This window comes from Typopeltis vanoorti, chromosome 8 (genome assembly GCF_054136105.1).
Source record: "Typopeltis vanoorti isolate ZY-2024b chromosome 8, IOZ_Tvanoo_1.0, whole genome shotgun sequence".
Lineage (NCBI taxonomy): Eukaryota > Metazoa > Arthropoda > Arachnida > Uropygi > Thelyphonidae > Typopeltis > Typopeltis vanoorti.
In genome coordinates, this window is record NC_143556.1 from 19,403,560 (window position 1) to 19,475,648 (window position 72,089).

General features: G+C 38.1%; 2 non-coding genes and 22 pseudogenes across 2 annotated transcripts; 22 read left to right on the forward strand and 2 right to left on the reverse strand.

The window, feature by feature from the left end:
- Positions 1–978: 978 nt before the first annotated feature.
- Positions 979–1,050, reverse strand: TRNAG-UCC (transfer RNA glycine (anticodon UCC)). The gene has a single exon. It is a non-coding gene; the product is annotated as a tRNA-Gly (tRNA).
- Positions 1,051–19,348: 18,298 nt separating this feature from the next.
- Positions 19,349–19,467, forward strand: LOC150103777 (5S ribosomal RNA; annotated as a pseudogene).
- Positions 19,468–19,912: 445 nt separating this feature from the next.
- On the forward strand, positions 19,913–20,031 carry LOC150103778 (5S ribosomal RNA; annotated as a pseudogene).
- A 432-nt stretch (positions 20,032–20,463) lies between these two features.
- LOC150103779 (5S ribosomal RNA) lies at positions 20,464–20,582 on the forward strand (annotated as a pseudogene).
- Positions 20,583–21,027: 445 nt separating this feature from the next.
- On the forward strand, positions 21,028–21,146 carry LOC150103780 (5S ribosomal RNA; annotated as a pseudogene).
- Positions 21,147–21,578: 432 nt separating this feature from the next.
- Positions 21,579–21,697, forward strand: LOC150103781 (5S ribosomal RNA; annotated as a pseudogene).
- A 445-nt stretch (positions 21,698–22,142) lies between these two features.
- LOC150103782 (5S ribosomal RNA) lies at positions 22,143–22,261 on the forward strand (annotated as a pseudogene).
- A 432-nt stretch (positions 22,262–22,693) lies between these two features.
- Positions 22,694–22,812, forward strand: LOC150103783 (5S ribosomal RNA; annotated as a pseudogene).
- Positions 22,813–23,244: 432 nt separating this feature from the next.
- Positions 23,245–23,363, forward strand: LOC150103784 (5S ribosomal RNA; annotated as a pseudogene).
- A 439-nt stretch (positions 23,364–23,802) lies between these two features.
- LOC150103785 (5S ribosomal RNA) lies at positions 23,803–23,921 on the forward strand (annotated as a pseudogene).
- A 432-nt stretch (positions 23,922–24,353) lies between these two features.
- LOC150103786 (5S ribosomal RNA) lies at positions 24,354–24,472 on the forward strand (annotated as a pseudogene).
- Positions 24,473–24,917: 445 nt separating this feature from the next.
- LOC150103787 (5S ribosomal RNA) lies at positions 24,918–25,036 on the forward strand (annotated as a pseudogene).
- Positions 25,037–25,468: 432 nt separating this feature from the next.
- LOC150103788 (5S ribosomal RNA) lies at positions 25,469–25,587 on the forward strand (annotated as a pseudogene).
- A 431-nt stretch (positions 25,588–26,018) lies between these two features.
- Positions 26,019–26,136, forward strand: LOC150103789 (5S ribosomal RNA; annotated as a pseudogene).
- Positions 26,137–26,567: 431 nt separating this feature from the next.
- On the forward strand, positions 26,568–26,686 carry LOC150103790 (5S ribosomal RNA; annotated as a pseudogene).
- A 445-nt stretch (positions 26,687–27,131) lies between these two features.
- Positions 27,132–27,250, forward strand: LOC150103791 (5S ribosomal RNA; annotated as a pseudogene).
- Positions 27,251–27,682: 432 nt separating this feature from the next.
- Positions 27,683–27,801, forward strand: LOC150103792 (5S ribosomal RNA; annotated as a pseudogene).
- A 445-nt stretch (positions 27,802–28,246) lies between these two features.
- LOC150103793 (5S ribosomal RNA) lies at positions 28,247–28,365 on the forward strand (annotated as a pseudogene).
- A 432-nt stretch (positions 28,366–28,797) lies between these two features.
- LOC150103794 (5S ribosomal RNA) lies at positions 28,798–28,916 on the forward strand (annotated as a pseudogene).
- Positions 28,917–29,361: 445 nt separating this feature from the next.
- LOC150103795 (5S ribosomal RNA) lies at positions 29,362–29,480 on the forward strand (annotated as a pseudogene).
- A 432-nt stretch (positions 29,481–29,912) lies between these two features.
- Positions 29,913–30,031, forward strand: LOC150103796 (5S ribosomal RNA; annotated as a pseudogene).
- A 432-nt stretch (positions 30,032–30,463) lies between these two features.
- Positions 30,464–30,582, forward strand: LOC150103797 (5S ribosomal RNA; annotated as a pseudogene).
- A 431-nt stretch (positions 30,583–31,013) lies between these two features.
- On the forward strand, positions 31,014–31,132 carry LOC150103798 (5S ribosomal RNA; annotated as a pseudogene).
- A 27,975-nt stretch (positions 31,133–59,107) lies between these two features.
- Positions 59,108–59,179, reverse strand: TRNAG-UCC (transfer RNA glycine (anticodon UCC)). Its single transcript has one exon. It is a non-coding gene; the product is annotated as a tRNA-Gly (tRNA).
- Positions 59,180–72,089: the final 12,910 nt, after the last annotated feature.

Sequence of the window (72,089 nt, forward strand, 5' to 3'; positions counted from 1 at the left end):
GAATAAAAATGATGTCCTTAGCACAGGCAATGAATCGGGGGTTCTCGGTTCTTGATTATGCAAGAATTTCGTTGTCAAAATTTAGATTTATACTCCCTTGCTCCGAAGATCAGAAACAATTTTTAATTTCCGTGCAGGCGATGAATCAGATGTCGTGAACATCCCCCCAAAAAATAAATAAATAAATAAAAATAGAAAAAGAAAACCAATCAATCCGTAGAATTATACTTTTAACGGCTTTTCTATTTCTCTTAATTTAAATAATTTGGGAAGAGGTGGGCGAAAATTTATATAAAACAAAATTAATCAAAACTTGAAGAATTTTAAATAAAATAATACTTTCCAAGAAAATTACATCAAATTAAATCTTTCATAATAAAAAATTGTCTCAAAGTGACCTCAACTTACCCCTTCCGGATACCGTTAACTAAAATTGTACGTAATAGTATAAAAGGGATCGTATATTATTCTCACCCTGGCTTTTACTTATGCAGAGCCCTTAGCAGAGGCTTATTCAGCTAAGTGAAGTAAAAGTCCTCAATCTATCTATCTTTTACATGTTCTCGACTAGCAGTAAAGGTCAATCCAATCATCTTTCTGTCTCCTCTTCCATAAACTCATCATATTAAAAATAGTAAGGAATCGAGCCTTGTAACACTCATCGTACAGTCCCTCCCTACCTTTGGTCAATCTTCTCTGAATATTCTCGATTTTCCTGGCGTTCTTGATTTCTATTCTCTTTCTTCAAGTAATTAATACAGTAACTGAAATGCAGTATAATAAGTAAATAATAAAACGTTCTGCCTGTGATTTTTTTTTTATTTTAAATTCAACTTTGAATGAATTGTTCGCATAAACACAAACCTTGTTTACGATGAAAATCAGCATCGCATAGGAACAACAGAAAACAGAAATATTTAATATAACACATCTTGAATTAATGAACAAAATTCCCTCGCAAAAGCCAAAATTTTATTTTGCGATGGCCGGGAATCGAACCCGGGTCAACTGCTTGGAAGGCAGCTATGCTTACCTCTATACCACCATCGCATGCCTAATGGTTTTTAAAAGAATCTTATGAACTCTTCTTCGGTCGTTCGCTTATTTTAACAGAAGTGACGTCATCAGGATTTTGAGGAAGTAAGCTCCAAGTTACTTCGTCCCTATTATAATCCGGTTTTCTTCTACTAACGCAGATGAGTAGCGCTTCATTTCACTACACATTAACACAAATAGCATAGAGAGACAGACTTTATAACGTTTTGCCAGACAACCGTTGACTCCGTTTTGAAAGAAAAACTTCATCCATAAAGAAAATTACATCCAGAAAATATTATGTAAAGTTCACTAACAATTAAAACATGTAAAAATATGTTGTATGCACTTATTCTACTTCTTCTTCTGTAGTTTAATATACTGTAGGATAAGGAATCTCATTTTCTGTAGCCACTGAAATGTTATGGATATTCTGAAATCGCCGATGTGCATTAGAACTTCGACATTTCGTCAATAAAAATAGGCCGACCTGATAAGCACGTCCGCTATCCAATTATACAGCAAGCACTTGGGAAAAGACATCTTCGAAGACCTTCAGTATGGCAGTCACGTTAAAAAATTATCATTTAAAAACCGAAACCTATCCTCTTACATTAATCTGAATTTGATAACAGGAGTGGATTGCTATGAAACTGAATGTAGTCTACTACCCTGTAAGTGTAATCAAGCACGCAGGCAACCACAAATCGCTAAGCAGAGTTCGTTAATTAAAGCACTCCTCCGCTTATTGAAGGCACGAAATGAAAAAAATAAAATAAAAATTCCCTGTTTGATCTATTTGATCTACAATTTTGGGCAGCGTTTTGGGATGAACAACCCCCTCTTAGCCCACTCAGTGTGCCGGCTCTGATATGGGCTCAGAGTCTTACCTGGTTGGGATCCACACAAAAATGTCAAATTCCATTTATTAGTTCTACCACGTAGCCAGTGCGTTAATAGCATTTGAATCATTTTGTTATAAGCACGACTAGATTGACACGAGATTGAACTTGCCGCCCCATTTGACTTAGCCGTTAGTGTAACCGCTCTCTGACCCACAGACTACGGATCCTGCTCAAGTATGGATGTTTGTGATCGCGTGGGAATTCAATTTCATCTCCAACCGCTTACTGAAAGTCTGAAACGACTCGAAAAAGCCGGTTCAGGTTTCCAGTAAGCAGCTCTACATTCCCTGAGCCGTTCCACTTGAAGCTATCATGTTCCCCGACCAGAGTTTCCAGATGCACTTCACACGTACACAAGACAGCAGTAACGCAACGTGTGTATTACTACAGGGCGTCAACCTGTAGTGTGAGTGGGAGTTATATTTAAAAAAGTAAGGCTGTTCTGTACCTGTGGTGAAGTTTTTGACAATTAAATGTTCCTATTCCACCTCAGAGTTGAAAACCAATTTCAGGTGAGGGGTAGCTCCATCTTTGCGTCAAGTTCACTTGATGCTTAACGTTAAGAATGATCCTAATTTGATTATGGTAACTCGGAATGAAAAATAAATTGATGATACTTGTTTTAATTCTATACTTGGGGATAACGTGATAATGTAAACATAATTAATAAATAAATTAATATACGCTTGCATGTAATCATATTTTCCCAAATTTTATTCTTTCATACTTTTACTTATTTTACGATTCAAATGATTCAAGGAGGAATTACCAGTACCGTAATTTCAAATAAAACTATTTAAGTTTAATCTAATAAGGAAAAAGCATACATAATTCACTGCAATCAAATCTAATTGGGCCTTCCATTTGGGCATGAAACCAACAACAACAACAACAAAAAAAAAAAAAAGCATTAAGCTCAAATTGTTGAAAACAAATGATTTCACCACAAACGAACTGATAAGCAAGTCAATCGCCGTTTTATGATGTCCACAATCATACTCCCTGTTTTTTTGGGGGGGAGGTGGGGATATCCCACAATCCATTAATGTTAGTTTCGATCTGATGAAGGAAAGGAATCCAACTTCGCTGAGTGAACGCTCTTTTTATAACTAAAATCTCTGCTGGCATTCTCTACATCTGCACAAAGTGCACTGAGTTTGATCAATTCACAGATGTCTTCAAATCCGTGGTGGCACAGTGCGGGAATGAAACACACATCCCTCCCCTGGTGATTTCAGTTGCAAAAATCTCTTTCGAGTGTTTCACTCAAAGCGGAGGTCTCTGGGATTACCGCCGGAACACTAAAAACTATACGATCCATTGTGTTGTCTCACTGCAACTGCTGCACTATCCAAACTCTCTGCACTCCACTACAGTATCTGCATGGAGAAAGAAATACACACACACGCACGAAACTCCGTAATTATGAATGTTTAAATTTATATATTGCAATCAAATTACATAATTGCGATTTTGTTGATACTTGCTAAAAATAAATAAAGAACTCATAAAGCGAGAACTTCCTGCTTTCACCTTTTCATGGTGATACGACTGGTAGTTGGTTGGTAAAATGGCGATCCTAATATTTTGTGGAAATGTGTTTGGTTTTGTTAATAACGATACTGAGAATGATATTATATTATAAATATTCTTGAAAACATTATCAGTTTTTTGTTTAGATATTTTGGAGAATTTTTTTTTCTCGCAAATTTACCTCCACGAAATTTTAATATCTGCGAGGGATGTTCAGTAATATTGCTAGTTTTCAATGCGATGCAACGAATCATCGTTTATTCAGCAACAAAAGGGAATTATGAATAGAAAACCCTTTTCGGTAATCACAAAAACGCTTGGTAATAAGCGTGGAATAAATAACCATTTATGACAAAAAGATTGTCTGGGAAATTCCAAATCAGACTGCGCTACCTTTTCTATTCGTTGTCTCATTGCACTGGCTTGGGTTTATCGTCACACAAACAGAAGTTTACCTTTGGGTGTTTGCTAAGTGTGAGGATTTGAAACGGTAATCCGCACTCTATGAGACTGCACACTATACGCAAGGTTCAGTTAAGCAGAATTTGGACTTCATTGGACTTCAGAGCACAAATTGAAGAAAGAAAACAACTCAGATCATTGCTGCACTAACGAATGGAGGATTGAATAGGAAAGATAAGGCAACAGTGACTGTTTTGCACCAGGCCGTGATTAGACCACATCTGCTCAGATACGGTTACAAGCTACTGGAGTGAAGGAGGCAACAAAGAGAGCATAAAGGCGAGTAGCAGAAATGAAATCAGGACTGAGGGATGATTGTTACGAAGACAGGGTGAAGGCACGTAATTTTCAGAGTTTTGAGAATATAAGACCAAGGGATGATATGACAAGCTACTGAGAGATATTTATTGCTCAATCAAGTACTGCTCGCACTTCTGGGGAGATACCCTTATGAGCTGCCTAAAAATGCTCAATGCATTACAGAAAAGAGCCCATTCACATCTCATTCGAGCGCCATCTCCCATCTAAGAGGTTAACTATCATGACGTGACTCATGGTTAACTAAGAGCGTAACGACAAGTGGTGAGGACCACATCTCTTCCACATATTGTCATAAGTATTCATGGCTGTGTTCATTGGCCGGTTTGTCTCTTCTGAGGGACGAAAAACCGGAGTTTCAGGGAGAAAACTCTCCACCTCCGTATGAAACCGGTTACTCATCTTTAGTCCAAAACTATCAAAGGTTCGTCACGTCATAGACGAGAATCAAAATCAGGTCTTTCCGCCTAAAGGACTTCGTCTATGCCGACTGAGCTACGGAAGCTCTAAAAGAAGAGAGCAGTCAGAGCTCATCAACTCATCAGTTATCAACTCGTACATAGGTCTTTTATCTAAGAGGGGAGAGTGTAGTGAACACTCTCCCCTCTGAAAAGTTTAACACTTTTTTTTAAAGAATATTCAGTTAATTATATTTACATACCATATATATAAATATATATCACACTTCTTATATATTTAACAATCTATATATTCTACAAGAAAAATCATATATACATCTGAACAGCGAAATAACATTCATATGCAATGAAGTAGGAGCACTCTTTTTTCCTGCGGTAGGATCTCTGTTCCAAGTGACTCAAGCGCTGTTTCCTCTGATGGAGGTGGAGAGTATCCTTCCGAATTTACTTCCGATTTGCCCCATTTCCACTAGGAGTGATGAATGTGACTTTCTGTTGTTGGTTGGAGAGTTCGTCTGATGTAAGGTTAGAGGTTAAGTGTGTCCATTCTTCTGTAGTCATTCTTCTGGACTGGACTGAATTGGTGATCTCCTCCTGGATGTAGTGATGTAATTTCGATTTTTTTCCGGGACTGTCTTCCCTTCCATACACTTGGTGGCACCTGTGAGCCCAAATTGCGTACATCGTTAGGATTAGAACAGTTGTTTCCTCTCTGTTTATATGTTTTCCTTTTAGCCAGAATAACATTTCTTCATTGATTATTTTGATTTCGGGAAGCCATGTTTAAACGAATTTCCAAGTTACTTCTGCTTCCTTGCAATATAACATTAGGTGGTATAGTGTTTCCAGTACCTAGCAAAACTGACAAGTTGCATGCCCTTCAATAGGTACACCTTTAGCCAGTATCCACATCTTGGTTGGTAGGCAGGCATGGTGCACTTTAAAGAAGAAGGTTTTATACCTTATATATATTGGGAGCTTGAAGACATTGTTTAATACCGGACTGAGTGTGATTTGTCCTCTTCTTAATTCTCTATGTTGTGGTATGGGAATGGTTGTTCTACTTAGTTTGTAGCATGTTGTTTTTTGACTTATTAAGGTATCAGTGTTGATGCGCTCTGTTACAAATATGTATCCATCCGCCATCTCTGTAAACATTGTGGGAACTCTTCCGCGAATCTCTGGCATTGTGCTGATTATTTTCTGTGGAAGAAATTTCTGTAGGAATGCTATTGCATATCCGTGGTATGACTTAGTGTTTGCTGTTTCTGTAGTCTTCGCTCTGTTGATAACTGTTTTTAAGTGGATATTAAGTAGACCCAATGCTCCGGCTTCTAATTCGTGAAAGAGCATTGTTCTCCTCATTGGTTCGTACCGGGAGCCCCAGAGGTAGGATGGCGCACAGCCTGTGGGTCTTGTCTGCCCATTGCCCATGGTACGGGATGTTGTTCATTCTGTACCAGATGCGAGAGGATAAATATATATTACATATTCGCGCTTTTCCTCTTGCAGATAGTTGTCTTGGGCGCATGGTATTTATTTTCCACGCAACAGCTGTGTGGAGATCTTTTCACTGTTCTTCATACGTTTCTGGGCCGCCTATTTTAACTTCCAGAATAGGTAAGTATTCCTGAGCTCTTATGCCTTGAGGAATCTCAGGGTTCTTTTCCCATTTTCCTATTAGCATGCAATGAGATTTATTCAGGTTTACTTTCAGGGCAGAAGCTCTTGCAAAAGCGTCTAGTAATTTCATTGACCATTCTATGGATGTTTCCGTCTCTAGGGTTAATGTGATGTCGTCAACATATGCCAATATTTTTGCATGGCTCTCCCCGTGAATGTTTGTTCCCTTGATTTCTTTGTTGGAATTGATCGCTCTGATGACTGGTTCCAGTGCAAGGACGAAGAACGCCATAGAGAGGGGGGGGTCTCCCTGTCTCACTGAGCATTTCATTTTAAAAGATGCGGATCGCTTCCTATTCACGATTACTCGACTTTCTACATTCCCCGTAGAAAGTGTGCAGCCAGTTCCTAAATTTTGGTCAAATCCCTTTTCCTCTACAACTTTGAATATATATACGTGGCTTATGGTGTCAAACGCCTTTTCTATATCCAAGCCTAGTAGGACACAGGGTTTGTCAGTCAGATTGTAGTACTCATATACTGAGCTTAAATGAGTAATTGTGTCTGCTATGTTTCTTCCCTTAATTGCTCAAGTCTGCACGGGAGATATTAATTTCTGTAGATACTCCTGTATTCTATTGGACAGGATTTTTGTGATGATCTTATAATCGGTGTTTAAAAGAGTTATCCCTCGCCACTGCTTTATGTCTTTTAATTTCTTTGTGTCTGAAGTTTTCGGGATAAGTGTGATTTACCCTGTGCTGAATCTGTCTGGCTTTATTTATGTTTCGTATAATTCTTGCGTCATTCTCATAAATAAATGCTCGAATTTTTCAAGTAGTGCTTGTAATATTCGTTTGTAAGACCGTCTTCTCCTGGGGATTTCTTTTCTGGTAAATGCCTTACTGTTTGCCTGAATTCTGCTTCTGTTATCGGGATGTCAATTTCTTCCGCCTCCTTCTGGGTTATCATAGGTATGAAGGGGAGGAATTTGTTTCTGTCCCGATCCTCGCTTTGTTTTTCTGAAAACAGTGTTGCGAAGTATTCGTGAGTAGCATGCATCTTCTTGAATAATTTTCCCATCGCAGTGTAAACACTCTATTCTCTTTCTTTCGTAATTCCTTTTTTCGAAAATCCAAGCTGTGGATATTTTGCCCTCATCATTTTCTCTGGTTCTTTACAGGGAGCGGAGCAATGCTCCTTATATTTCCGGAAGTTCTTGCGTTTTAATTTTTTCTCTAATTAGATTTATTTCTTGTTTAGCTTCTGGTTTGTTCCCATCCATGTAGTACAGGCTGCATAGTTTCTTTAGATCTGTTTCTCTTTCTTGGTTTTGCTGTTGCTTTCTTTTAGTGCTAATTTTTATGGCTGCGTTTTTAATTTTTCTTTTGGAGGTTTCCCAGGCTATGATTGGATTGACTATTTTTTCTACGTCTGATATTATATTTTGTACTTCTTTGTTGAATTCTTCATCTTTCGTTAAGTCATTCGTGACGTCATTCGTCCATCTACCAATTGCTGGAGATTTAACTATAGATATATCTTTTCCCGCAATTCCGCCCGTTCCAAGAATTAACCTAATTCTTGGAACTTACTGCATGTCACCTTCTTTCAACGTGAGAAAACAAATAAATCTCATCACCATACCCTGGGTTTCTTAGGGATGAAGAGGCGGTGGGAGGGGATTCAGAGTCAAGTGACCAAGATAGTGAGTGGTCTGTGGAATATTCTCTATGAGAACAGACTGGCAGTGTGTGGATTGCAGAAGTTGGTCGATAGGAGAAAAAGAGGAGATATGATACAAACACTTAAGTTGCTTGAAAGGTTTTATAGGATTGATGCAGAGGGAATTGTTTCAGCATTTCGCTAGAGGAATCATTCCTAGAAGAATAAAGGTGTGGTCAGTAAAGGTGTGAGTGCTAGATTTTTCTGCTTGGAGAGTTGTGAATGAGTTGCCAGAGTCAGTTATGAATTCTTTGTCTGTCAATGGAGTCAAGGAGAGGTATGATAGATTGGGTCTCCCGCAATGAGTGTTCTGACTCCATGGAGGAGCCCGTATAATCATGGTAATAATAATAATAATGATAATATACTAGTCAATATTACACAGTAAGTAATCACTGGAAACTATCAAGTACGTGTATCAGAAACGCATTGAAGAATCAAAGGAATTCCGAGTATAAATAGAGAAGTGTGTACTTTAAAGGAGGAAACGAGAATAAGAGTCATGTTCTTGAATTTCTTAATTTATTCTGTTCTGCAGTTTTCTCCCATCGCTCACGTATTTGTTTCTTCCCTTTCCCCTCTTAGATTATGAACAAAATAAGAACGAAGCGTGTACAGACTTAGATTTAAAGAAACCATTTTAAAATCTTTCAGTAGAAGAATAAAATCTTTTTATTCTTCTGCTGCCGATGATTTTTTTAAGTTTGTTTTGCAAAATACACAAAACGCATTTTGGATTCGTTTTCTAAAAACATTTCAGTTTTTCTCTTCGATTTATTTTATGGAAATTATTGTAATAAGCACCGCTTGGTCAGTTTTGGTTTTTCGGTTGGACTAATTTTCTGGGAAAAGAATGTCCAGAGTAGAAAACTAGGGGAAAAAAAATACTGAAAGGCAGTTTTCATTACTTGCTGTTCACTTTTCACACGGTCATTAGTTTTATGTTTAAAAATCAGCATTCGACAGAATTCTTTGAACTCGCATATATTTGTCACACAAGGGATTACGCCTCGCTAAACAAAGACGCATGTGCATTACGAATTTAAGTCTGAATACTTTTTTTTTAATGTTTGGTCCATAGAGGAGAGGTTGCATTGTCAACCTATAGTACGTCCATGTATGGGAAGGGAATTGGGAAACGAGGAACTTGTTCATATTGGATTTGAAGGCTTTTGTGTGTATTCCTTGAGGAATATACATGAGAGGGAAGGCTGTTCCGCAATAGAACAGCAGCAGTGAGGATGAAGGAAGAGAAATTTGTTATATGAGTATGGAGTCTGACTGTGAAGGGATGTTGGGTCGTAGCTGCTCATGTTTTGATGGATTTGGTACAGAGGTATTGATAGTTCTGATGAACGTTTATCATGGAAATATTTATAGAAGTTGAATGCAGTAGATAAAAGACCTATGTACGAGTTGATAACTGATGAGTTGATGAGCTCTGACTGCTCTCTTCTTTTAGAGCTTCCGTAGCTCAGTCGGTATAGACGAAGTCCTTTAGGCGGAAAGACCTGATTTTGATTCTCATCTAAGACGTGAGGAACCTTTTTGGACTAAAGATGAGTAACCGGTTTCATACGGATGTGAAGAGTTTTCACCCTGAAATTCCGGTTTTTCGTCCTCAGAAGAGACGAACCGGCCCATGAACACAGCCATGAATACTTATGACAATATGTGGAAGAGATGGGGTCCTCACCACATGTCGTTACGCTCATAGTTAACCATGAGTTACATCATGATAGTTCCCCTCTTAGATTGTAGATGGCGCTCGAAAGGGATGTGAATGGGGTCTCTTCTGTAATGCGTTGAGCATATTTAGAGAGCTCATAGGGGTATCTCCCCAGAAGTGTGAGCAGTACTTGATTGATCAGTAAATATCTCTCAATAGCTTGTCATATCATCCCTTAGTCTTATATTCTCAAAATTCTGAAAATTACGTGCCATCACCCTGTCTTCGTAACAATCATCCCTCAGTCCTGATATCATTTCTGCTACTCGCCTTTATGCTCTCTTTGTTGCCTCCTTCACTCCAGTATCTTTAACCGTATCTGAGCAGATGTGGTCTGATCACAGCCTGGTGCAAAACAGCCACTGTCGCCTTATCTTTCCTATTTAATTCTCCATTCGTTAGTGCAACAATTGTCTGAGTTGTTTTCTTCACTCTTGCAATTTGTCCTCTGAAGTCCAAAGTCTGCTTAACTCCACCTTGCATAGAGTGTGCAGTCTCATAGAGTGCGGATTACCCTTTCAAATCCTCACACTTAGCAAACAACCAAAGGTAAGCTTCCGTTTGTGTGACGATAAACCCAAGCCAGTGCAATGAGACAAGGAATAGAAAAGGTAGCGCAGTCTGATTTGAAATTTCCCAGACAATGTTTTTGTCATAAATGTTGTTTATTCCACGCTTATTACCAAGCGTTTTATGTGATTACCGAGAAGAGTTTTCCATTCATATTTCCCTTTTGTTGCTGAATAAAGGATGATTCGTTGCATCGCATTGAAAACTAGCAATATTAGTGAACATCCCTCGCAGATATTAAAATTTCGTGGAGGTAAATTTGCAAGAAAAAAAAATTCTCCAAAATATCTAAACAAAAAACTGATAATATTTTCAAGAATATTTATAATATAATATCATTCTCAGTCTCGTTATTAACAAAACCAAACACATTTCAATCAAAATATTAGGATCACCATTTCACTAACCAACTACCAGTCGTATCACCATGAAAAGGTGAAAGCAGGAAGTTCTCGCTTTACGAGTTTTTTATTTTTTTAGCAAGTATCAACAAAATCGAAATTATGTAATTTGATTGCAATAAATAAATGTAAACATTAATAATTACGGAGTTGCGTGTGTGTGTGTGTGTGTGTGTGTGTGTGTGTGTGTGTGTGTGTGTGTGTGTGTGTGTGTGTGTGTGTGTGTGTGTGTGTGTGTGTGTGTGTGTGTGTATTTCTTTGTCCATGCAGATACTGTAGTGGAGTGCAGGGAGTATGGATAGTGCAGCAGTTGCAGTGAGACAACACGATGGATCGTATAGCTTTCAGTGTTCACACGGTAATCCCAGAAACCTTCGCTTTGAGTGAAACACTCGAAAGAGATTTTTGCAACTGAAATCACCAGGGGAGGAACGTGTGTTTCATTCCTGCACTGTGCCACCACGGATTTCAAGACATCTGTGAATTGATCAAACTCAGTGCACTTTGTGCAGATGTAGAGAATGCCAGCAGAGATTTTAGTTATAAAAAGAGCGTTCACAAAGCGAAGTTGGATTCCCTTCCTTCATCAGATCGAAACTAACATGAGTTGATTGTGGGCTATCCCTCCTCAAAACAGGGGGATACGATTGTGGACATCATAAAGCGGCGATTGACCTGCTTATCAGTTCGTTTGTCGTGAAATCATTTGTTTTCAACAATTTGAGCGTAATGCTTTTTTTTTTTTTTTTGGTTTCATGCCCAAATGGAAGGCGCAATGAGATTTGATTGCAGAGAATTATCTATGTTTTTTCCTTATTAGATTAAACTTAATTAGATTTAATTGAAATTACGGTACTGGTAATTCTTCCTTGAAACACTAGAATCGTAAAATAAGTAAAAGTATGAAAGAATAAAAATTGGGAAAATATGATTAAATGCAATCGTATATTAATATATTTATTAAGTATGTTAACATTATCACGTTTTCCCAATTTATTTTTCAATTTATTTTTAATTCACAGTTACCATAATTAAATTAGGATCATTCTTAACGGTAAGTATCACGTGAACTTCACGCAGAGATGGAACAACCCCCCACCTGAAAATAGTTTCCCACTCTGGGGTGGAATAGGAATATTTAATTGTCAAAAACTTCACTACAGGTACAGTAGGGCCTTACGTTTTTAAATATAACTCCCACTCACACTACAGGTTGACGCCCTGTAGTAATACAGTCGTTGCGTTACTACTGTATTGTGTACGTGCTAAGTGCATCTGGAAACACTGGTCGGAGAACGTGGAATGGCTTCAAGTGGAACGGCTCAGGGAATGTAGAACTGCTTACTGGAGACCTGAACCGGCTCTTTCGAGTCGTTTCAGGCTTTCAGTAAGCGGTTGGAGATGAAATTGAATTCCCACCCGATCACAAACATCCATGCTCGTCCAGGATCCGCAGTCTCTGGGTTAGAGAGCGGTTACGCTAACGGCTAAGTCAAATGGGGCGGCAAGTTCAATTCGTGTCAGTCTAGTTGTGCTTATGAAAAATGATTCAAATGCTATTAACGCACTGACTACGTGGAAGAACTAATAAATAGAATTTGACGTTTTTGTGTGAATCCCACCCAGGTAAGACTCTGAGCCCATATCAGAGCTAGCGCGGTAAGTGGGCTAAGAGGAGTTAGTTCATCCCAAAACGCTGCCCAAAATCGTAGATCAAACATGGAATTTTTATTTTATTTTTTTCATTTCGTGAAATGAGCAGCTACGACCCAACATCCCTTCACAGTCAGACTCCATACTCATATAACAAATTTCTCTTCCTTCATCCTCACTGCTGCTGTTCTATTGCGAAACAGTCTTCCTTCCCATGTGTTCTTCAAGGAATACATACAAAGCCTTCAAATCCAATGTGAACAAGTTCCTCTTTTCCCTATTCCCTTCCCATACACGGTCGTACTATAGGTTGACAATCTAACCTCTCGTCTATGTGCCAAACATTAAAAAAAAAAAGTATTCAGACTTAATTTCGTAATGCACATGCGTCTTTGTTTAGCGAGACGTAATCCCTTGTGTGACAAATTTATGCGAGTTCAAAGAATTCTGTCGAATGCTGATATTTAAACATAAAACTAATGACTGTGTGAAAAGTGAATAGCAAGTAATGAAACTTGAGTTTCAGTTTTTTTTTTTTTTTTTTTTTTGGTTTTTCTTCTCTGGACATTCTTTTCCCAGAAAATTAGTCCAACCGAAAAACCAAAACTGACCAAGCAGTGCTTATTACAACAATTTCAATAAAATAATCGAAGAAAAACTGAAATGTTTGTAGAAAACGAATCCAAAATGCGTTTTGTGTATTTTGCAAACAAACTTAAAAAATCATCGGCAGTAGAATAATAAAATGGGTTTTAGGAGTTGCTATCCGGGATACCTCTGAAAGATTTCAAAATGATCTCTTTAAATCTAAGTCTGTACACATTTCGTTCTTATTTTTTCATAATCTAAGTGTGGGAGGAAAGAAACAAATACGTGAGCGATGGGAGAAAACTGCAGAACAGAATAAATTAAGAAATTCAAGAACATGACTCTTATTCTCGTTTTCTCCTTCAAAGTACACACTTCTCCAGTTTATACTCGGAAATCCTTTGATTCTTCAATGCGTTTCTGATACACGTACTTGCTAGCATCCAGTGATTACTGTGTAATATTGATTAGTATATTATTATTATTATTATGATTATACGGGCACCTCCATGGAGTCGAAACACTCATTGCGGGAGACCCAATTTATCATACCTCTCCTTGACTCCATTGACAGAAAAAGAATTCACAACTGACTCTGACAAGTCATTCACAACTCTCCAAGCAAAAAAATATAGTCCTCACACCCTTACTGACCACACCTTTATTCTTCTAGGAATGATCCCTCTAGCCAAATGCTGAAACATTTCCCTCTGCATCAATCCTATAAAACCCTTAAAGCAACTTAAGTGTTTGTATCATATCTCCTCTTTTTCTCCTATCGACCAACTTCTGCAATCCACACACTGCCAGCCTATTCTCATAGAGAACATTCCACATATCACTAGCCATCTTCGTCACTCGACTCTGAATCCTCTCCCACCGCCTCTGCATCCCTAAGAAACCCAGGGGATGGTGATGAGATTCAGTATGGATATATTGGCCTGTAACATCCATATCCATGCTGAATCTCATCACCATCCCAGTCAAAAAGCTGGAAGTATTAAAACACTGGTTCATCGGGTCCACTCCTGATGTTCATCAGATGAGCTATTAAAGAAAGAATTGTAACATATTATTTCCACTTTTTTATCTCATGGTTATAAGAATTCTTTCATGAAAAGAGCTTTGAGTAGTTTTATTATCTCTTAAAATACAGAAGAAATAACTCGTATTCCCTATCCCTTTTGTGAAAGGCATTAGTGTACGCACAGCAAAAGTATTAAAACCACTAAATATTTGTGATGCCTTTCGCCCGATCAGAAAAATCTCCAGCTTTCTCAATTCTCCAAACAACAAGCTTCCACATCTCAGATATTCAGGTGTTTACCAGATTCCTTGCTCTTGTGGGTTATTTTGGACAAACAGGTAGATTTGCTTTTGTTTGGCTAGAAGAACACCAGTCTTATATTCAATATCTTGAACCTGAACAGTGTGGACTTGCAGAGCATGCTATCAACACTAGACAGAGTTCATTGGAACAAGACAAGAGTGTTTCACAAAAGTCAGTTCCTAATGGAACGGCTTTATTAAAAAAACGTGTTAAACTTTACTTAGCTCTCCTTACTTAAACAGATCCGATGATCTACGTCTATCCCCTTTGTGGGAGATAGTACTTTTTAAATCAGCTAATCTTTCCTAACTTTCTTTAATTGTAAATTGTATATATATATATATATATATATATATATAATCCTCAAGGGCTCACTCTAGTGCGTACGGGCATGGCGAACCCAAGGCACCTGAAGCTGGACCACGCCTTACTTCATGTAATATACACCTGTTATATTATCTGGTCCCTACTCTTCTTTCCCTATGTATTTCTTTTCACCTTGCTCCTTCCCCCGAATGCTATTATAGTACTCGAGGGCTAGGAGTGCTTCTGTCCAATTTACCTATTTTTTTTTTTTAATCTCATGCACCTGCCCACCCCCAGTTAAAAATGGTGAAGACAAATCAGAACTCTATACCGCATCGGTCGTCGCGCGGGTTACCAAGGATCGCACTGGATGTTAGGCTTCCTGGACAGCCAGTGACAAATGGGCTACAGGAGCAATATCCACGGAACTCGAAAGTATTTACTAGGAAAAAGTGGAGAATGGCTGAAAATCAACAAGTCATGGAGTGCTTCTACAGTTCAAACCCATCAGTTAGGGATTTCAGAAACGAATGTTCCAACTATGGCTTGAACGAAAATCAAATTCTGAAATTTCATTCGAAAGGCTGAAACTTGGTAGGGTGCCCAACTGGGAACACTGGGTGCTGCTGGCATTAATTATATTTGCCACGTGTGCTTCATTCATTTTTTATTGCTTTCTTAATGCGCATAGTTTTCGTGTTTTTTCGGTTTTTTGCACAAGTTGAAAGAAGGTGACATGAGGTTAAGTTCCAAGAATTAGGTTAATTCTTATAACGGGCGTTCAGCTTTGGACGAAATTGCGGGAAAGATATATCCATAGTTAAATCTCCAGCTATTGGTAGATGGACGAATGACGTTATTTTAGCAAGGTCATTTTTAATCTTTAGCAGAGATTACGCTCGCGAAATGAGAGTGCAAACGCACTGCCAGTGTGTTGTGAGCAGTACACTCTCCGTTCTGCCGAATTATGAGTGAAAGCCAGGCCACTTGTGAGGCAGTAATTTCTGAATGTTAAATGATTCATTTCGATTGACTGCCGTTCAAGATGAAGTTATTGCCGCCATCCGTGCGAGGGCAGACGTAATTCGTGCTGGTTAGAAAAGGTTAAATTGGGTTTTCGATAGAATCCAAATGTCATCGGCCACATCGGTTTGGAAGCACCAGTTGCTTCTTGGACTCTGACCTTACCAAGTACTAAGAGGGCTGAGGTTTGCTTAACTTCAGTGATCAGAAGAGAAATGCTTCCCAACTGATTCTCTTTTATTACACAATAACATGTATATTCATCGTAATAAAATATATACATACTAAATAGATATTATACATAGAGAGGTATACACATTATATTGGCATCTGCTTTACCCTTCTTAAGGGTTTCACCATTTGTTACAAACAAATCGTTGTTTCAATTTCCTTCGTACAATCATTAACAGTGAATAGTTAAATTATTAGATATATTCAAGTTCTCATTCTTAACACCTGTCTATTACTGTTATTAATCTAATCATGGGTAGTTTGTAGTAAAAATAAACACAACCTAAGAAGATCCATACATCAAGTATTTACATTTTTTTTAACCTCCATAGGTTAATTATTATTTGTTACAGGTTGTTTATTTTGCGAATTCATTTTTCTTAGTTTTGAACAGTGATCAGTTACATGATGTTTTATGATTATTTACATTCAGGTTTATCTCTCAGTACCTTTGTTTTATTGTTATTTTACACCTAAATATAAATGCATAACAGTAAAATTAAGTGCATCATGACTAAATATATACATCATATATTTACATTTGGTTTAACCTCCTTAGAGGTTCTGTATTACTATCTGTTACAAGTAATTCATTGTGTGATACTTCTAGTAGACACTGAGAGTTAACAGTTACACGATTAGTTACATTCAGGTAGTCAATCTTAATATCCTTGTATTACAGATATTAAACATTTTAATTGTTTGCTATTTTACCACATTTTCTGATTACATATTTCAAATCCGTAAAGTTCACTTAGCATGTATGCACATAAACAGAACTATGAATGTTCTTTCTGTTCAGCTATCTAAAGGATAGCACTGGTTAATTTGAAGCAAGTGAATTCCTAAGGACTCCCATTCCTCTGCGTTCATCCTTTTCATTTGGATAGAATTCCTCATGACATCTTGCAGGTATTTTTGGAACTTTGTTTGGATGTTTCCACTGCCTGTTCTGTCATACATCTGGTCACACCTGTATGTCCAGATGGTATACATTGTTATGATAATTATGATTGTTTGTACTCTGCTTAAATTTTTCTCGTTTAGCCAAAATATTAGATTTTCATTTATTATTTGATTCTGAGGTATCCATTGTTTTTTCACCAGCCTCCAAATTTCTTCTGCTTTTTTTTGCAATAGATCATCATGTGATGAAGTGTTTCTGGCTCTTTACAGAATTTACAGGTTGCAGCACAATCTAATGGTATTCCTCTTGCTACTACCCACATTTTGGTTGGCAAACATGCATGATGCACTTTGAAGAAAAAGGTTTTGTAGAACGGAGTTATTGGAAGACGAAATATATTGTTTAACACTGGGCTTAGTTTGATCTCTCCTCGTTTTTGTTCTCGGTGCTGAGGTATTGGAAAAATGGTTCTGGTTAATTTTGCATATTTTGCTATTGTTTTTGTATAAAGTAATTTTTCAATGTCGTGATTTTCTTCTATAAATCTGCATCCTTCAGCTATCTCTGTGAACATTCTGGATGGTTTTTTTTTTGATCGAAGGAAGAGAACTGATGACTTTGTCACGGAGGCACTTTTGTAGAAAAGCAATTACGTATCCGTGGTATGATTTATGATGTGCTTTTACTGCGGTTATGGCTCTCACGATCAGTGTCTTTAGGTGTATGTTAATTAGGCCAAGACCTCCAGCTTCAAGTTCGTGAAAGAGTGTAGTACGGCGCATTGGTTCATATTGTGAACCCCATATGTATGTTGCAAAGAGCCTGTGAATCTTATCGTCCCTTGTCCGTGGTATGGAATGTTTCGTATTTTGTATCACAATCTGAAGGTTAAGTACATGTTGCAGATCCTGGCTTTGCCTCTCACAGAAAGGTGTCTATTTCGCATATTATTAATTTTTTAGATATCGCTTCATAGTTCTTACAGTTTCCATTGCTCTACATGTGTTTCTATGCCTCCAATTTTTATTACAAATGCTGGCAAGCAGTTTTTCCTTAACATTCCATCCGGTATTTTTGGTTCCTTTTTTCAGTCAATGCCATCCTTATTCTTATCAGGTTTAGCCTTTTCTTTCTTTCGTTTAACGTTTGGTGTAAATTTCATTTTTGGTCTTCTTGCTGGGGTTAACACATTTCGACTGTGGTCGGTTTTCACCAATTCTTCTATACGCTGTTTTGATCTTCTTTTCGTACGGTCTCCGTATTGTTATCAGCCTTCTCTCCGCAATTGCCCTCTTTAGAGTCCTCTTGGTTGTCTGCATCCCCTTCGGATACCTCCGGTTTTAGTGGTGCATCCCCAGTGATATTTTGAAGCTTGTGCTGTTTGTGGCTTTTCTCTTTTAAGCCACTGGGTTTCTCTTCTTCCTCTGCCTGTTGTTCCATATTATCTTCTTGCACATCGACCTACACGCTGGCAAACGCGAAGAGAATGCCAGGGTGTAGGGCGCGAAGCTTAAATCGACGTTTTGCTTTGGGCGCGATTGCAGTTAAAGATATATCCATAGCGAATTCTCCAGCAATTGGTAGTTGGACGAATGACGACATTTCGGCAAGGTTAATTTTAACCTGGTGCTGAGATTAAGTTCGCGAAGTCAGATTATTTAGTCCAAATAATCTGACTTCGCGAGGCAGATTATTTGGACTAAATAATCTCTTCCCTCTGCCGAATGGTGCGTGAAAGCCAGAACACTTGGGATGTGGCAATTTTCTAAGTTTTTGTTGTAAATAATTTATTTCGACCGACTGCCGTTTATGCTAAAGTTATTGCCGTCATCCGTACAAGGAGACGTAATTCGTGCTATTCAGAAAAGGTTAAATGTGGCTTTCGAGAGACTCGAAATGTCAGCGGCAGCATCGGTTTGAAGGACAGTAGAAACAAATATAATCCGAGCATCTAAAAAATCAAAAATGTGAATTAAATTAAGCATTCTATGTACTAATGTATATATATTTATTTGGATTGTATGTAGATGCTTCATGGTTAATAAAATATTATCGGTTTGAAAGCACCAGTTCTCGTTTGATCACTGAAGTTAAGCAAACCTGAGCGCAGTTAGTACTTGGTAGGGTGCCCATCTTGGAAACCTGGGTGCTGCTGGCATTAATTATTTTTGCCACGTGAGCGTTATTATTTTTTTTATAGCTTTTTTTCATTCGCATAGTTTTCTTGTTTTTTCGGTTGTTTGCTCAAGTTGAAAGAAGATGACACCTGCAGGATTGCTGTAAAAGATTTATCCATAGCGAAATATCAAGCAATTGGTAGCTGGGGGAATGACGTCATTTGCAACCTTTCGCAGAGATTAAGCCCAGGAATCGAGAGTGCAAACGCAGTGTCAGGTCTTCACTACTATCACCCCTCTGTCGAATTGTGCGTGAAACCACACTATTTGTGAAGCGGTACTTTTTGAATGCTAAATGATTTACTTCGTTTGAATGCCTTTAAAGATCAATTTATCGCCGCCATCCGTGGAATAGCAGACGTTATTCGTGTTGATTAGAAAAGGTTAAATTGGGTTTTCGAGAGAATCGAAATGTCAGCGGCCACATCGGTTTGAAAGCACCAGTTCTCGTTTGATCACTGAAGTTAAGCAAACCTGAGCCCAGTTAGTACTTGGTAGGGTGCCCATCTTGGAAACCTGGGTGCTGCTGGCATTAATTATTTTTGCCACGTGAGCGTTATTATTTTTTTTATAGCTTTTTTCATTCGCATAGTTTTCTTGTTTTTTCGATTGTTTGCTAAAGTTTTGAGAAGATGACACCGGCAGGATTGCTGGAAAGGATTTGTCCATAGCTAAACCTCCACCAATTGACAGATGGACGAATGACGTCATTTTAGAAGGTCATTTTTAACCTTTCACAGAGATTAAGCTGCCGAAACGAGAGTGCAAACGCAGTGTCATGACTTCAATAAACTCACCCCTATGCCGAATAATGCGAGAAAGCCAGATTAGTTGTGAAGCGGTAAATTTTGAATGTTAAATGATTTACTTCGTTTGAATGCCGTTAAAGATAAATTTATCGCCGCCATCCGTGCAATAGCAGACCTAATTCGTGTTGCTTAGAAAAGGTTAAATTGGGTTTTCGAGAGAATCGAAATGTCAGCGGCCACATCGGTTTGAAAGCACCAGTTCTCGTTTGATCACTGAAGTTAAGCAAACCTGAGCGCAGTTAGTTCTTGGTAGGGTGCCCATCATGGAATCCTGGGTGCTGCTGGCATTAATTATTTTTGCCACGTGAGCGTTATTATTTTTTTTATAGCTTTTTTTCATACGCATAGTTTTCTTGTTTTTTCGGTTGTTTGCTCAAGTTGAAAGAAGATGACACCTGCAGGATTGCTGTAAAAGATTTATCCATAGCGAAATATCAAGCAATTGGTAGCTGGGGGAATGACGTCATTTGCAACCTTTCGCAGAGATTAAGCCCAGGAATCGAGAGTGCAAACGCAGTGTCAGGTCTTCACTACTATCACCCCTCTGTCGAATTGTGCGTGAAACCACACTATTTGTGAAGCGGTACTTTTTGAATGCTAAATGATTTACTTCGTTTGAATGCCTTTAAAGATCAATTTATCGCCGCCATCCGTGGAATAGCAGACGTTATTCGTGTTGATTAGAAAAGGTTAAATTGGGTTTTCGAGAGAATCGAAATGTCAGCGGCCACATCGGTTTGAAAGCACCAGTTCTCGTTTGATCACTGAAGTTAAGCAAACCTGAGCCCAGTTAGTACTTGGTAGGGTGCCCATCTTGGAAACCTGGGTGCTGCTGGCATTAATTATTTTTGCCACGTGAGCGTTATTATTTTTTTTATAGCTTTTTTCATTCGCATAGTTTTCTTGTTTTTTCGATTGTTTGCTAAAGTTTTAAGAAGATGACACCGGCAGGATTGCTGGAAAGGATTTGTCCATAGCTAAACCTCCACCAATTGACAGATGGACGAATGACGTCATTTTAGAAGGTCATTTTTAACCTTTCACAGAGATTAAGCTGCCGAAACGAGAGTGCAAACGCAGTGTCATGACTTCAATAAACTCACCCCTATGCCGAATAATGCGAGAAAGCCAGATTAGTTGTGAAGCGGTAAATTTTGAATGTTAAATGATTTACTTCGTTTGAATGCCGTTAAAGATAAATTTATCGCCGCCATCCGTGCAATAGCAGACCTAATTCGTGTTGCTTAGAAAAGGTTAAATTGGGTTTTCGAGAGAATCGAAATGTCAGCGGCCACATCGGTTTGAAAGCACCAGTTCTCGTTTGATCACTGAAGTTAAGCAAACCTGAGCGCAGTTAGTTCTTGGTAGGGTGCCCATCATGGAATCCTGGGTGCTGCTGGCATTAATTATTTTTGCCACGTGAGCGTTATTATTTTTTTTATAGCTTTTTTTCATACGCATAGTTTTCTTGTTTTTTCGGTTGTTTGCTCAAGTTGAAAGAAGATGACACCTGCAGGATTGCTGTAAAAGGTTTATCCATAGCGAAATATCAAGCAATTGGTAGCTGGGGGAATGACGTCATTTGCAACCTTTCGCAGAGATTAAGCCCAGGAATCGAGAGTGCAAACGCAGTGTCAGGTCTTCACTACTATCACCCCTCTGTCGAATTGTGCGTGAAACCACACTATTTGTGAAGCGGTACTTTTTGAATGCTAAATGATTTACTTCGTTTGAATGCCTTTAAAGATCAATTTATCGCCGCCATCCGTGGAATAGCAGACGTTATTCGTGTTGATTAGAAAAGGTTAAATTGGGTTTTCGAGAGAATCGAAATGTCAGCGGCCACATCGGTTTGAAAGCACCAGTTCTCGTTTGATCACTGAAGTTAAGCAAACCTGAGCCCAGTTAGTACTTGGTAGGGTGCCCATCTTGGAAACCTGGGTGCTGCTGGCATTAATTATTTTTGCCACGTGAGCGTTATTATTTTTTTTATAGCTTTTTTCATTCGCATAGTTTTCTTGTTTTTTCGATTGTTTGCTAAAGTTTTGAGAAGATGACACCGGCAGGATTGCTGGAAAGGATTTGTCCATAGCTAAACCTCCACCAATTGACAGATGGACGAATGACGTCATTTTAGAAGGTCATTTTTAACCTTTCACAGAGATTAAGCTGCCGAAACGAGAGTGCAAACGCAGTGTCATGACTTCAATAAACTCACCCCTATGCCGAATAATGCGAGAAAGCCAGATTAGTTGTGAAGCGGTAAATTTTGAATGTTAAATGATTTACTTCGTTTGAATGCCGTTAAAGATAAATTTATCGCCGCCATCCGTGCAATAGCAGACCTAATTCGTGTTGCTTAGAAAAGGTTAAATTGGGTTTTCGAGAGAATCGAAATGTCAGCGGCCACATCGGTTTGAAAGCACCAGTTCTCGTTTGATCACTGAAGTTAAGCAAACCTGAGCGCAGTTAGTACTTGGTAGGGTGCCCATCATGGAATCCTGGGTGCTGCTGGCATTAATTATTTTTGCCACGTGAGCGTTATTATTTTTTTTATAGCTTTTTTTCATACGCATAGTTTTCTTGTTTTTTCGGTTGTTTGCTCAAGTTGAAAGAAGATGACACCTGCAGGATTGCTGGAAAGGATTTATCCATAGCGAAATATCAAGCAATTGGTAGCTGGGGGAATGACGTCATTTGCAACCTTTCGCAGAGATTAAGCCCAGGAATCGAGAGTGCAAACGCAGTGTCAGGTCTTCACTACTATCACCCCTCTGTCGAATTGTGCGTGAAACCACACTATTTGTGAAGCGGTACTTTTTGAATGCTAAATGATTTACTTCGTTTGAATGCCTTTAAAGATCAATTTATCGCCGCCATCCGTGGAATAGCAGACGTTATTCGTGTTGATTAGAAAAGGTTAAATTGGGTTTTCGAGAGAATCGAAATGTCAGCGGCCACATCGGTTTGAAAGCACCAGTTCTCGTTTGATCACTGAAGTTAAGCAAACCTGAGCCCAGTTAGTACTTGGTAGGGTGCCCATCTTGGAAACCTGGGTGCTGCTGGCATTAATTATTTTTGCCACGTGAGCGTTATTATTTTTTTTATAGCTTTTTTTCATTCGCATAGTTTTCTTGTTTTTTCGGTTGTTTGCTCAAGTTGAAAGAAGATGACACCTGCAGGATTGCTGTAAAAGATTTATCCATAGCGAAATATCAAGCAATTGGTAGCTGGGGGAATGACGTCATTTGCAACCTTTCGCAGAGATTAAGCCCAGGAATCGAGAGTGCAAACGCAGTGTCAGGTCTTCACTACTATCACCCCTCTGTCGAATTGTGCGTGAAACCACACTATTTGTGAAGCGGTACTTTTTGAATGCTAAATGATTTACTTCGTTTGAATGCCTTTAAAGATCAATTTATCGCCGCCATCCGTGGAATAGCAGACGTTATTCGTGTTGATTAGAAAAGGTTAAATTGGGTTTTCGAGAGAATCGAAATGTCAGCGGCCACATCGGTTTGAAAGCACCAGTTCTCGTTTGATCACTGAAGTTAAGCAAACCTGAGCCCAGTTAGTACTTGGTAGGGTGCCCATCTTGGAAACCTGGGTGCTGCTGGCATTAATTATTTTTGCCACGTGAGCGTTATTATTTTTTTTATAGCTTTTTTCATTCGCATAGTTTTCTTGTTTTTTCGATTGTTTGCTCAAGTTGAAAGAAGATGACACCGGCAGGATTGCTGGAAAGGATTTGTCCATAGCGAAACCTCCATCAATTGACAGATTGGTAGCTGGGGGAATGACGTCATTTGCAACCTTTCGCAGAGATTAAGCCCAGGAATCGAGAGTGCAAACGCAGTGTCAGGTCTTCACTACTATCACCCCTCTGTCGAATTGTGCGTGAAACCACACTATTTGTGAAGCGGTACTTTTTGAATGCTAAATGATTTACTTCGTTTGAATGCCTTTAAAGATAAATTTATCGCCGCCATCCGTGGAATAGCAGACGTTATTCGTGTTGATTAGAAAAGGTTAAATTGGGTTTTCGAGAGAATCGAAATGTCAGCGGCCACATCGGTTTGAAAGCACCAGTTCTCGTTTGATCACTGAAGTTAAGCAAACCTGAGCGCAGTTAGTTCTTGGTAGGGTGCCCATCATGGAATCCTGGGTGCTGCTGGCATTAATTATTTTTGCCACGTGAGCGTTATTATTTTTTTTATAGCTTTTTTTCATTCGCATAGTTTTCTTGTTTTTTCGGTTGTTTGCTCAAGTTGAAAGAAGATGACACCTGCAGGATTGCTGGAAAGGATTTATCCATAGCGAAATATCAAGCAATTGGTAGCTGGGGGAATGACGTCATTTGCAACCTTTCGCAGAGATTAAGCCCAGGAATCGAGAGTGCAAACGCAGTGTCAGGTCTTCACTACTATCACCCCTCTGTCGAATTGTGCGTGAAACCACACTATTTGTGAAGCGGTACTTTTTGAATGCTAAATGATTTACTTCGTTTGAATGCCTTTAAAGATCAATTTATCGCCGCCATCCGTGGAATAGCAGACGTTATTCGTGTTGATTAGAAAAGGTTAAATTGGGTTTTCGAGAGAATCGAAATGTCAGCGGCCACATCGGTTTGAAAGCACCAGTTCTCGTTTGATCACTGAAGTTAAGCAAACCTGAGCCCAGTTAGTACTTGGTAGGGTGCCCATCTTGGAAACCTGGGTGCTGCTGGCATTAATTATTTTTGCCACGTGAGCGTTATTATTTTTTTTATAGCTTTTTTCATTCGCATAGTTTTCTTGTTTTTTCGATTGTTTGCTAAAGTTTTGAGAAGATGACACCGGCAGGATTGCTGGAAAGGATTTGTCCATAGCTAAACCTCCACCAATTGACAGATGGACGAATGACGTCATTTTAGAAGGTCATTTTTAACCTTTCACAGAGATTAAGCTGCCGAAACGAGAGTGCAAACGCAGTGTCATGACTTCAATAAACTCACCCCTATGCCGAATAATGCGAGAAAGCCAGATTAGTTGTGAAGCGGTAAATTTTGAATGTTAAATGATTTACTTCGTTTGAATGCCGTTAAAGATAAATTTATCGCCGCCATCCGTGCAATAGCAGACCTAATTCGTGTTGCTTAGAAAAGGTTAAATTGGGTTTTCGAGAGAATCGAAATGTCAGCGGCCACATCGGTTTGAAAGCACCAGTTCTCGTTTGATCACTGAAGTTAAGCAAACCTGAGCGCAGTTAGTTCTTGGTAGGGTGCCCATCATGGAATCCTGGGTGCTGCTGGCATTAATTATTTTTGCCACGTGAGCGTTATTATTTTTTTTATAGCTTTTTTTCATACGCATAGTTTTCTTGTTTTTTCGGTTGTTTGCTCAAGTTGAAAGAAGATGACACCTGCAGGATTGCTGTAAAAGGTTTATCCATAGCGAAATATCAAGCAATTGGTAGCTGGGGGAATGACGTCATTTGCAACCTTTCGCAGAGATTAAGCCCAGGAATCGAGAGTGCAAACGCAGTGTCAGGTCTTCACTACTATCACCCCTCTGTCGAATTGTGCGTGAAACCACACTATTTGTGAAGCGGTACTTTTTGAATGCTAAATGATTTACTTCGTTTGAATGCCTTTAAAGATCAATTTATCGCCGCCATCCGTGGAATAGCAGACGTTATTCGTGTTGATTAGAAAAGGTTAAATTGGGTTTTCGAGAGAATCGAAATGTCAGCGGCCACATCGGTTTGAAAGCACCAGTTCTCGTTTGATCACTGAAGTTAAGCAAACCTGAGCCCAGTTAGTACTTGGTAGGGTGCCCATCTTGGAAACCTGGGTGCTGCTGGCATTAATTATTTTTGCCACGTGAGCGTTATTATTTTTTTTATAGCTTTTTTCATTCGCATAGTTTTCTTGTTTTTTCGGTTGTTTGCTCAAGTTGAAAGAAGATGACACCTGCAGGATTGCTGGAAAGGATTTATCCATAGCGAAATATCAAGCAATTGGTAGCTGGGGGAATGACGTCATTTGCAACCTTTCGCAGAGATTAAGCCCAGGAATCGAGAGTGCAAACGCAGTGTCAGGTCTTCACTACTATCACCCCTCTGTCGAATTGTGCGTGAAACCACACTATTTGTGAAGCGGTACTTTTTGAATGCTAAATGATTTACTTCGTTTGAATGCCTTTAAAGATCAATTTATCGCCGCCATCCGTGGAATAGCAGACGTTATTCGTGTTGATTAGAAAAGGTTAAATTGGGTTTTCGAGAGAATCGAAATGTCAGCGGCCACATCGGTTTGAAAGCACCAGTTCTCGTTTGATCACTGAAGTTAAGCAAACCTGAGCCCAGTTAGTACTTGGTAGGGTGCCCATCTTGGAACCTGGGTGCTGCTGGCATTAATTATTTTTGCCACGTGAGCGTTATTATTTTTTTTATAGCTTTTTTCATTCGCATAGTTTTCTTGTTTTTTCGGTTGTTTGCTCAAGTTGAAAGAAGATGACACCTGCAGGATTGCTGTAAAAGATTTATCCATAGCGAAATATCAAGCAATTGGTAGCTGGGGGAATGACGTCATTTGCAACCTTTCGCAGAGATTAAGCCCAGGAATCGAGAGTGCAAACGCAGTGTCAGGTCTTCACTACTATCACCCCTCTGTCGAATTGTGCGTGAAACCACACTATTTGTGAAGCGGTACTTTTTGAATGCTAAATGATTTACTTCGTTTGAATGCCTTTAAAGATCAATTTATCGCCGCCATCCGTGGAATAGCAGACGTTATTCGTGTTGATTAGAAAAGGTTAAATTGGGTTTTCGAGAGAATCGAAATGTCAGCGGCCACATCGGTTTGAAAGCACCAGTTCTCGTTTGATCACTGAAGTTAAGCAAACCTGAGCCCAGTTAGTACTTGGTAGGGTGCCCATCTTGGAAACCTGGGTGCTGCTGGCATTAATTATTTTTGCCACGTGAGCGTTATTATTTTTTTTATAGCTTTTTTCATTCGCATAGTTTTCTTGTTTTTTCGATTGTTTGCTAAAGTTTTGAGAAGATGACACCGGCAGGATTGCTGGAAAGGATTTGTCCATAGCTAAACCTCCACCAATTGACAGATGGACGAATGACGTCATTTTAGAAGGTCATTTTTAACCTTTCACAGAGATTAAGCTGCCGAAACGAGAGTGCAAACGCAGTGTCATGACTTCAATAAACTCACCCCTATGCCGAATAATGCGAGAAAGCCAGATTAGTTGTGAAGCGGTAAATTTTGAATGTTAAATGATTTACTTCGTTTGAATGCCGTTAAAGATAAATTTATCGCCGCCATCCGTGCAATAGCAGACCTAATTCGTGTTGCTTAGAAAAGGTTAAATTGGGTTTTCGAGAGAATCGAAATGTCAGCGGCCACATCGGTTTGAAAGCACCAGTTCTCGTTTGATCACTGAAGTTAAGCAAACCTGAGCGCAGTTAGTTCTTGGTAGGGTGCCCATCATGGAATCCTGGGTGCTGCTGGCATTAATTATTTTTGCCACGTGAGCGTTATTATTTTTTTTATAGCTTTTTTTCATACGCATAGTTTTCTTGTTTTTTCGGTTGTTTGCTCAAGTTGAAAGAAGATGACACCTGCAGGATTGCTGTAAAAGGTTTATCCATAGCGAAATATCAAGCAATTGGTAGCTGGGGGAATGACGTCATTTGCAACCTTTCGCAGAGATTAAGCCCAGGAATCGAGAGTGCAAACGCAGTGTCAGGTCTTCACTACTATCACCCCTCTGTCGAATTGTGCGTGAAACCACACTATTTGTGAAGCGGTACTTTTTGAATGCTAAATGATTTACTTCGTTTGAATGCCTTTAAAGATCAATTTATCGCCGCCATCCGTGGAATAGCAGACGTTATTCGTGTTGATTAGAAAAGGTTAAATTGGGTTTTCGAGAGAATCGAAATGTCAGCGGCCACATCGGTTTGAAAGCACCAGTTCTCGTTTGATCACTGAAGTTAAGCAAACCTGAGCCCAGTTAGTACTTGGTAGGGTGCCCATCTTGGAAACCTGGGTGCTGCTGGCATTAATTATTTTTGCCACGTGAGCGTTATTATTTTTTTTATAGCTTTTTTCATTCGCATAGTTTTCTTGTTTTTTCGATTGTTTGCTAAAGTTTTGAGAAGATGACACCGGCAGGATTGCTGGAAAGGATTTGTCCATAGCTAAACCTCCACCAATTGACAGATGGACGAATGACGTCATTTTAGAAGGTCATTTTTAACCTTTCACAGAGATTAAGCTGCCGAAACGAGAGTGCAAACGCAGTGTCATGACTTCAATAAACTCACCCCTATGCCGAATAATGCGAGAAAGCCAGATTAGTTGTGAAGCGGTAAATTTTGAATGTTAAATGATTTACTTCGTTTGAATGCCGTTAAAGATAAATTTATCGCCGCCATCCGTGCAATAGCAGACCTAATTCGTGTTGCTTAGAAAAGGTTAAATTGGGTTTTCGAGAGAATCGAAATGTCAGCGGCCACATCGGTTTGAAAGCACCAGTTCTCGTTTGATCACTGAAGTTAAGCAAACCTGAGCGCAGTTAGTTCTTGGTAGGGTGCCCATCATGGAATCCTGGGTGCTGCTGGCATTAATTATTTTTGCCACGTGAGCGTTATTATTTTTTTTATAGCTTTTTTTCATACGCATAGTTTTCTTGTTTTTTCGGTTGTTTGCTCAAGTTGAAAGAAGATGACACCTGCAGGATTGCTGGAAAGGATTTATCCATAGCGAAATATCAAGCAATTGGTAGCTGGGGGAATGACGTCATTTGCAACCTTTCGCAGAGATTAAGCCCAGGAATCGAGAGTGCAAACGCAGTGTCAGGTCTTCACTACTATCACCCCTCTGTCGAATTGTGCGTGAAACCACACTATTTGTGAAGCGGTACTTTTTGAATGCTAAATGATTTACTTCGTTTGAATGCCTTTAAAGATCAATTTATCGCCGCCATCCGTGGAATAGCAGACGTTATTCGTGTTGATTAGAAAAGGTTAAATTGGGTTTTCGAGAGAATCGAAATGTCAGCGGCCACATCGGTTTGAAAGCACCAGTTCTCGTTTGATCACTGAAGTTAAGCAAACCTGAGCCCAGTTAGTACTTGGTAGGGTGCCCATCTTGGAAACCTGGGTGCTGCTGGCATTAATTATTTTTGCCACGTGAGCGTTATTATTTTTTTTATAGCTTTTTTCATTCGCATAGTTTTCTTGTTTTTTCGATTGTTTGCTAAAGTTTTGAGAAGATGACACCGGCAGGATTGCTGGAAAGGATTTGTCCATAGCTAAACCTCCACCAATTGACAGATGGACGAATGACGTCATTTTAGAAGGTCATTTTTAACCTTTCACAGAGATTAAGCTGCCGAAACGAGAGTGCAAACGCAGTGTCATGACTTCAATAAACTCACCCCTATGCCGAATAATGCGAGAAAGCCAGATTAGTTGTGAAGCGGTAAATTTTGAATGTTAAATGATTTACTTCGTTTGAATGCCGTTAAAGATAAATTTATCGCCGCCATCCGTGCAATAGCAGACCTAATTCGTGTTGCTTAGAAAAGGTTAAATTGGGTTTTCGAGAGAATCGAAATGTCAGCGGCCACATCGGTTTGAAAGCACCAGTTCTCGTTTGATCACTGAAGTTAAGCAAACCTGAGCGCAGTTAGTTCTTGGTAGGGTGCCCATCATGGAATCCTGGGTGCTGCTGGCATTAATTATTTTTGCCACGTGAGCGTTATTATTTTTTTTATAGCTTTTTTTCATACGCATAGTTTTCTTGTTTTTTCGGTTGTTTGCTCAAGTTGAAAGAAGATGACACCTGCAGGATTGCTGTAAAAGGTTTATCCATAGCGAAATATCAAGCAATTGGTAGCTGGGGGAATGACGTCATTTGCAACCTTTCGCAGAGATTAAGCCCAGGAATCGAGAGTGCAAACGCAGTGTCAGGTCTTCACTACTATCACCCCTCTGTCGAATTGTGCGTGAAACCACACTATTTGTGAAGCGGTACTTTTTGAATGCTAAATGATTTACTTCGTTTGAATGCCTTTAAAGATCAATTTATCGCCGCCATCCGTGGAATAGCAGACGTTATTCGTGTTGATTAGAAAAGGTTAAATTGGGTTTTCGAGAGAATCGAAATGTCAGCGGCCACATCGGTTTGAAAGCACCAGTTCTCGTTTGATCACTGAAGTTAAGCAAACCTGAGCCCAGTTAGTACTTGGTAGGGTGCCCATCTTGGAAACCTGGGTGCTGCTGGCATTAATTATTTTTGCCACGTGAGCGTTATTATTTTTTTTATAGCTTTTTTTCATTCGCATAGTTTTCTTGTTTTTTCGGTTGTTTGCTCAAGTTGAAAGAAGATGACACCTGCAGGATTGCTGTAAAAGATTTATCCATAGCGAAATATCAAGCAATTGGTAGCTGGGGGAATGACGTCATTTGCAACCTTTCGCAGAGATTAAGCCCAGGAATCGAGAGTGCAAACGCAGTGTCAGGTCTTCACTACTATCACCCCTCTGTCGAATTGTGCGTGAAACCACACTATTTGTGAAGCGGTACTTTTTGAATGCTAAATGATTTACTTCGTTTGAATGCCTTTAAAGATCAATTTATCGCCGCCATCCGTGGAATAGCAGACGTTATTCGTGTTGATTAGAAAAGGTTAAATTGGGTTTTCGAGAGAATCGAAATGTCAGCGGCCACATCGGTTTGAAAGCACCAGTTCTCGTTTGATCACTGAAGTTAAGCAAACCTGAGCCCAGTTAGTACTTGGTAGGGTGCCCATCTTGGAAACCTGGGTGCTGCTGGCATTAATTATTTTTGCCACGTGAGCGTTATTATTTTTTTTATAGCTTTTTTCATTCGCATAGTTTTCTTGTTTTTTCGATTGTTTGCTCAAGTTGAAAGAAGATGACACCGGCAGGATTGCTGGAAAGGATTTGTCCATAGCTAAACCTCCACCAATTGACAGATGGACGAATGACGTCATTTGCAACCTTTCACAGAGATTAAGCTGCCGAAACGAGAGTGCAAACGCAGTGTCATGACTTCAATAAACTCACCCCTCTGTCGAATTGTGCGTGAAACCACACTATTTGTGAAGCGGTAAATTTTGAATGTTAAATGATTTACTTCGTTTGAATGCCTTTAAAGATAAATTTATCGCCGCCATCCGTGGAATAGCAGACGTTATTCGTGTTGATTAGAAAAGGTTAAATTGGGTTTTCGAGAGAATCGAAATGTCAGCGGCCACATCGGTTTGAAAGCACCAGTTCTCGTTTGATCACTGAAGTTAAGCAAACCTGAGCCCAGTTAGTACTTGGTAGGGTGCCCATCTTGGAAACCTGGGTGCTGCTGGCATTAATTATTTTTGCCACGTGAGTGAGACTTTATAACGTTTTGCCAGACAACCGTTGACTCCGTTTTGTAAGAAAAACTTCATCCATAAAGAAAATTACATCGAGAAAATATTATGTAAAGTTCACTAACAATTAAAACAAGTAAAAATATGCTGTATGCACTTATTCTACTTCTTCTTCTGTAGTTTAATATACTGTAGGATAAGCAATCTCATTTTCTGTAGCCATTGAAATGTTACGGATATTCTGAAATCGCCGATGTGCATTAGAACTTCGACATTTCGTCAATAAAAATAGGCCGACCTGAAAAGCACGTCCGCTATCCAATAATACAGCAAGCACTTGGGAAAAGACATCTTCGAAGACCTTCAGTATGGCAGTCACGTTAAAAAATTATCATTTAAAAACCGAAACCTATCGTCTTACGTTAATCTGAATTTGATAAGAAGGGTGGATTGCTATGAAACTGAATGTAGTCTACTACCCTGTAAGTGTAATCAAGCAAGCAGGCAACCATAAACCGCTAAGCAGAGTTCGTTAATTAAAGCACTCCTCCGCTTATTGAAGGCACGAAATGAAAAAAATAAAATAAAAATTCCATGTTTGATGTACAATTTTGGGCAGCATTTTGGGATGAACTAACTCTTCTTAACCCACTCACCGCGATAGCTCTGATATGGGCTCAGAGTCTTACCTATGTGAGATTCACAGAAAAATGTCAAATTCCATTTATTAGTTCTTATTCGTAGCCAGTGCGTTAATAGCATTTGAATCATTTTTTATAAGCACGACTAGATTGACACCAAATTGAACTTGCCACCGCATTTAACTTAGCCGTTAGCGTAACCGCTCTCTAACCCCCAGACTGCGGATCCTGCATGAGTATGGATGTTTTTGATCGAGTGGGAATTGAATTTCATCTCCGAACGCTGACTGAAAGCTTGAGACTACTCGAAAGAGCCGGTTCAGGTTTCCAGTAAGCAGTTCTACATTCCCTGAGCCGTTCCACCTGAAGCCATTCCACGTTCCCTGACTAGGGATTCCAAATGCACTTAGCACGTACATAAGACAGCAGTAACGCAACGACTTTATTACTACAGGGCGTCAACCTGTAGTGTGAGTGGGAGTTATATTTAAAAAAGTAAGGCTGTTGTGTACCTGTGGTGAAGTTTTTGACAATTAAATGTTCCTATTCCACCTCAGAGTGGAAAACCAATTTCAGGTGGGGGGTTGCTCCATCTTTGCGTCAAGTTCACGTGATGCTTAACGTTAAGAATGATCCTAATTTAATTATGGTAAAACTGAATGAAAAATAAATTGATGATACTTGTTTTAATTCTATACTTGGCGATAACGTGATAATGTAAACATACTTAATAAATAAATGAATATACGATTGCATATAATCATATTTTCCCAATTTTTATTCTTTCATAGTTTTACTTATTTTTCGATTCCAGTGATTCAAGGAGGAATTACCAGTACCGTATTTTCAAATAAAACTAATTAAGTTTAATCTAATAAGGAAAAATCATCTCTAATTCACTGCAATCAAATCTAATTGGGCCTACCAAATCGGGCATGAAACCAATAACAAAAAAAAAAAAAAAAGCATTAAGCTCAAATTGTTGAAAACAAATGATTTCACCACAAACGAACTGATAAGCAGGTCAATCGCCGTTTTATGATGACCACAATCATATCCCCCTGTTTTGAGGGGGATATTAAACAATCAATTGATGTTAGTTTCGATCTGATGAAGGAAAGGAATCCCACTTCGCTGAGTGAACGCTCTTTTTATAACTAAAATCTCTTACTGGCATTCGTCTGCATCTGCACAAAGTGCACTGAGCTTGATCAATTCAGAGATGTCTTGAAATCCGTGGTGGCACAGTGCGGGAATGAAACTCACATCCCTCCCCTGGTGATTTCAGTTGCAAAAATCTCTTTCGAGTGTTTCACTCATAGCGGAGGTCTCTGGGATTACCGCCGGAACACTAAACGATCCATCGTGTTGTCTCACTTCAACTGGTGCACTATCCAAACTTACTGCACTCCACTGCAGTATCTGCATGGACAATGAAATACACACACGAAACGCCGTAATTATGAATGTTTAAATTTATTTATTGCAATCAAATTACATAATTTCGATTTTGTCGATGCTTGCAAAAAAAAAAAAAAAAAGGTACACATAAAGCGAGAACTTCCTGCAAAACCCTTTTCCTGGTGATACGACTGGTAGTTGGTTGGTAAAATGGTGATCCTAATATTTTGATTGAAATGTGTTTGGTTTTGTTAATAACGATACTAAAAATGTTATTATATTATAAATATTCTTGAAAATATTATCAGTTTTTTGTTTAGATATTTTGGAGAATTTTATTTTTTCTCGCAAATTTACCTCCACGAAATTTTAATATCTGCGAGGGATGTTTACTAATATTGCTAGTTTTCAATGCGATGCAACGAATCATCGTTTATTCAGCAACAAAAGGGAATTCTGAATAAAAAACCCTCCTTGGTAATCATATAAAACGCTTGGTAATAAGCGTGGAATAAATAACCATTTATTACAAAAAGATTGTCTGGGAAATTCCAAATCAGACTGCGCTACCTTTGCTATTCCTTGTCTCATTGCACTGGCTTGGGTTTATCGTCACACAAACGGAAGCTTACCTTTGGGTGTTTGCTAAGTGTGAGGATTTGAAAGGGTAATCCGCACTCTATGAGACTGCACACTCTACACAAGCAGACTTTGAACTTCATTAGACTTCAGAGGACAAATTGCAAGAGTGAAGTAAACAACTCAGACCATTGCTGCACTAACGAATGGAGAATTAAATCGGATAGATAAGGCGACAGTGGCTGTTTTGCACCAGGACGTGATCAGACCACATCTGCTCAGATACGATTACAAGATACTGGAGTGAAGGAGGCAACAAAGAGAGCATAAAGGCGGGTAGCAGAAATGAAATCAGGACTGAGGGATGATTGTTACGAAGACAGGGTAATGCACGTAATTTTCAGAGTTTTGAGAAAATAATCGAAAGAGCTGATATAACAAGCTATTGTGAGTTATTTACTGCTCAATCAAGTACTGCTCACAATTCTGGGGAGATACCCCTATGAACTCCCTAAAAATGCTGAACGCTTTACAGAAGAGAGCCCTATTCACATCCCATTCGAGCGCCATCTACCATCTAAGAGGTTAACTATCATGATGTGACTCATGGTTAACTATGAGCGTAACGACATGTGGTGAGGACCCCATCTCTTCCACATATTTTCATAAGTATTCATGGCTGTGTTCATGGGCCGGTTTGTCTCTTCTGAGGGACGAAAACCCGAAGTTTTTGGGTGAAAACTCCACCTCCGTATGAAACCGGTTACTCATCTTTAGTCCAAAACGATCAGAGGTTCGTCACGTCATAGACGAGAATCAAAATCAGGTCTTTCCGCCCAAAGGACTTCGTCTATACCGACTGAGCTACGGAAGCTCTGAAAGAAGAGAGCAGTCAGAGCTCATCAACTCATCACTTACCAACGCCTACATAAATCTTTTATGTATTGCATTCAAGTTCTATAAATCTTTCCATGATAAACGTTCATCAGAACTATCGACACCTCTGTACCAAATCCATCAAAACATGAGCAGCTACGGCCCAACATCCCTTCACAGTCAGACTCCATACTCATAGAACAAATTTCTCTTCCTTCATCCTGCTGTTCTATCGCGGAACAGCCTTCCCTCTCATGTGTTCCTCAAGGAATACATACAAAGGCCTTCAAATCCAATGTGAACAAGTTCCTCGTTTCCCAATTCCCTTCCCATACACGGTTTTACTATAGGTTGACAATCCAACCTCTCGTCTATGGGCCAATCATTAAAAAAAAGTATTCAGACTTAATTTCGTAATGCACATGCGTCTTTGTTTAGCGAGGCGTAATCCCTTGTGTGACAAATTTAGTGAGTTCGAAGAATTCTGTCGAATGCTGATTTTTAAACATAAAACTAATGACCGTGTGAAAAGTGAACAGCAAGTAATGAAAACTGCGTTTCAGTATTTTTTTTTCCTGGTTTTCTACTCTGCACATTCTTTTCCCAGAAAATTAGTCCAACCGAAAAACAAAAACTGACCAAGCGGTGCTTATTACAAGAATATTAATAAAATAATCGAAGAAAAACTGAAATGTTTGTAGAAAACGCATCCAAAATGCGTTTTGTGTATTTTGCAAAACAAACTTAAAAAAATCATCGGCAGCAGAAGAATAAAAAGATTTTATTCTTCTACTGAAAGATTTTAAAATGGTTTCTTTAAATCTAAGTCTGTACACGCTTCGTTCTTATTTTGTTCATAATCTAAGAGGGGAAAGGGAAGAAACAAATACGTGAGCGATGGGAGAAAACTGCAGAACAGAATAAACTAAGAAATTCAAGAACATGACTCTTATTCTCGTTTCCTCCTTTAAAGTACACACTTCTCCATTTATACTCGGAAATCCTTTGATTTTTCAATGCGTTTCTGATACACGCACTTGCTAGCTTCCAGTGATTACTTACTGTGTAATATTGACTAGTATATTATCATTATTATTATTATTACCATGATTATACGGGCACCTCCATGGAGTCAGAACACTCATTGCGGGAGACCCAATCTATCATACCTCTCCTTGACTCCACTGACAGACAAAGAATTCATAACTGACTCTGGCAACTCAGTCACAACTCTCCAAGCAAAGAAATCTAGCACTCACACCCTTACTGACTACACCTTTATTCTTCTAGGAATGATCCCTCTAGCCAAATGCTGAAACATTTCCCTCTGCATCAATCCTATAAAACCCTTAAAGCAACTTAAGTGTTTGTATCATATCTCCTCTTTTTCTCCTATCGACCAACTTCTGCAATCCACACACTGCCAGTCTATTCTCATAGAGAACATTCCTCAGACCACTCACCATCTTGGTCACTCGAATCTGAATCCTCTTCCCACCGCCTCTGCATCCTTAAGAAAACCAGGGTATGGTGATGAGATTTATTTGTTTTCTTACGTTAAAAGAAGGTGACGTGCAGGTAAGTTCTAAGAATTAGGTTAATTCTTGGAACGGGCGGAATTGCGGGAAAAGATATATCTATAGCTAAATCTCCAGCAATTGGTAGATGGACGAATGACGTTATTTTTGAAGGTCATGTTTAACCTTCAGCAGAGATTAGGCTAGAGAAGTGAGAGTGCAAACGCAATTCCAGTGTGTTGTGTTCATTACACTCTCCCCTCTGCCGAATGGTGCGTGAAAGCCAGACCAGTTGTGACGCGGAAATTTTTGAACGTTAAATGATTCACTTCGGTTGACTGCCTTTCAAGCTAAAGTTATTGCCGTCACTGTGCGAGAGCAGACGTAATTCGTGCTGGTTACAAAAGGTTAAATTGGGTTTTCGAGAGAATAGAAATATCAGCCGCCACATCGGTTTGGAAGCACTGAAGAGTGCCTCTAGCTTTCGTAGAGTGCTGACGTGTTTTCTAGTGATCCCTATTGTTAATGACTAGCGAGACCCTTGTCCCGATCCCCAAGGTGCAGGCCGTAGAGGAAGACCGAAGATCAACCGTAGCTTCGCAGGCTAATGCGAAGGTTAACAAAGAAGGAACTGTAAGTACCTCTTGTTTTCAGCCATCTCGTGATATGAATAGCGTAATGAATGGAAATAACGATATTGAACCTAAAGCAGTTAGTGAACAAGAAAATCGGGCTGAAGGTTTTAACTCGCAGGACTTATTAAAATCGCTAAACTTACCACTCGAAATAGACTGGTCTGAAACTGTTATTCTTAAATGTGACGCAAAATCCCGTCCTTACACCGAGGAGGACATAATTAAAAGCCGTACGAAAAACGGAGTTAAAGGAAGTGATGTGTGGCATTTAGGTCATCTAAAATACAATTATGTTTTTCTACTGTCGTTCAAACAACTGACCGTTAAAGAACGATTTGCCAGCATGGGGAACATCCAAGTGAGGAATGGCACCTGTGAAATTATTAATATAAATGCATGTAGGAAATTAGAAATTTTAATACACTGGATGCCACCCCACATACCAAATCATTTGGTTGCTCCCCACTTTGAAAGATTCGAAAAAAAAAAGAATTTCTGGAAAACATATCAACAATTAAGAATGATGACTGCTCTCATTTCCTAAGCAACAAAAAAAATTAGTCATAGAACTCAACGAAGGTGCAAAAATCAACGACATCCCATATGCTATACAAGTGAAAAAGGTTACGGGAATAGTCGATGTCTGAGGAAGACCGCCAACCTGCTTCCGCTGTAAAAAAAAAAAAAATATATATATATATATATCGGCCATCTACGCAGACACTGCAATGAGTCGAAATGTGAAAAGTGCAACCGCATAGGTCACGCAGCAGATCAATGCAAGGGTAACATGTACACTTCCAAATTGAGGCAAAACGAAGAATCCCCAGGCATGGAAGGCGGAGAAGAGGATGTGCCAGACACAGATGGGCATACAAAGGTAAAGAAGAAAATAGGAAGAATAACAACGGAAGCAACAACTCATCAACAGACAGGAAAGAAAAAAAAACTTTACGTTAGAAAAAGGCAACAAAACCACTGTTCCAGAAATGTCTATATCAGACGATAAGAGGGGTGAAAGCAGAGAAAGTGAAATTCCAGAAAGCTGCCCTGAGCCATTACCGAGGGAAGGGATTAGTGGAAAGAAATGTACAGGTGGCAAGCAGGAAACCTCAAATGAGTCACAAATAACTTCTATTCCGAAATCCCGAGGGCAAACAAGTAGCAGGTGGCCAGCAACACAAAACTTATCTCCTAAACCACAGCGAAGAACAAAAATTAAAGTCATGCCAAATACTACCAGAGGCAGAAGCAAAACATAAAACAACACGAACAATTGTAACAGAACAAATCAGAACCAAAATGAAGTTAATGAGCCTAATTTGTAACGAGATAAATACAAAAGAATGCCAAAACCTGCTGATCAATGAAATTCACAAAAAAATGCCAGATATCGTAATGCTGCAGGAAACAAGAATTCCGCGCCAGTGTCAGTAATACGACTAGAAAATAGACTAGCCCATCACTAAATCCTAATCAACGAACCTGCCAGCAGTAGTTCTAGCGGTGGAGTAGCTATCCTTATCAAAAAGACACCACACGTGCAACTGCTGTCCCACGAAGTCTCTGTAAGGCACAGAACCCTAGAAGTTCACATACATCTGAGACAATAAAATAATAATCTTAATGAATGTGTACGGCCCAACAAAATGTGAAGAAAAAACAACATTTTGGCAGATAATCAAAGAAAATCTGCAACAGAAGAAAATAGCAGTAATTGCAGGTGACATGAACTTCGTGGGACAGCCCTTCATTGATCAGGAGAAAGGATTACAAGCGCCACAGGAACACATCAAGACCTTTGTAGATTGCTGTCTAACAGATGTCTTCAGATTCCCGCATCCAAAAAAAAAAAAGGATTCGCTCATTTCGATGCCTCAAGAAGCGATAGTTTTTATCTGTCCAACACAGAGGCTTCACTGTGAGCAGTGTTGAACATATCCCTGTAACTTTCAGCGATCACTACATGGTAATAGCAGAATTTCAACTCCCTCACAAGGAAAAAAGAACAAAATTCGTCAGCAGAAATTTCCCACTGTATGAATTTAATCAGAACTTAACGAAAGATGAAGAATTCAACAAAGAAGTACAAAATATAATATCAGACGTAGAAAAAATAGTCAATCCAATCATAGCCTGGGAAACCTCCAAAAGAAAAATTCAAAACGCAGCCATAAAAATTAGCACTAAAAGAAAGCAACAGCAAAACCAAGAAAGATAGACAGATGTATAGAAACTATGCAGCCTGTACTACATGGATCGGAACAAACCAGAAGCTAAACAAGAAATAAATCTAATTAGAGAAAAAATTAAAACGCAACAACTTCAGGAAATAGAAGGAGCATGGCTCCGCTCCCTGTTAAGAACCATAGAAAATGATGAGGGCAAAATATCCACAGCTTGGATTTTCGAAAAAAGGAATTACGAAAGAAAGAGAATAGAATGTTTACACTACGATGGCAAAATTATTCACGAAGATGCGGAACCACTGCATGCTATTCACGAATACTTCGCAACACTGTTTTCGGAAAAACAAAGCTAGGAACGGGACAGAAACAAATTCCTCCCCTTCATACCTAAGATAGCCCAGCAGGAGGCTGAAGAAATTGACATCCCGATAACAGAAGCAGAATTCAGGCAAACAGTAAGGCATTTACCAGAAAAGAAATCCCCAGGAGAAGACGGTCTTACAAACGAATTTTACAAGCACTACTTCCAAAAATTCGAGCATTTATTTATGAGAATGACGCAAGAAATATACGAAACACAAATAAAGCCAGACAGATTCAGCACAGTTTACATCACACTTATCCCGAAAACTTCAGACACAGAGAAATTAAAAGACATAATGCAATGGAGAGGGATAACTCTTTTAAACACCGATTATTAGATCATCACAAAAATCCAATCAAATAGAATACAGGAGTACCTACAGAAATAAATATCTCCCGTGCAGACTTGTGCAATTAAGGGAAAAAACATGGCACACACAATTACTCATTTAAGATCAGTATATGAGTACTACTATCTGACTGACAAACCTTGTGTCCTACTAGGCTTGGATATAGAAAAGGCGTTTGACACCATAAGCCACGTATATATATTCAAAGTTGTAGAGGAAAAGGGATTTGGCCAAAATTTAGGAACTGGCTGCACACTTTCTACGCGAATGCAGAAAGTCGAGTAATCGTGAACAGGAAGCTATCCGTATCTTTTAAAATGAAATGCTCAGTGAGACAAGGAGACCCCCTCCCCTCTCTATGGCCCTCTTCGTCCTTGCACTGGAACCAGTCATCAGAGCGATCAATTCCAACAAAGAAATAAAGGGAACAAACATTCACGGGGAGAGCCAAGCAAAAATATTGGCATATCCTGACGACATCACATTAACCCTAGAGACGGAAATATCCATAGTAGGGTCAATGAAATTACTAGACGCTTTTCAAGAGCTTCTGCCCTGAAAGTAAACCTGAATAAATCTCATTGCATGCTAATAGGAAAATGGGAAAAGAACCCTGAGATTCCTCAAGGCATAAGAGCTCAAGAATACTTACCTGTTCTGGAAGTTAAAATAGGCGGCCCAGAAACGTATGAAGAACAGTGGAAAGAACTCCACACAGCTGTTGCGTGGAAAATAAATACCATGCGCCCAAGACAACTATCTGCAAGAGGAAAAGCACGAATATGCAACACATATTTATCCTCTCGCATCTGGTACAAAATGAACAACATCCCGTACCATGGGCAATGGGCAGACAAGACCCACAGGCTGTGCGCCACCTACATCTGGGGCTCTCGGTACGAACCAATGAGGAGAACACCGCTCGTTCACGAATTAGAAGCCGGAGCATTGGGTCTACTTAATATCCACTTAAAAACAGTTATCAACAGAGCGAAGACTGCAGAAACAGCAAACACTAAGTCATACCACGGATATGCAATAGCATTCCTACAGAAATTCCTTCCACACAGAATAATCAGCACAATGCCAGAAATTCATGGAAGAGTTCCCAGAATGTTTACAGAGATGGCGGAGGGATACGTATTTATGACAGAGCGCATCAACACTGATACCTTAATAAATCAAAAAACAAAAGCAACATACTACAAACTAAGTAGAACAACCATTCCCATACCACAACATAGAGAATTAAGAAAAGGACAAATCACACTCAGTCTGGTATTAAACAATGTCTTCAAGCTCCCAATACATCCAAGGTATAAAACCTTCTTCTTTAAAGTGCACCATGCCTACCTACCAACCAAGATGTGGATACTGGCTAAAGGTGTAGCTACTGAAGGGCATGCAACTTGTCAGTTTTGCTAGGTACCGGAAACACTATACCACCTAATGTTATATTGCAAGAAAGCAGAAGTAACTTGGAAAGCAGTTTAAAGATGGCTTCCCGAAAGCAAAATAATCAATGAAGAAATGTTATTCTGGCTAAAAGGAAAACATATGGGTCTACTTAATATCCACTTAAAAACAGTTATCAACAGAGCGAAGACTGCAGAAACAGCAAACACTAAGTCATACCACGGATATGCAATAGCATTCCTACAGAAATTCCTTCCACACAGAATAATCAGCACAATGCCAGAAATTCATGGAAGAGTTCCCAGAATGTTTACAGAGATGGCGGAGGGATACGTATTTATGACAGAGCGCATCAACACTGATACCTTAATAAATCAAAAAACAAAAGCAACATACTACAAACTAAGTAGAACAACCATTCCCATACCACAACATAGAGAATTAAGAAAAGGACAAATCACACTCAGTCTGGTATTAAACAATGTCTTCAAGCTCCCAATACATCCAAGGTATAAAACCTTCTTCTTTAAAGTGCACCATGCCTACCTACCAACCAAGATGTGGATACTGGCTAAAGGTGTAGCTACTGAAGGGCATGCAACTTGTCAGTTTTGCTAGGTACCGGAAACACTATACCACCTAATGTTATATTGCAAGAAAGCAGAAGTAACTTGGAAAGCAGTTTTTAAGATGGCTTCCCGAAAGCAAAATAATCAATGAAGAAATGTTATTCTGGCTAAAAGGAAAACATATGGGTCTACTTAATATCCACTTAAAAACAGTTATCAACAGAGCGAAGACTGCAGAAACAGCAAACACTAAGTCATACCACGGATATGCAATAGCATTCCTACAGAAATTCCTTCCACACAGAATAATCAGCACAATGCCAGAAATTCATGGAAGAGTTCCCAGAATGTTTACAGAGATGGCGGAGGGATACGTATTTATGACAGAGCGCATCAACACTGATACCTTAATAAATCAAAAAACAAAAGCAACATACTACAAACTAAGTAGAACAACCATTCCCATACCACAACATAGAGAATTAAGAAAAGGACAAATCACACTCAGTCTGGTATTAAACAATGTCTTCAAGCTCCCAATACATCCAAGGTATAAAACCTTCTTCTTTAAAGTGCACCATGCCTACCTACCAACCAAGATGTGGATACTGGCTAAAGGTGTAGCTACTGAAGGGCATGCAACTTGTCAGTTTTGCTAGGTACCGGAAACACTATACCACCTAATGTTATATTGCAAGAAAGCAGAAGTAACTTGGAAAGCAGTTTAAAGATGGCTTCCCGAAAGCAAAATAATCAATGAAGAAATGTTATTCTGGCTAAAAGGAAAACATATAAACAGAGTGGAAACCTAACGATGTACGCAATTTGTGCTCACAGGTGCGACCAAGCGTATGGAAGGGAAGACAGTCCCGGAAAAAAATCGAAATTACATCACTACATCCAGGAGGAGATCAACAATTCAGTCCAGTCCAGAAGAATGACTACAGAAGAATGGACACACTTAACCTCTAACCTTACATCAGACGAACCCTCCAACCAACAACAGAACGACGCCTTCATCACTCCTAGTGGAAATGGGACAAATCGGAAGTAAATTCGGAAGGATACCAACTCACAACCTCCATCAGAGGAAACAGCGCCTGAGTGACTTGGAACAGATCTCCTACCGCAGGAAAAAAGAGTGCTCCTACTTCATTGCATGCGAATGTTATTTCGCTGTTCAGATGTATATATGATTTTTCTTGTAGAATATATAGATTGTTAAATATATAAGAAGTGTGATATATATTTATATATATGGTATGTAAATATAATTAACTGAATATTCTTTAAAAAAAAGTGTTAAACTTTTCAGAGGGGAGAGTTTTCACTACACTCTCCCCTCTGCTGAATGGTGCGTGAAAGCCAGACCAGTTGTGACGCATTAATTTTTGAATGTTAAATTGTTTACTTCGTGACAGCAGTTCAAGATAAAGTTATTGCCGCCATTCGTGCGACAGCAGACGTAATTCGTGCTGGTAAGAAAAGGTAAAATTTGAGTTTCGAGAGTATCGAAATGTCAGCGGTTACATCGGTTTGGAAGAACCAGTTCTTGTCTGATCACTAAAGTTAAGTAAACCTAATCCAAGTTAGTACTTGGTAGGGTGTCAACTTGCAATCATAGTGGTACTGCTGGCATTAATTACTTTTGGCACGTGTGCATCATTAGTTTTTTATTGCTCTCTTCAAGCGCATAGTTTTCCTGTTTTTTCGGTTGTTTGCACAAGTTGAAAGAAGGTGATATGCAGTTAAGTTCCAAGAATTAGGTTAATTCTTGGAACCGGCATTCTGCTTCGGGCGGAATTGAGAGAAAAGATATATCCATAGCTAAATCTCCAGCAATTGGCAGATGGACGAATGACTTCATTTTAGCAAGGTCATTTTTAACGTTTAGCAGCGATTAAGCTCGCGAAATGATAGTGCAAACGCACAGCCAGTGTATTGTGAGCAGGACACTCTCACCTCTGCCGAATGGTGCGTGAAAGCCAGACCAGTTGTGAAGCAGTAATTTTTGAATGTTAAATGATTCACTTCGGTGACTGCCGTTCAAGATGAAGTTATTGCCGCCATCCGTGCGAGGGCAGACGTAATTCGTGCTGAATAGAAATGGTTAAATAGGTTTTCGGAGAGAATCGAAATGTCAGCGGCCACATCGGTTTGGAAGCACCAGTCGTTGCTGACACTGACCAGAGCAGACGTGTATTCTTGTGCTCCGCGAGTTTTACTCGTTGCCTTGTGAAAGCCGTTGCCTAGTGCGACCGCCCGTGTAGTAGGAGTGGTTTCCAGCGTAATGCTTTCAAATTTCGGGACAACTGTATCCTGTCAACGACCGGTACCAAGTATAGCCAAAGTTAACTGTATTCCTTGCAAAGAAAACGAAGGAACATATTCGTCGGAAACTTCTGCTAACCCGTCAACCGAGTTCGACGTTCTCTATAACATATTTTTACCAGAAGAGTTCGATTGGAGCAAGGCGTGCATCCTCAAGTGCGGCTCATTAGGAGCTCCGTACACAGAAGAAGATATAATAGACAGTATTAAAACTAATAAAGAAAATTTTCTTAATCTTAAAGAGTTGACAGTACATAAACTGAAATGCCAAATTTTATCTGTTTCTAAATCTCGCAAGCTGAGTATTGTAATTCACTGGTTACCTCCCCAAATTCCCAACAGACTTGTCTCTATGTACTTCGAAAAATTTGGGAAGATAGCGTGTATAGAAAAAGTCACTAATAATAGTAAAAACCAGGAGTGGGCACATGTGCTCTCCAACAAAAGAAAAATAAATAACACCCTGAATGAAGGTGTAAAATTGGAAGAAATTCCGTATGTCATAAGAGTACAAAAACTGACAGGAATGGTTATGATCTCAGGATGATGCCAGACAAAATAATCTGTTCTCTTCCGCACTCGCAGGGCCAAACACCAAAGATGTTCTATGAGATTGCGGAAGGCTACAGATTCATTAACAAGTACATAATAATAAATGAATTCGTAAACATGAAACCCGGAGCAGCGCAAATCAATCTCACGCGAGCTATAGTACCACCACCTCAGCACCGTGAGATTGAAAGAGGACAAATAAAACAATCCCATGAACTTAAAAAAGTATTCACATTACTCATTAACCCTAAACTTAAAACATTCTTTAACAAAATACACCACGCCTGTCTACTCACAAAACTATGGTGCATAGGGAAAGGCATCCCATTGCACCATCCAACCAAATGCCATTTTCGAATCCAACCAGAAACCATACACCACATAATGTTCCACTGTCCTCATATGTCCAAAATATGGAACACCGTACAGCGTCATATACAACACAAATTACCTATCACAGAACACACAACCTTCTGGTTACAAGAAGGACACATCAACAACACTACAGCAATAATCATCGTATCAGCTATGTATGCTATCTGCACCTACAAATGCGATAAAATTTATGGAAGAGAAGAAGGTCCACATATAATTACAAAGCTGAACACATACTTAAAAGAAATCATCACAGACACCATACACAGAAAAAAGATTACAAGAAACCAATGGCGCAAAACACGACACATATCGGAAGATGTGGATGAACAGATACGTACACAAGAAATAAAAAATCCACCATGGGAAACAAAATCAAGCCCATCCACCACAATCAGGAAAAAAAAAAAAAAAATTCAAAGCTACAAACTAGGTAAACATATATATCTATGTGTGTGTGTGTGTGTGTGTGTGTGTGTGTGTAAGGGTATAATGTGCTACATACACGTACACCTAAATGTATATATATATATATATATATATATATATATATATATATATATATATATATATATATATATACTATATATATATATATATATATATATATATATATATATATATATATATATATATATATATATATATATATATATACATACATATACAGCATATGTTAGACAAATTTACATAAAATTTACAGCACATGTTAGACATATATATGACTTTCTATAATAATACTTTCTACATATATATACATATATAGACAAAATCCATATATATATATATATATATATATATATATATATATATATATATATATATATATATATATATATATATATATATATATATATATATATATATATATATAGACAAAATCCATGTACATATGTTAGCATATACCGTTAAGTTCTGTTAACATATCTGTCTTTTGTAAAATCAGCATGACAGAAATTTTGTAACTTCAAAAATAAAAGCTCGGAAAGAACAGTAGAAAGAAATATAATCTGAGCATGTAAAAAACAAAAATGTGAAATAGATTAAGCATTCTATCAACAAATATGTATATTGTAAATAATTGTGTATATATTTATTTTTTGAATGTACATACAAGCTTTGGACTAAATAAAATATAATCGGTTTGAAAGCACCAGTTCTCGTCTGAACACTGAAGTTAAACAAACCTTAGCCCCGTTAGTACTTGGTAGGGTGCCCACGTCGGAACCCTGGGTGCTGCTGGCATTAATTATTCTTGCCACGTGTGCTTCATTAGTTTTTTTATATTGCTTTCTTAATGTGCATAGTTTTCGTGTTTTTTCGGTTGTTTGCACGAGTTGAAAGAAGGTGACATGTCGTTAAGTTCCAAGAATTAGGTTAATTCTTGGAACGGGCTGAATTGCGAGGAAAGATTTATCCATAAGTAAATCTCCAGCGATTGGTAGATGGACGAATAACGTCATTTTAGTAAGGTAATTTTTAACTTTTACCAGAGATTAAGCTAGCGAAGTGAGAGTGCAACCGGAAAGCCAGACCAGTTGTTGCGGTTGCGACTGGCCACTTCTTCATATCAACTTGACTGAAAATATTGCGAGGTCCAAACAATGCCAAATTTCACATTAACTTTTTTTTTTTAATCAATGAGCATTTCCTGTGACTTGTGAGTTTATAATCAACCTGTTGTTTTTTCTAACTTTTGTTTTTGGTTATGTGTGAATGCATTGAATTCTATAAAATTAAGGACCATATAAACTATAAGATGTGAATAATGATAATGAATGGCACAAAAATCATTGTACAGTGTACCTATAGTACGCATAAATTGTTTAATAATATCTGGTATAACAAGTCCTATATGTGTCACGCATATCACAATATATATATATCAAAAATGATGATATATAAATTGATGATATATATTATAATTAATAATATATTACACTATGTAATATACTAGATGAATGTTATATGTATCATAATACAATGGGTGTGAATGTTTCATGTATAAGATAAGGGGAAAAAAATGATAATATAATACAGGCAGCAAGAAAATTGTATATACCATAAAACAGTGTATAATATATATATGTATATGTGTGTGTGTGTATGTAGGTATACATAAATATATGTGTATGTAGGAATATACCTACATATTATGGAGAAAAACTCAATGATTAAATAACAGAGTTGTTATCATAACGCAATACATATTGGAGATATAGAAAGAATGTCTGCAAGTTAGAAAGAAGATGTAAATTGTTAACCCACCCCAAGTGTATAGCTATCGGAATAGAAATGACTGCTGTATAGTAATATAACGTGTATATGTGGGTATATGGATATATATGTATACATATGTATATGGATATATATGTATACATATGTATATGGTATAGATATGTTATTAAATGTGCCATTACCAAAGATTGGTTATTATAACGCAATTTATATTAATGGTATAAAATGAATGCATGGCAATTGAATGTGGAAGTAAATATATATCCCCCCCCCAGCTGTAGAGCTGTGAGAACAGAAATGAATGATGTAAAGATTAAATAACCTGCAAATACAAAAAAAAAAAAAAAAATTGTAAATACAGAACTAATGTAATTGGTTAGAAACATATACGAAAATACGTATATCTAAAATATTATATGTAAAAAAAAAAAAAAAAAGAAATATTAAATGCCATGTTAATTATGAAGTAAAAAAAAATGTACTTGCAAACTGATATTGTCAACATATTACCATAATATGAAAATAACAACCATGCTATCTAAATATTGTATACAGATTGTAAATAGTTCCGAATGTACGTACATATCATGTCGATTATACAAATAAAATCGGTTTGAAAGAATCAGTTCTCGTCTGATCACTGAAGTTAACCAAACTTCAGTCCAATTAGTACTTGCGAGGGTAACCACCTGAGAACCAGGGGTGCTGTTGGCATTAATTGTTTAATTGTTACATCGGCGCAGGTGTGTTTTATTCACTAGAATGGTGTCTGCTTGGGTTTCTGCCATGAATTCTTGCAGTTCTATTGCTTTATTGGATAGTTCATTAGCATTTCAGCTGATGATCTGTAGAGAGTTTGGTTTTCATTTGCTTTTATCTATTAAGGATTGCAGAAAGTAAAATCTGTCTGTGTTTTAGAATAATGTCCTTGGCCTCTTATGTTGGGTTGGTTTGTTGGAATTCTACAAGCATCTCTCCTAAATTGTAAATTGATCTCTGTGAATAATGCTATTGTTTAGTTTTTATAATGGGTAGTTTCTGTTTGTGTATGTGTTGCTGTCTAAGGTCTCAAGGGACAAATTAGCCTTGACTAAATGGTGGTCACTAAAGGTTAGTGGTGTGTGGCAAACTTCCTTTACTGTGGACCTTAGATGTCGGCTTATGTATATACTGTCTAGTCGCGAGGCATTGGGCGGGGAAAAGTGTGTATATTCTTTTCGTGTAGGATCATAAAATTCAAATTATCCAATGGAATACATCGCCTTTAAAAATAAGTATTTCATAGCTGTGCCAACATGTTATCAATTAAAATAAAAGTTCAAATAGAATCCACACTATTTTCAGAGTAAATATAATGTTAGAATTAGGAACCACGAGATGGCGGCAGTTGTCAACGGCCTCTCTTCACCGGATGTCATGTATAATTAGTGATAGTCTTGGGTCATTTTTCTCTTATTGACTACCGGTGGAGACTCGACTTTCCCCCCTCAGTCCTCCAAACGTTAGTAGGGCTAAATCCCTATAAGAGGATAAAAGGCGTTAAAGGATATTTTTAATGAGAAAATTAAAAAAAAATAGCTCAATGATTCATTTTTATTTCTTTAATAGCTTCATTTCATATGATAAGATATGGAATATCTTTATCAGTTTCAAATCTTTTACAATCAATCATTCGAACCCTTTGGAAATTGCACTCGTGATTTAAACCAGAATGGAAAGATCTCAAGAGCAGGTTCTCCAGATTAGCAAATAATTATTCCACCTAAATGCAATACTAACATGTTAGGGGTTTAACGTTTTTCGTGGGTGGCGTTCACATCAAAGATCAGCTCATTCTGTTTTACACTGAAATGCAACCTTCATAAACAGTAACGTGGAGTGAAAACAGTTTTTGCATGTTGTAAAAGAAGAAAATCTCTCTCTCTCTCTACGTATTTCATGCTTACTTCGTTCACATTTGGGACAGAGAAAAGACTGTTCGATTGTAGAAAGAATCTTCACTTGATTGCAAATTAAATTAAAAATGCCAAGAAATTATTTTCTTCCTTTAACCCTTTATCCAAGTGTGTAAGCAAATAAAGTTTTCTTGTGAAATAACTTCACGACTGGGAAACTCGTACACAGTGGCTAATGACTTCACATCAATTGTCTTAGTATCTCATAATGCAATGGACATATCCTTACAGACATGTATAAGGCTATGCAGTGTGAGAAGGATATGTCCATTGCATTATGAGATGGACATTATGAGACGAACTCAGACAGGTGTCGACCTTCATTGAGTCCAAGGAAATAATTTCTCGCCATCTTTAATTTTTAGTATAACGAAATGAAAAAACTTCCGATGTCTATCACTAATCCAGAATATTTTAATAATAAGGTGTGAAACCTTTGGACTACTTGTGTAGGGAAATATGACTCATTTGTGGATACCTCTGAAGAGGTATCCCCACAGTTGAACAAATCACAATAAAAGTTGAAACCTTTCCCATAATTCATAGCATTATACATGTCCGTAAGAATATGTGTGTTGCATTGTGGATACCAAGGCAATTGATTTGGAGTCATTAGTCTCTCTATACAAGGAGGTCAGTTGTGAAGTTATTCCACGTGCAAACTTTGATTGCTTACATTTGGATAAAGGAAGAAACAAATAGTATAATTTCTTGGCATTTAAATTTAATTTAACTATTCAGTTCTGTTTTACTGACTAAAGAACCATTTCTGAACCTTTTCCTCCAGTAAATTCCAGAGCATATACAGAGCCATCGCTCTTCAGCTGAACTGAAGAGCGATGGCTCTGTATATATATATATATATATAGTTTTAGGGAAAAAAATTGAATGAATAGAACCGAGATTTAATTAAAAAGGTTTTAATATAAACACACTACTAGTTTCGGCATGTAACAGCCTTCTTCAGGTGACATTATAAAAGAAAAAACACTAAACATTGAGAGTTAAAAGACTATGAACAACATAGACAGTCTTTATACATAATTAACATTAAAACGTTGTAGTTGTATTTGTAGCTGTTCTTTCATTAGTTGCATTGTTGGGAGAGTGCGTGCTTGCTGCATCACGTGAACGCCAGTACATGATTACAGCGGAATGACTATCCGGGAGGTTGTAATGTTAACCGAGTCAATGATCATTCTGTCATATATATATATATAGTATATATATGTCTATCTATCTATCTATCTAAAACCACAGCATATCACCACCAGCAGCAGCCGGTCCACGCCCGAGCTCACCAGGAATCGGTCAAAGGTCGCAGAATTCCGATCAAGGAAAAGACGCCAGCCACATCGCCAGAGAAGAAAAAGACATCAGTCTCAGCCCCCCGGACAACAACGGACAAAGGTCAGTACTCTCTGTCTCCTATGCTAACATTGTAGCTAATACTTCCGCGCGAATTAATACCACTGCCACAACGCGTACAAACGTTCACCCAGCCAACCGCTTTTCCCGAGATAACGGAATTGTAATTTTCGCAATCGAAAATACCCCACTGGAAAAGTATCTAGACGCAGTAGCTCAACATGTTCCCCCAAAAAATATAACTCACAATTCAAGAGTTGCCGGAACCGTACAAATGTACTTTAACAACGCATCTTGGTCTGAGACATTAATTGAAAAGGGAATAGACATCGGAGCATGCCACGTGAATATCTCACCAATCGCAATTGCTCCCACAAAAGTAACAGTGTCAAATGTCCCACCGGAAATAAGCCATCAAATGCTTCGCGGATTACTATCACCCCCCACCCCCCCCCCCCCCCACCCCCCCCCCCCCCCACCCCCCCCCCCCCCCACCCCCCCCCCCCCCCACCCCCCCCCCCCCCCACCCCCCCCCCCCCCCACCCCCCCCCCCCCCCACCCCCCCCCCCCCCCACCCCCCCCCCCCCCCACCCCCCCCCCCCCCCACCCCCCCCCCCCCCCACCCCCCCCCCCCCCCACCCCCCCCCCCCCCCACCCCCCCCCCCCCCCACCCCCCCCCCCCCCCACCCCCCCCCCCCCCCACCCCCCCCCCCCCCCACCCCCCCCCCCCCCCACCCCCCCCCCCCCCCACCCCCCCCCCCCCCCACCCCCCCCCCCCCCCACCCCCCCCCCCCCCCACCCCCCCCCCCCCCCACCCCCCCCCCCCCCCACCCCCCCCCCCCCCCACCCCCCCCCCCCCCCACCCCCCCCCCCCCCCACCCCCCCCCCCCCCCACCCCCCCCCCCCCCCACCCCCCCCCCCCCCCACCCCCCCCCCCCCATCCTGGCTGAGCAGGGCGACTGCATTATAATCCACTTTCCAGCATAGAAGTGACACCTTTACCCCCCCCCCCCAAAAAAAAGAAAGGGGGAAGAAAGAAGGATTGTTGTGCTTAACAGTGCGAAAGTTAATCAGCTGGCACTCTCATGTTAATAGATAATATTGTGCAATAGTAACTTCTATGTTCTTCCACATTTATGTTCTTATGTTAAAATAAGATCTTATGTTATCATGTTAAAATAACTCTTAATGGCTTTAATTTATTTTAAAAATAAAAATGTAATTAGCCTTATAAGTGACTTCGATGTAACATACCTCAACAAGTGTATGAGCATGTAACCTCTCTGTCTGACTGCAGAGAACCAAAAACCGGTTAATCCTGTATATAAGATTGTTATGTTTACAATAAAAAAAAAAAAAAAAAAAAAAAAATTCTATATATATATATATATATATATATATATATATATATATATATATATATATATATATATATATATATATATATATACTATATATATATATATATATATATATATAATGTATATATATAGGGTGAGCCAAAGTCATGAAGGGGTCTGAAGTTAATTTTTTTTTTTTTTTTGAAATCAAATCAAACAATCGTGTTTATTTGTAATCTTCCTATAATAGTACAATATGTTGAATAATCATATGTGTAACTTAAGAGCAACAACTCATCCAGATTACGATAAGCATAAAGTTATAAAAATTTATGTAATGCATTTTCATTATGTGCACATATGTACATGTACATAATATACATATTACATATTATTATTATAATATAATTACATAATAAAATCGCAAATGAAATAAAATTTCATCATACAGAGAAAGTTGCATAACAGTTAATTAGACACAAAATAAAAGAAAGCAGTTAAATAGCATTTAAATTTTACGTTTTACACATAAGACTTAAGAATACAAATATGCTAAAAACCAATAATTTATACAATTATTTTGAACACAGCTTCCTCATTGCTGTGGAAAAATAAATACTCTTTGATTTGAGTTTTGTATTGGTTTGGGTTAGTTTCATTTCTTATTGTTAAAGGTAGTGTGTTGAATACTTTTGGCGCTAAATAAGTATAATGTTTGTGATATTGCTTCTTTATTTGCTTTTGGAACTAAATATTTTAGGCCCTTATGTCTACTAAGGAAAGTATCTTGCTTGATACGTTCTTTTTTTTTTATAGCTAATGCCTTTTATTCCGGTATCGGGAGTAGACGAGGCCGTATAAGCCCTGCCTAACTTTTGGAGACTGAGTGGTCAGTTCAGTCTCCACTGGTAGCCAGTCACAGACAACTGGCCCAAGGCCATCACAAATTAATCAATACGCAGTGAAGAAGTCGGCTAACAAGTGCCAACATCTCGTGGTCTCTAACAATAGCACAATATATTTAATGTCTGAAAATACTGTGGGTTCTGCAGTCGATTTTCTGGAGTTTACGCAACTAAAAACCCTTGTTTCCTGGAGAAAAAACTCGCTTGCCCGTGCCAGAGATCGACTAACTCGGGAACTGGTCGAAAAAAGACTGAAAAATTTCTCCTAGTTGACAACTAGATTCGAAACAAACTCTTCCTTCGTGCAGTCAAGCGCTGTGGTATGCAAACCACATCCACTGAGCTACACAGGCTCTTAAGCTTAAATAACTTTTATTTTAATTATTATTTTTTCTTTAAATTTATTTCCTATATATACAATGCTATGGTATTGTAAATTTATAATAATAATAATAATAATATAGGAGTTATTAAGTATTAGCCGAAGACTATTTTCATCTTCTGTCGTGACCACTCGACTTAATACAAGTCTGAATCGGCTTCGAATTGTACCATCTTCGGTCTTCTCGAGAGCAGAATGTCCAAGTTATCCGACTTATAGTACTTGGTACAATACAAAAGAAGGCCTATATGGATGGGAAGATGAAAAAAATACGCATATAACTAATTAATGGGTGCGATGCTAATTAAAACGCATTTAATTAGCATCGCACCCAGAAGGTCCTCGTTCCTGAACACATAATCTAATGAAATATCAGAAATGCCGCTTCAAGGTAATAATTGGTTTTTAAAAATCGTTTCCTTCTATGACAGTAATAAAACAGATTTTAAAACACTAAAACCAAATCTGCATTTTTTAATATTCAACTCTGAGCTAGTGCACTCAATTGACTAATTCTTTGTTATCTGCGGGAAAATAAAACTCCGATGATCGACTCCAAACCTACACAAGATTTCAGAAGCGCGTGCGGCAAAATCGAATGCAAGCAAGCAATCAAATGAACTTTCATTTCGCAATCTCTGTGGAGCCAGCTGAACCTTTAGGAACACGAAATGCTGACGAACATCACCCTTGACCATCGGGAGGGCGAAGGTTTGGCTTTTCGACTGAATATATCAGACTTGTTTGAATTTTTTCACGCATACAGCGCGGTACCATTTGTGGCAAGATTTACACAAAATAATGCTGGTAAATCACATCCTTAATGGGAAAAATCTGGGTTCGAATGGAACGCAAGCACATTTTCAAAAATGTTCAGCTGAATGGGCGTTACGGAGATAACTTGAATCACACTTGGACGTTTTCTGGGTCGCTTTACTTGGAACTCTACGCTCTTCCCTCCCCCCCTCTCCTACAAGAGAGTCAAGTGTGAATCAGTCTGAAGTTCGAAATGCACAAAAAGGTCTCGTGCACCACAACTAAGCCTCCTCCCGACAAACTGTAATGTACGCATTCTCGCGATACTCTCCCTTCCCCACCCCTATAATTAAAACAATTTAACGCTAGTTATCTCTGAGGGATTTGAGGGTGATAAGGAGCTTATCGAGGTGGTCGGGTATATACAATTGGAATATTATTGGCATCTATCTCGAGGATACCAGGAAGTAATTCCAAATTCAACCTAATCCTAGAAGTAAGACAAATACTTCCTATCGAATTTCCCTTCAGCTTCCCTTATTTCAAAATGCCTCCAAAGTAACATAGAACTCATCAACCCTCAACATCTTATAGAATCTCAATTAACAGACCAATCCATTTATTTGCAAATCAAAACACAGACGTACTGACGACAGCACACCATCCTCCTCCCACTCATCTGACAACCCTTGTACACAGCGCAAAACAATCTCAAGAATTAAAAACCTGCCTTCATTCTTACAAAAAGACACTTTTTATGGCAGTTTTACTTCTGTAAACGTTTACTCATATCCCCAGCAGGATCTTTCTCGGAAATACGATTGTTGAAGATCTAACATTGTATCCTGGTCAGTGGCGGCTCATGGCTTGAAATCGTGGGGGTGCTGCAACTTTCGAAACATACATACACACTGTAAGTACAGTGTATGTGTTTGGATAAAATATCAAAATTATGGCAATAATTTAAAAAAAAAATTACACATGAAAAAATATTATATATTGTCGATAAAATTATACAGTTTAGTATAATTCAAAATTACTTAAAAATAAAATCCATTTCTTTAATTGTAATTAAAGGAAGGGATTTACAATTTTTGGACATTACAATTAAATTCTTTAATTGTAATGTCCAAATATTTAAAGAGACGTAGTAAACACGATAAGCACTACGAACACTCTACTACTGGCGCAAACTGCATATAAACAACAGTGGAACTGCGGGATGGACAGTGCGCATTACGCTAATAGCTCGCATCTCACTACGACGTGCATATGCTTGCGCGCGTAGCAATATGACACTGTGATAAACACAGTGCTGCTAGCGTCCTTCGCCCTCCTAAGTGTTACAAGATGGATTTTTATAATTTTTTATACGAAATAAGAGAATTTTGCCGGATTGTTGATGATAAAATTAAATATTACAAGCAAATATAAATAAATTAATAAACATATTTTATCTATCGAGAAAAATTGGGGATGCTGCAGTTCCTCAGTGCCCATGCACGAGCTGCTCCTAGTCCTGATACTGTCGACCACAGCGTCTCAAATTTTGGATTTCTCCTTCGCTCGAGGCAGTGTTTGAACCTCTAAATAGGGATTACTCGCATACACTTCGCAAATCCGATCGACACTTGAATACATTTCTTACGTTAATATAATAGAATCGAAAAATACGTATTCATTAATTTTTGAAACTTACTTTTTATTAATGCATTAATAGCAACACAATAATGTAATCTGATATATAAACAGGATGAAATTGCTGTTTATATATAAGAAATGATGCGCTGTACAAGAATTCTACTTTACAAGTATGTTATCTTTATTATGATTACTTTACTGTGGGTGCACACACACACAGCGCAATGTGTCATTGCGGTGTGTTTCGATCTGATACAGGAAGTGAACTCGTTCTTATTTGAGTTTATGCTGATTCCTTTATTTCAGTGCAAGAGAGATCTCCGTTCCTTTCACTCCTCTCTTAAGCTCCTCCATTTAATTCACGCAGTTGCAGGAACGAAATTCAAAATGGGCTATCGGAGTATTTTGCATTTTATTTGCCGAAATACTCTTAGTATCATAACGGAAAATGCATCTCAATTATTCTGTACACGCTCGCATGCTCATGTGCGTGCGTGCGCAAGCACACACATAGCTAAGAATTTTGTATTAACCGCTTGACTTGTTTCAAATCACTCCGATGATGCAGATTATTGGTTGGTGTTATTATTGTCAAGCGAATATTTCGAGTGTTTTTCCAGCCTTAATTCATTCAACGACGCACCCTATGTAACAAGAAATTGAGCCTTTACGTATTTTAGCTTGTGAAATCACATGATGTGTCACTCAGTGTCCACTCATTGACGTTATACACTTAAAATAACAAATAAAAATAAAACAGTAATGTACTTACTCTGTTTCCATTTTGTACCTCCGCACCATGTAGAACTAAGAAACTATTCATGCAACATTTCCTGTTCTTATACCGATTGGATGAGACTAATAGAAACAGCATCTCTGAATGTAAACCAAACTGCAAATGTGTGTGCTTTCATTGTTCGTTAATTAGTAACAATCAAACAAGAATATCACTTCTCTTTTTTTTCTTCCTATCACGGATTTTAGAACAAATTATTCTCTGGAAGTAATTGATTGTTGCAGGTTAAAACGAAACTTTTTTTTTTTTTTGTAATTGCACAGGAATCAAAATGAAAACGTAATATTTCCCTTATTGCCAGTGTTAAAAGAATTTTTTTAAATTCAGTGTTGCAAATTGACACACTCCCATCGTCATTTTTATGAAATGCAGTGAAGTAACGAACCACGTAACACAGCAAGATATGAAGGAATACTGAATTATGTACAGAGGTTGAACAAAATAATGGAAACACTTGTTATAAGTGCATGTTTCTTTATGAGTATTGTGTTGGACCACCTTTTGCCTTCAGTCACGGCCTGAATTCTTCTCGGAATGAACTCATTTTGACTAGTTTTTAGTGGATTTTGTACCCTTGTTCTTGAAGAACACCTTCAAGTTATTTTAAGGAAGTTGGAGGTGCGAATCTTTTTCTTATTCTACTCTCCAAAAATGACCAGAATGTTTCGATGATGTTCGAATCTGATGATTGGTTCGAATCTGGCAGGGAATATGTCGAAGTTCACCTTTACGCTCTTCAAATCCAAACCACGTTAGGATCAGGGGATGCACTTGATTACCCAAATTATCACTTGCGGTAATTCTGCCATGAAGAGGAATAATGGGATCAGCAGAATACCATGATATGCTGGCCAGACCAAAGCAGAATCGCCCCCTTGCTCGCATTCTGGATTGTAGGCTCCCTTGAGTGTTCTCTAAAGGCAAACTCGTCCTGATGTAAGAAAGAGAGTTAAGGTCGACTCATCTGACCGTATCACACGTTTCTAGTTTTCCAAAACCCAGACATGACGGATGCGACATCCTCGTTTACTCATCTCAGCATTCTTTTCAGTAATCAGAGGCTTAGCAACTGCAGCTCTACATTTAATATTGGATTTATGAAGCTCACGTCGATAGTTTTTGTGTTCCTGCAAGATGAACATTCAGTTCTACTGTTACCTGTGCTGCAGTAGTTCTGTGATTTTTCTAAACAACTCATCCCATTGTCCGACAATATCTTTCTATAAATTTTTCATTTTTGTTTACTCTACGATGATGTTGTCTTGCCATGATCTGTGTATGCCCAAATAACCCTAGGAACAGCTGTCGATCTCGACAACACTAATAATGTGACAGTATTTGTCAATGATGCTCCCGTTAAACGCGCACCAACGATTTGTCCTCTTTGAAAGTCGGACGAGTCTCCCATTTACCGATTTTTTAAACACGATTTATCCCTCATTACAATTACAATTACTAATGCACTTGGGTGAGAACTACAGGCCATAAACAAAGTAGAACAAGAACAGTCACTGCGGCCACCACAAGTTCTTTTCAATTGTTCAACTCACACAAATTCTGTTACTGAATGTCAGACCCAATGAAGTGCGATTTACGGTTCAACGACTTCAGATAAATAAATTCAAATATAAAGATAATTTTAGGAATGAAAAATGAAAGTATTGAAGATTGGAAGGATGTGGTAGAGCTGCAAGGGACAGTTCTGAACTGTACGCAAACAGAAATCTCAAGAGTAAAGTATCCGTGATAACCCCATACATTTCTTAATTATAAAGAAATGGACCAAAGGAAATACAAGTTATTTTGAATAAAAATGATGTCCTTAGCACAGGCGATGAATCGGAGGTTCTCGGTTCTTGATTATGCAAGACTTTCGTTCTCAAAATTTAGATTTATACTCCCTTGCTCCGAAGATCAGAAACAATTTTTAATTTCCGTGCAGGCGATGAATCGGAGGTCGTGAACATCCTGCAAAAAAAAAAAAAAAAAAAAAAAAAAGAAAGAAAGAAAAAGAAAACCGATCAATCCATAGAATTATACTTTTAACGGATTTTCTATTCATCTAAATTTAAATAATTTGGGAAGAGGTGTGCGAAAATTTACATAAAACAAAATTAAAAATTAATCAAAACTTGAAGAATTTTAAATAAAATAATACTTTCCAACAAAATTACATCTAATTAAATCTTACATAATAAAAAATTGTCTTAAAGTGACTCAACTTACCGATTCCGGATACCGTTGACTAAAATTGTACGTAATAGTATAAAAGGGATCGTATATTATTCTCACCCTGGCTTTTACTTATGCAGAGCCCGTAGCAGAGGCTTATTCAGCTAAGTGAAGTAAAAGTCCTCAATCTATCTATCTTTTACATGTTCTCGACTAGCAGTAAAGGTCAATCCAATCATCTTTCTGTCTCCTCTTCCATAAACTCATCATATTAACAATAGTAAGGAATCGAGCCTTGTAACACTCATCGTACAGTCCCTCCCTACCCTTGGTCAATCTTCTCTGAATATTCTCGATTTTCTTGGCGTTTATGATTTTTATTCTGTTTCTTCAAGTAATTAATACTGTAACTGAAATGCAGTATAATAAATAAATAATAAAACGGTCTGCCTGTGATTTTTTTAATTTTAAATTCAATTTTGAATGAATTGTTCGCATAAACACAAACCTTGTTTACGATGAAATGAAAATAAGCATCGTTTACGAACAACAGAAAACTGAAATATTTCATATTTTATGAACTTTAATGAACAAAATTCCCTCGTAAAAGCCAAAATGTTATTTTGCGATGGCCGGGAATCGAACCGGGGTCAACTGCTTGGAAGGCAGCTATGCTAACCTCTATACCACCATCGCATATCTACTACTTTTTAAAACAGTCTTATGAAGTATCTTTCGGTCGTTTACCTATTTTAACAGAAGTGACGTCATCAGGATTTTGAGAAAGTAAGCTCAAAGTTATATTGACCCTATTATAATCCGGTTTTCTTCTACTACCGCAGTTGAGTAGCACTTCGTTTCACTACACATTGACACAAATAGCATAGAGAAACAGACTTTATAACGTTTTGCCACACAACCGTTGATTCCGTTTTGTAAGAAAAACTTCATCCATAAAGAAAATTACATCCAGAAAATATTATGTAAAGTTCGCTAACAATTGAAACATGTAAAAATATGCTGTATGCACTTATTCTGCTTCTTCTTCTGTAGTTTAATATACTGTAGGATAAGGAATCTCATTTTCTGTAGCCACTGAAATGTTACGAATATTCTGAAATCGCCGATGTGCATTAGAACTTTGACATTTCGTCAATAAAAATAGGCCGACGTGGTAAGCACGTCCGCTATCCAATAACACAGCAAGCACTTGGGAAAATACACCTTCAGTATGGCAAGCACTTAAAAAAATTATCATTTAAAAACCGAAACCTATCGTCTTACATTAATCCGAATTTGATAAGAAGGGTGGATTGCCATTTAACTTAGCCGTTAGCGTAACCGCTCTCTATGTAGTCTACTACCCTGTAAGTGTAATCAAGCACGCAGGCAACCATAAACCGCTAAGTAGAGTTCGTTAATTAAAGCACTCCTCCGCTTATTGAAGGCACGAAATGAAAAAAATAAAATAAAAATTCCATGTTTGATCTGCAATTTTGGGCAGCGTTTTGGGATGAACTAACTCCTCTTAGCCCACTCAGCGCGCCGGCTCTGATATGGGCTCAGAGTCTTACCTGGGTGGGATCCACACAAAAATGTCAAATTCCATTTATTAGTTCTACCACGTAGCCAGTGCGTTAATAGCATTTGAATCATTTTGTTATAAGCACGACTAGATTGACACCAAATTGAACTTGCCGCCCCATTTGACTCAGCCGTTAGCGTAACCGCTCTCTAACCCACAGACTGCGGATCCTGCACGAGTATGGATGTTTGTGATCGGGTGGGAATTCAATTTCATCTCCAACCGCTTACTGAAAGCCTGAAACAACTCGAAAGAGCCGGTTCAGGTTTCCAGTAAGCAGTTCTACATTCCCTGAGCCGTTCCACTCGAAGCCATTCCACGTTCCCTGACCAGGGATTCCAGATGCACTTAGCACGTACACAATACAGCAGTAACGCAACGTGTCTATTACTACAGGGCGTCAACCTGTAGTGTGAGTGGGAGTTATATTTAAAACAGTAATGCTGTTCTGTACCTGTGGTGAAGTTTTTGACAATTAAAAGTTCCTATTCCACCTCAGAGTGGAAAACCAATTTCAGGTGGGGGGTTGCTCCTTCTTTGCGTCAAGTTTGCTTGATGCTTAACGTTAAGAATGATCCTAATTTGATTATGGTAAAACTGAATGAAAAATAAATTGATGATACTTGTTTTAATTGTATACTTGGCGATAACGTGATAATGTAAACATACTTAATAAATAAATTAATATACGATTGCATGTAATCATATTTTCCCAATTTTTATTCTTTTATACTTTTACTTATTTTACGATTCCAGTGATTCCAGGAGGAATTACCAGTACCGTATTTTCAAATAAAACTAATTAAGTTTAATCTAATAAGGAAAAATCATCTCTAATTCACTGCAATCAAATCTAATTGGGCCTTCCATTTGGGCATGAAACCAACAGCAACAACAAAAAAAAAGCATTAAGCTGAAATTATTGAAAACAAATGATTTCACCACAAACGAACTGATAAGCAGGTCAATCGCCGTTTTATGATGTCCACAATCATATCCCCCTATTTTGGGGAGGGATATCCCACGATCAACTCACGTTAGTTTCGATCTGATGAAGAAAGGGAATCCAACTTCGCTGAGTGAACGCTCTTTTTATAACTAAAATCTCTTACTGGCATTCGTCTGCATCTGCACAAAGTGCACTGAGTTTGATCAATTCACAGATGTATTGAAATCCGTGGTGGCACAGTGCGGGAATGAAACACACATCCCTCCCCTGGTGATTTAGGTTGCAAAAATCTCTTTCGAGTGTTTCACTCAAAGCGGAGGTCTCTGGGATTACCGCCGGAACACTAAAAACTATAAGATCCATCGTAATGTCTTACTGCAACTGCTGCACTATCCAACTACAGTATCTGCATGGACAAAGAAACACACACACACACACACACACACACACACACACACACACACACACACACACACACACACACACACACACACACACACACACACACACACACACAACACACACACACACACACACACACACGAAACTCCGTAATTATTAATGTTTACATTTATTTATTGCAATCAAATTACATAATTTCGATTTTGTTGATACTTGCTAAAAAAAAAAAAAAAAACTCATAAAGCGAGAACTTCCTGCTTTCACTTTTTCATGGTGATACGACTGGTAGTTGGTTGGTAAAATGGTGATCCTAATATTTTGATTGAAGTGTGTTTGATTTCTTAATAACGATACTGAGAATGTTATTATATTATAAATATTCTTGAAAATATTATCAGTTTTTTGTTTAGATATTTTGGAGAATTTTTTTTTTCTCGCAAATTTACCTCCACGAAATTTTAATATCTGCGAGGGATGTTCCCTAATATTGCTAGTTTTCAATGCGATACAACGAATCATCGTTTATTCAGCAACAAAAGGGAATTCTGAATAGAAATCCCTCCTTGGTAATCACATAAAAAGCTTGGTAATAAGTTGAAATAAACAACTATTTACGAAAAAAGATTGTCAGGGAAATTCCAAATCAGACTGCGCTACCTTTCTTATTCCTTGTCTCATTGCACTGGCTTGGGTTTATCGTCACACAAACGGAAGCTTACCTTTGGGTGCTTGCTAAGTGTGAGGATTTGAAAGGGTAATCAGCACTCTATGAGACTGCACACTCTACGCAAGGTGGAGTTAAGCAGACTTTGAACTTCATTGGACTTCAGAGGACAAATTGAAGAAAGAAAACAGCTCAGATCATTGCTGCACTAACGAATGGAGAATTGAATAGGAAAGATAAGGCGACAGTGGCTGTTTTGCACCAGGCCGTGATCAGACCACATCTGCTCAGATACGGTTACAAGATACTGGAGTGAAGGAGGCAACAAAGAGGGCATAAAGGCGAGTAGCAGAAATGAAATCAGGACTGAGGGATGATTGTTACGATGACAGGGCGATGGCACGTAATTTTCCGAGTTTTGAGGATATAAGGCTAAGGGATGATATGACAAGCTATTGAGAGATATTTACTGCTCAATCAAGTACTGCTCGCACTTCTGGGGAGATACCCCTATGAGCCCCCTAAAAATGCTCAACGCATTACAGAAGAGAGCTCCCATTCACATTACATTCGAGCGCCATCTCCCATCTAAGAGATTAACGATCATGTTGTGACTCATGGTTAACTATGAGCGTAACGACATGTGGTGAGGACCCCATCTCTTCCACATATTGTCATAAGTATTGATGGCTGTGTTCATTGGCCGGTTTGTCTCTTCTGAGGGACGAAAAACCGGAGTTTCAGGGTGAAAACTCCCCACCTCCGTATGAAACCGATTACTCATCTTTAGTCCAAAACGATCAAAGGTTCGTCACATCATAGACGAGAATCAAAATCAGGTCTTTCCGCCCAAAGGACTTCGTCTATACCGACTGAGCTACGGAAGCTCTAAAAGAAGAGAGCAGTCAGAGCTCATCAACTCATCACTTACCAACTCGTACATAGGTCTTTTTTCTACTGCATTTATCTTCTATAAATATTTCCATGATAAACGTTCATCAGAACTCTCAACACCTCTGTACCAAATCCATCAAAACGTGAGCAGCTACGACCCAACATCCCTTCACAGTCAGACTCCATACTCATAGAACAAATTTCTCTTCCTTCATCCTCACTGATACTGTTCTATTGCGGAACAGCCTTCCATCCCATGTGTTCCTCAAGGAATACATGAAAAGGCCTTCAAATCCAATGTGAACAAGTTCCTCGTTTCCAAATTCCCTTCCCATACATGGTCGTACTATAGGTTAACCAACCAACCTCTCGTCTATGGGCCAAACATTAAAAAAAAAAAATATTCAGACTTAATTTCGTAATGCACATGCGTCTTTGTTTAGCGAGACGTAATCCCTTGTGTGACAAATTTATGCGAGTTCAAAGAATTCTGTCGACTGCTGATGTTTAAACACAAAACTAATGACCGTGTGAAAAGTAAATAGCAAGTAATGAAACTTGCGTTTCAGTATTTTTTTTTTGCTGGTTTTTCTACTCTGGACATTCTTTTCCCATAAAATCTCCCAGAGCGATGGGAGAAAACTGCAGAACAGAATAAATTAAGAAATTAAAGAAAATGACTCTTATTTTCGTTTTCTCCTTCAAAGTACACACTGCTCCAGATTATACTCGGAAATCCTTTGATTCTTCAATGCGTTTCTGATATACGTACTTGCTAGCATCCAGTGATTACTGTGTAATATTGACTTGTATATTATTATTATTACCATGATTATACGCTCACCTCCATGGAGTCGGAACACTCATTGCGGGAAACCCAAACTATCATACCTCTCCTTCACCCCATTGACAGAAAAAGAATTAACAACTGACTCTGGCAACTCATTCACAACTCTCCAAGTAAAAAAATCTAGTCCTCACACCCGTACTGACCACACCTTTATTCAACTTCTAGGAATGATCCCTCTAGCCAAATGCTGAAACATTTCCCCCTGAATCAATCCTATAAAACCCTTAAAGCAACTTAAGTGTTTGTATCATATCTCCTCTTTTTCTCCTATCGACCAACTTCTGCAATCCACACACTGCCAGTCTATTCTCATAGAGAACATTCCACAGACCACTCACCATCTTGGTCACTCGACTCTGAATCCTCTCCCACTGCCTCTGCATCCCTAAGAAACCCAGGGGATGGTGATGAGATTCAGTATGGATATAATGGCTTGTAATATCCATATCCATACTGAATCTCATCACCATCCCAGTCAAAAGGCTGGAAGTATTAAAACACTGGTTCATCGGGCCCACTCCTTATGTTCATCAGATGAACTATTACAGAAAGAATTGCAACATATTATTTCCACTTTTTTATCTAATGGTTATAAGAATTCTTTCATCAAAGGAGCTTTGAGCAGTTTTGGTATCTCTTAAAATACAGAAGAAACAACTCGTATTCCCTGTCCCTTTTGTGAAAGGCATTGGCGTACGCACAGCAAAAGTTTTAAAAGCTCTAAATATTTTTGTTGCCTTTCGCCCGATCAGAAAAATATCCAACTTTCCCACTTCTCCGAAGAACAAGCTTCCACATCTCAGTTATCCAGGTGTCTACCAGATTCCTTGCTCTTGTGGGTTATTTTGGACAAACAGGAAGATCTGCTTTTGTTTGGCTAGAAGAACACCAGTCTTATATTTAATATCTTGAACCTAAACAGTCGGGACTTGCAGAGCATGCCATCAACACTAGACAGAGTTCATTGGAACAAGACAAGAGTCCTTCACAAAAGTCAGTTACTCATGGAACGGCTTTATAAAAAACATATTAAACTTTACTTTGCTCTCCAAACTTAAACAGATCCGATGGTCTATATATATATATATATATGATCCGATGGTTTGTATATATATATATATATATATATATACAGTATATATATAAACGGCATTAGCTACTCAGGTGGCACCTTTTAGAATTGTCAGTTATTGTTCAACCTTGTACTGAAGATACCTGTGATACTCGGGCGAAAATTATCCTAATAAATAACGCATATTTTTATTTATACTAATAAATAACCATGTGTATAAGGATGACGTCCTTTCAGCATGCTAGAATAGTTACAACTTTCGTACGCAATGCAAAATCTGAGTATGAAAAGAAACTGGCTCTGCATGATAAAGACAACCCACAAGAATTCTATCGATATGCTGCAAGTAAAAGAAAGAATCCAGATGGCGTGAGGGTTACAGACGCAGAAGGAGTTGTTCAGTTAAAGATTGCTCATTTTGTTAAAAGCTATCAAACTGGTGTACACAATATCGAGCTTACGCTTACCTCTTCACTAGATGAAGAAACGCAGGTGTATGAGGACGAGGTATTAGAGCTGTTGCACAAATTGAATAAGAATTCGGCTATAGGAACTGACGGGATATCAGCACACGTGCTAAAACAGTGTTCAATTGAACTGGTCATTCCTTTGACCAGGCTGTTTAATATGAGTCTCAGAACAGGGAATATTCCTCAGGAATGGAAGGGATGTGGTAATTCCATTGCACAAGGGTGGTACAAAGGCTAATGTATCGAACCATCGACCAAGTAGTATCTAAGGAGTGGTGGTGGTGACGATTTTGAAAAAATTGGTTAAGGCTTGCATTCAGAAATCGGTTGACAGTAAATCTCTACTTTGCAATGAACAGTATGGGTTTACTAAGGGAAGGTCATGTTTTAGCAACTTGCTCACATTCTATAACAATTTTGCCATTGAACCAGACAAGGAGAATTGATACACCATGATATTTTAAGATTTTGCTAAGGCTTTTAACAGAATACAGCATGGTAAACTGTTGCATAAATTGCAGTAAATGGGCTTGAGTTATAGAATATTAGCATGAATAAGAGGATGGCTGACTGGCAGATATCAAAAAGTGGTATACGGGGATGTGAGTCTGCAAGATTTATGATAACTAGCGGTGTACCATAAGAATCAGTGCTTGTTCCACTGTTATTCAATCTGTACATTAATGATATTGGGAAGGATTTGACAAGTGATGTACAGCTATTTACTGATGATGCAAAGACAGGTAGGGGGTAATCAGGAATGCTGCTGATATGCAGTACTTGCAGAATAATTTGAATAGGCTGGAATTATGGGCATGGGAAAATGGGTGTCAGTTCAATGTCAGTAAATGTAAAGTCATTCACTTTGGCGTGATTAGATATTCAATGTCGTATTATATTGGTGGGATTAGGTTAGAAGAAACTGATGAGGCTGGGATCTTGGAGTGTTAATTGATAGTAAGTTGAAGTTCAGTGGCTATGTGGCAAAGATTGCAAATACAACTCAAAAGAGAATTGCAATGCTGAAACGACGTTCACATGTAAAGATAAGGATGTTATTTTGCCTCTTTACAAGGGCTTGATAAGACCTCACTTGGACAATTGTGTGCAGGTCTGGTCTCATGATTTCCGTTGTGATTCTGACATACTGGAGAGAGTACAAAGGAAAGTTTTAAAATGATATCAGGATCGTGTAATACTAATTACGAAGACAGATTGAAAATTTGTAGACTGCAGACACTAGCTAACAGGAGAAAGATGGGGAGATATGATTGAGACTTACAAACTTCTGAGAGGGTCATACAGGATTTCAATTGATGAAGTTTTCAATTTATGGAAGGTGGGAAAAGGAGGAGAGGCATCCTTGGAAACTGAGAATGCAGGCCACTAAGAAGGGGGTAAGGGCTAGATTTTTCTCTCAGAGGGTGCGCATGATTGGAATGGACTGCCATTGGATGTTGTGAGTGCAAGCAGTGTGAATGAATTTAAGAATAAGTATGACAGCTGGTGTGTGTAGTATGTGGTCTCCCTCGATGAGTCTCTTACTCCTTGGAGGTCTCGCTTAATAATAATAATAATAATAATATTTTACGTGACTTAATTCCAGTATTATAATTTATATAAATATGCCTACTCACGGTATTTCTGAAACACAAAAGACAAATATTATGTTAGGATTAGGGACACAAGATGGCGGCATTTGTTAGCCGTCTGCTTCACTGCGTACCGATGAATTAGTGATACCCTTGGGCTAACTATCTCTGATTGGCTACCAGTGGAGAGTGAACTGCCCACTCAGTCTCCAAATCTTAGGCAGGGCTAAAAAGGCCTGGCTTACTATGAAGGGATGTCCCTATGAAGGAACAAAAAAGGCGTTAGCTGATTTATGATCCATTCTTCTGCAGAGATTATAGGAGATATGTAAAATCCTTTAATTTCTGCCAAAATACGCACTTACTCATGTATACATTTATATATAATTCTGTAGTACATAGATACATACATATATGCAAAAAGGGGCGATATTAACATTGTTTGAGTTTTGTTTATTATTAATATTTATATATATTTCTTTAGACGCATGTAAAGGTCTTAGATTGTTTATTTTTGCTATGCATAAATATTAATTTATGTTATCTTCAAATAACTATTTATATACCGACAGCAGTGTAGTCACTGGTTTTAATTTTACTTGGTTAACTTAATAAAACTAAATTTTACCCGACATGCGAATACTTGAAATAGCAAATCAGGATTTCTTTCATAATTGCTGATATTTGTTTTTCGACGGACAAAGCGATTTTACTGAACACTAATTTTATTACTAGTGAATGAGTTATTTTTTCCCCGTCGGTCTATTAATATCTCTAACATCTATGGTGACATTAATCTTGAAAATATATTTTTTCTTTTTCTATAAAAAATCATTCTTTATTTATTTTACTAAATTTCTAATGGATTCTTTTGTTTTCAGAATTTGTAAAAAATTCAATGAAAATTTAAAATTAAATCTGAAATCAGAATTAAATCTTCGTTTATCATTTCCATTTCATCATTTTTAGTCTTTCGTGATTTCCTAATTTCTCCTTCGTGAATTGAAAATAATCGAATGGAATTCTGGGACATATTTTAGACGGACATTCTGATATCTGTGAAACACTCGCAATGCCGTCTAGAATGACATTTATAAAAGTAAGAATAATTTATTTCTGATAATTTATTGTTAATTTTCGTAAATTTAGAATCAGCAATCCTTGAACTGGAAATGCAGCTAACTTTTCCTTTTTCTCCTACGAAATCCCTTTAGGAATGTTTTTCCATTTCCTGAGGCACATTAGCACCAGGCTTTTTAATTTTTAATTTTTATTTTTTAATTATAAATAAAGGAGCAGTTTCAAGTGATTTTCTTTTTATGATAGCCAGTGTTAGCTGATTCCATTATCAATTTCAACGTGAAAAGTTGTAATGAGGGAGAAACGACTGATTTTCGCACAGCCGAAAAAAAGCCTCTCTTGAATTTGGCCGAACTGGTTGTTACTTATTTCGCTTCATTTTCCTGAGGGACGTCGCAAATTAATTACCATTTGATATATTTTCTTTTCCTCTTTTTATCCGCGATAACCTCTCTTCCTGGAACTTTTTTTTTATTTTTTTAATTTTAAAGATTAAGTAAATCTAATTATTAACACTTTCTTCATACTCGACTGCGATCTCATTTAACAAGTTGTTCTTTCTTGTAGCAAACCTTAATCGAACTTCACGTGAGCCCACATTAGGAAGAAGGGAAAGTCCAGAGGAATTCTTCTGCTGGAAGTTTGTTTGAAAAATTGCATGAAATCAACAGAAGGATCCATCCATCCATTGCAGGTAATTATAAGAAATAAATATCTTAGTATAACGTGTCTAGTATCAAAATATATTTATTTCGTGTATGTATTCAGTAATCATTCATTAGCTGAGTTTCGTTTCAGTATCTTTTTTTTTTTTTTTTTTTCAAAACGGGAAGTATTTCTTCCAATTTTTAAACTTTCTTTAGAATTACTACAACCAAATATGTCTTTTGCCTTCTTATGATATTTTGCAGAGTTCAGGAAATGTATTGATAACATTTCATATAGTTTATTTATATTAAGATTATCGCAGTTTTTTTTTTTTTTTTTTCATTATCTTCATCGAGACATGTCCTCAGACTTTGTTTTGTGGACTAAATTTTCTGTTTGTCATTCCTCTTTTTTTTTTTTTAAATAATTTATAAATTGGCGTTGAGCCTGTTAATTAATTGATAAATTGGCGTTTGATTTTACTATGGGGTATTTATCATTCGTTTACACGTTCTATCATTTCTGTTTGTTTTGGGTTTCCTCATGTTTATTTCGCTATTGTGTTTACATTTGCTCATTTGGAGTAATTGATAATTTCAAAGAAACGATATAATACTGTTGTTATTATTATTATTACTACTTGAAATTCGTAAACAATCTTAGTTATTTAGAGAAGTTCATGTATTAAGATTTGACACAAACACACGCTCGCACGCAAAGCTCGAACACTGCTAGTGACTGCCTATTCCGTATATTATTTGAGAAAATTAATATTTCTTTCTGTTTCTTCATGCATATAAGAAACTAAGTCTTATATACTAATCGAATTTGCAAAAATATTAGCGTGTGTTGTATTACGTAAATAACTTTAACGAAATACATCAAACATTCCGTGTCTTCTTAGTTAAAAAATGCTTAAACCATTCAGTGTAAACAAAAGCATGGGTCCTTACAATCAATTCTCATCATTTTCTGTTAGTTTTTAATCTTAACTTCTGTGAATAATAGATGGAGTTCGAGATTTTGTTTTGTCTAGAACTCGACCCCTTCATTCTGAATTTATAGCAGTAGATAGCATGCTCATGAGGATTGACTTCGCTCTCTTCAGAGATCTTGTACGTTATAATTAGCCGAATGGCGAATTCGCTGATTTGGGTGAATATTTGGCAGTCTTTTGTAGAAGCTTCTTTACATGGTCATGTACCTCAGCTCTTCATCGAGACGGAGTTAGATGCTGAAAAACCACGGGTTACTGAATAATATCATGCGAAATTGCACACGCGATTGCTACCCATATTATAATTATTTATACATAATTTCATAATAAACGAAAAGGTGTGATTAGAAGCTTATTGGAAATTGAGTATATCGAAAAGCATGATAAAGTTAATAATATGCAAATAATATATTATTTTTATATTTTTATTTACAAATTTGAATTAAGATAAAAAGTCATTTAGTCAGCTAGTATGATGAGGCTACTAAATTCAGGATTAAATTCCTGAAATTTCTAAAGCTCGAACGCATTATATCAAACCGTATTGGAATGAAATAAAAAAAGAAATATCGTCAATCAATGCCTCATATTATTCGAGATCCTATATATATTAGAGTGGTTCTGGCTTTATTTAGCTCACTGCACTTTATTATTATTATTATTATTATTATTATTATTATTATTATTATTATTATTATTATTATTATTATTATTATTGCGTGACACTTCCAAGGACTCATTGTGGGAGGGTACTCTACTCCACTCCGCTACACAGAACTACCACCATCGCCATCTACTGGCCATCACAGCCACCAACAGTATTTTTTGTCTGTAAATTGAGTATATACTGAAGGCCGATTTTTCTCTACGCTGGATGAAAAACCCGAATTTCTGGGAGAAAAAAGCCGATATAAAAGTTCCTCTCACGAGAATATCGAACTTAGGCCTTTCCCAATCGAGGGGCTCCGTTAAAGTATTCAATTAACTGATTTAATTCCACAATCATTTTTGTTTGTTAAATATATGAAAATACTGTACTTAAACAAGATAAAAAAAAAGGTTTTTCTTAATAAATCCTCAGTAATCAACGCTCATTTATAATGTCATATTATTCTTGCATTAACATATTTTCGCATTTTCTTATTATAAGAAAAGGCAAAAAAAAAAAACCAGTAAGACTCTCGCATATTTAAATATTTTCAAATGCGGAGTGGTTACTCTTGTTATTCATGTTTAGAAAATGTGAAAATTATTGGCAATTTTGTTATTCTGGATCCTATGGATGAAACTGTGATTTCTTGAATAGTTTTTTCTTCATGTCCAAATTCCAGCTGAAATTCATTTTTGTGGTTTCTCTTGGTCTATTCTTCTTCATCCATTTTTAACAGACTGCGTTAAATTTAGTCATCGTGTCATCTCCGTCCAGTTTCTTACCATTTCGTATCTCCATTCATTAGTAAATCTCCCATAATTATTATCCGGCTGTTAACTGCACCAACTGGTCATTTGTCTCTTTTAGTAATTTTCAGTAGCTAGCAAATAATTTTTTTTTTTTTTCTCTTTGTTAACTTTAGATAAAGGCAATGCAATACGTGGTTGGTCTGAAAGGTTCTCGGCCTCAACCGCAAGTGGCAAGATATTTTTTTTTCTAAGTCATTATGACAGATGTATCTAAGTTGGTACATCTGTCATAAGCATCCATTTGAATTGGTCATTCTATCAAGTAGTTTCTTTTTTTTCTTTCTTTCATATACAGCTGTCGGAAGCCAAAGTGTTGTCTGTATCCTTTGAAATGGATAAAACTGAGTATTGTGTGGTTATAAAATTCTATGTAAAAGAAGATTTAACGACAAAAGAAATTCATTCGAAGTTCATAAAAGTTTATGGGTACTCTGTTCCTTCGTTACAATTAAGAAATGGGCTGCCGAGTTTAAACATGGCCGTACCAGCCCGTACCAGCCTTGAAGATGATCCACGTGAAGGAAGTCCAAAAAGTGTAACAATCATTGATCAAATGCACGATGTGGTATTGGATGACTGGCGAGTCAAAGTGCGTGAAATTGCTGAGTCTATAGGCATTTCAAAAGAACGTGTAGGATACGTTTTGCATGAAGATTTGCAAATTAAAAAGCTTTGCGCAAGATGGATGCCGTGCAGATCAAAAATGCACTCACAGGAAAATCTCTGAAAAGTGCTTGGAGCGTTTTAACAAGAATAAAACTGATTTTCTGCGTCGATTTATTACTATGGATGAGACTTGGATTCACCAGTACACACCAGAATCCAAACAGCAGTCAAAACAGTGGACAGAAGCAGAAGCCGGTTTTTCAGCGCCAAAGAAGACAAGGTCATGGCATCAGTGTTTTGGGATGCTAAAGTCATTTTGTTCATTAAGTATCTTGA